This window comes from Bubalus kerabau, chromosome 5 (assembly GCF_029407905.1).
Source record: "Bubalus kerabau isolate K-KA32 ecotype Philippines breed swamp buffalo chromosome 5, PCC_UOA_SB_1v2, whole genome shotgun sequence".
NCBI lineage: Eukaryota > Metazoa > Chordata > Mammalia > Artiodactyla > Bovidae > Bubalus > Bubalus kerabau.
This window is the reverse complement of record NC_073628.1, coordinates 79043011-79115099: the sequence shown is the minus strand read 5'-3', so window position 1 is coordinate 79115099 and position 72089 is coordinate 79043011. Positions and strand designations below refer to the sequence as shown.

Here is a 72089-nt window from a genome sequence, read left to right as displayed (position 1 = left end):
CTGACTCGATGGACATGAGTCTGAGTGAACTCCAGGAGTTGGTGATGGACAGGGACGCCTGGCGTGCTGTGATTCATGAGGTCGCAAGGAGTCGGACATGACTGAGTGACTGTCGACTTTCATTCTTGCCATCCCCTGTTTGACCACTTCCAATTTGCCTTGATTCATGGACCTAACATTCCATGTTCCTATGCAATATTGCTCTTTACAGCATCGGACTTTGCTTCTATCACCAGTCAACTCCACGACTGGGTATTGTTTTTGCTTTGGCTCCATCTCTTCATTCTTTTTTTAGTTATTTCTCCACTGATCTCCAGTAGCATATTGGGCACCTACCAACCTGAGTTCAACTTTCAGTGTCCTATCTTTTTGCCTTTTCATACTGTTCATGGGGTTCTCAAGGCAAGAATACTGAAATGGTTTGCCATTCCATCTCCAGTAGTCCACATTTTGTCAGAACTCTCCACCATGACCCATCTGTCTTGGGTGGTCCTACACAGCATGACTCATAGTTTTAATGAGTTAGACAAGGCTGTGGTCCATGTGATCAGATTGGTTAGTTTTCTGTGATTGTGGTTTTCAATCTCCATACACTTTATTTCCTTTAATTCTTATGACTGTTTACATAGAATAAGATTAATACCCTCTTTTCACGGAGGATATAATAAGATTTAGAGAGCCTATATCACTTATCTTAAGTCACACAACTGCTAAGTAATAGGACCAGTCTATGAACCTAGGTTTGTCTGGTTTAAAACCTGTGGTCTTAGCTTCAGTGTTATATCATATAGCTAACAATTGGTGAGATGAGCATCTTTGTTTTATTCTCTCAGGACCCCAGTGTCTGCTGCATGGTGGCCAGCCTTGTGTCTATTTTGTTCACCTTGTCTCAGCCCAATGCCTTATATATAGTACACACTTGAGAAATACTTGTTGAACATATCAGTGAGTCTTGGGGGTCATTTCTAGTTGAGAACTACCCCATTTATGTATCCAGATAAAATAATTCTTAGGGAGGATCTTAAATTTAGACACTTCAAAAGACAGGGAAAGATTCATTGAGAATTATTAAAACAATACTCTGCAATGCAAACTCTATAATTCATGTAGGTATGTTTATATATTTATAAATATTAAAAGATAAACAATTAGAAATGGAATGGATAAGCAACAAAGTCCTACTGTATAGCACAGAGAGCTATATTCAATATGCTGTGATAAACCATAGGGGCTTCCCAGGTGGCACAGTGGTAGAGAATCTGCCTGCCAATACAGGAGGCACAGAGATCTGGGCTCGATCCCTGGGTCAGGAAGATCACCTGGAGTAGGAAATGGCAACCCTCTCCAGTATTCTTGCCTGGGAAACTCCATGGACAGAGGAGCTTGGCAGGCTCCATGGAGTTGCAGAGTTGAACACAACTGAGCATATATGATAAACCATAATGGAAAAGAATATAAAAAAGAATGCATATAAATGTATAACTGAATCACTTTGCTGTGCAGCAGAAATTAACACAACATTGTAAACCAATTAAATAAATAAAACCAAGTACATACTTTAAAAGACTACAATCTTTACTAAACTTATATGCACATACACATGTACATTTACATAAAAGAAAATTCTCTAGATCCTCTTTACAGAAAACCGTGAGAGTCACTTCATTCTGGTTAATTGTGAAGTTTCCCATTGGTTGCTCAAAGACATCATTCTGCCAGTAACAGTATTAAAATATGGAGTAGAACTTCAGAAGCTGGATTGCCTGAGTTTAAAGCTTTAAATTTTAGCAACTTAGCTATTGTGTTAGTTCCAGTCCTTGAAAGTCAAAAGAAATCATTGAGTTTACATTAAAGTGGAGGCAGCCGTAGTGTGCAGGGTGAAATTCAGATCCTAGTTCAGGTCTGACCTGTGGGAAAGGAAAGGAAGCTAGGAGGATAGGGTGGCTGTGTGCATGCATGTTCAGTTATATCCCCCTTTGAGAGTCCATGGACTGTAGTCTGCTAAGCCCCTCCATCCATGGGATTTTCCAGGCAACAATACTGGAGGGAGTTGTCATTCCCTTCCCCAGAGGATCTTCTTGACCCAGTGTCTCCTGCAGCTTTGCATTGGCAAGCAGATTCTTTACCACTAGTGCCAACTGGGAAGCCCAAGAAGAGTGTGGTAAGGAAGAGTATCAAATTACAGCTCAGATCTAAGAAAGTTTCTGCCATGCTTGGTGAAGAGACCTCAAGAGTCTGGTCCCCACCATATTTCCTCATTGTCTGAAACAGCCCTGGTGAACATGATCTTGGTGCAAATAGGGTGTTAGATCCAGAGGTTCAGCAGCAGGAGCTGCTCATTATCCTGGTAGCAAGAGATCTAAGTGGTGCATCTTCTGGACCATCACATCAATGATGGATTTGGAAAAAGAACTCTTTTATTACTTTATCAAATTGTCTTCTCACTAAAACTCTTCAAAAGAGTTGCCCATACTCTGTACCTCTGATTTCTATTCTCTTGCTCATTCTTGAACCATTCCCAAAGCCCATCATTGAACTTCTCTTCCTCAAGGACACAAGTGACTTCACAGTATTCTAATGGCTAGGTCCTGAAAGCACCTCATAGCAGCATTGAGTGAAGCTGGCTACTCCCTCCACCTTGAGACACACTTTGACTTACTTCTGATCCTTTTGGTCTTCTGACCTCCGTGATCTCTCTTTATCAGGCCCTCTTGATGATGTGTTCTCATCCTTATGATCTCTGAGATGCTTTCCTGACCCAGGACTTGGCCCTCAGACTTCTTTTCTACCTATGCCAACTTTTTAAGTAATCTTATCTGGCTTCATGATTTTAAATAAATTTAAAATTTTGTCACATCACTCCTCATAATTATTTCAGGTCTCTCAAAAAGGGATCTGTCCAAAAACCTTAGCATCTTCTTTGATTCTTCTTTCTCATACCTCATATTTAATCCATCGGAATATCCTGTCACCTCTGCCTTCAAAACACACTAAGTCTGCCTGGTCCTCACTTCCTCAGCTCTGTCACCCTGAGCTATTTCTCCTCTGTGTTCCTGTCAGAACTTCCTCATGGGTTTTCTTACTTCTATTCTTTCTCCTCTACACCCAGTAGCCAAAATTCCACTTTGAGTTACATTATGTCTTCCATCTTCTTAAAGACCTTCTGGAGTTCTCCACTTCTCTTAGTCAACGGTCTACAAGGGTCTACAAGGGCCTTGTGATTTGGCTTCTGCTATCTACAATCTCCTCTCCAAGTATCCTCTGCCTTACTTGCTCTACCTTGGCAAAAGATTTTGTTGTTCGTTAAGCACCAAGTATACACCTGCCTCAGGATCTTTGCACTTGCTTGTTCCTTGACCTGGAACACTCTTGTCCCACATATCCAGCTCTTTCACTTCCTCATTTTCCTTGAATGTCACCCTAGGATTGAGGGCCTCCATAATCACTGCATTTAAAATGGCAGGCTCCTCCTTTAGCACTTTTTGGTCTACTCACTCTGATTTCTTTTTCTCCATAGCATGCATTACCATTTACTATATTACCTGTTTACTTACGTATTCAAAGGTACTCTCTCTGTTTCTAATATTCATACTAGAATTGCAAGCTCAGTAAGAACAGAGACTTCATCTGTTTTACTTACATTGTATTCCCAGTGTTTCATGTAGAACAAATAAATGATAAAATCCCCCACTTTGTGTCCTATACTGTGCATGTCAAATTCCAATTTATGTAGAATATTGCTTTTGAAAATTGAAGCCTACGTAGATACTTATTCAAAGTTTACGCTTATGTACTTTGTTGGTAAGTAGTTTCTTTAACTGTTAGGCTCTCCAGTATTCCATTATCTATCAGACTTCTTCTTCAGCCTATGGTACCTTGTTTCAATCTGAATTCTCTGTTTTGTTTTTTGTTTTTCGTTCCTTTAATTTGTCTTTGCTGCCACCCTGTAGTAAAAGGAAGAGAATTTTAACCTCTTTTTTTAGGGGAAGAGTTATCTCCTGTTTGAAATCTAAGCTGACAATAGATTCATTCACTGGTTAGGAACTGCCTATAGTGGAATTCTCTGTTTCATGAATATAAAACCATACATGCTAAGCTGCTTCAGTCACATCTGACTCTTTGCAACACTATGGATTGTAGCCCACCAGGCTCCTGTGTCCATGGCATTCTCCAGGCAAGAATACTGGAGGGGGTTGCTATTTCCTCCTCTAGGGGATTTTCTCAACCCAGGGACTGAACCAGTATCTCTTATATCTCCTATTTTGCAGGTGGATTTTTTACCTAATGAGTCCCCTGGGAAGCTCTATGCATATAATAGAGTGCAATGAATATTTGCAGGATTGATTTGAATTGATTTCAATTTACACCTTTAAAGGTTGCCCTTGGGTATTCTATTTTAGAGCATACACACTTGTTTAACCAGTCCAGGACAAATAAGAATGACTTACATGTGTACAGAGTTTCTCCCTTTATCTTCTCCTCTTGTTCTATAACCCTAATTACAACAAATAAAGAAGTAAAATTAAAAGGAGGAATTTGTAACAGTAATATTACTTTCCTCCTTGTTAATAAAAATTTAGACTAGAACTCTCTCATCCAGTTGTTATTATTTGTGACATTATTAAGTGAAAGATTGACATATACTGTATATACATAAAAGTGGGCAAATCATAACCTATAGTTAGACAAAATTTCATGAACATGCTTATGAACAATGCTTATGAAAGCAATTCTCAGATCCCAAAACAGAAATTTACATGCTCCCCAGAAGTCCTCTGGTGCCCCCACAGTCACTAACCCTAGAAAAGATAATACCCACTCTTTTCTCCTAACAAGAGAAAGATCTCTCCAGACTCTCCAGACTCCTAACAAGAAAGATCAGCTTTGTCTTTTTTTAAGTCATTCTACAAAAGGAATAGTATGGTCTGTACTCTTTTGTGTCTGACTTCAACATTACATTAATGATATTTAGCCATGTTTTAAGTGTTGTGGATTAGAATCCTTTTCATTTTGTCTGCTTGGCAAGACCCCATTTCCTGCTTTTTCATCCTTGGATCCTCATGTGGGTGACGTTGAACCAGGAAGATACATCTTCTCAAATTTTCTTTTGTGTTGCTATAAATCCTCAAATGGAGAGCAATAAAACCTTCTTAAAGCTGTGTTTCAGGCCTTATGTGCTGCTAACATGGAAAACTGAGGAGCTTCAAGAATGGTGGTCTAGTTTATTGGCCAGTAATTAGATGTGCAATCAGTGAAGTCAGGCCCATAGAACTAGTTATCAAATTTTCCAGGAGGGGAGCCAACACTTTGGGGCTCCTCGGCAGCAGCTATGATGAGTAAGTCAAAGGTATTCCTCGCTTCACAGCATCTCTGCAGCCACTGTGATTGTTCCTGGCCCACCCACACTCCTGGAAGAAGGAACCGGGACTTTTGCCTCGCTGGGCTAGCTGGCAATGAGAATGTTGTCATTTTTGTGGTATTTGATGAATAAAAGTTGAGTAGGATTTTATATCTCAGAGCATTGAACTTCCTCTAAGAGAATACTTGGTAAACTTTGGGGAGATGGTATAACTGCTGTGGGGTCTGGAGCCTTGAGTTCTTGTGCTAATTTTGTCCCTAACTCACTGTGAAAATTTGGATTAAGTACTTTAGGTCTTTGACCTTAATTTCCTTCTTGAAAAAAAAAAAAAAAAAAAAAACAGAATGTAAGATTATGATCCCTTAAACCTCTGTCATTCCTTGTGTGGTTGCTAATCTCCACCTCTATGCCTTTCCTTCTATTACTCTAGCTTCCCAGCTGTTAACCCTTGTCCATCCAGCTTGTCTGCAAAGTCTCTCTCCAACCAAACTATTTAGAATTAGCCTCCCTCCATGCTGTACACTTTTATCAAGAGCTGCCAGCATCTGTGTTTGATGCTGCTTCATCCTTTGATGATAATTTTATTTTGAAGCATTCTTCTCCCTTCCCACACAAGTGATCCATCTAGAGATCCTTTTGTAGTCATCCATTATATCCCATATCATATATTGAACCGATGAACTCCATGAGGTTAATCCTACTGATCTCCAAAGATTTATTCAGCCTTTAAAGAACAGATTCTGTGTCAATCTCACTCTCCCTCTATTGATACTATGTATAAAATAGATAACTAATGAGAACATACTGTATAGCATAGGGAACTCTGCTGAATGCATTAGAGTGACCTGAATGGGAGGGAAGCCCAAAAGGGAGGGGAATATACATACATACATATATATATATATATATATATATATACACACACATATATATATATATGATTCATTTTGTTCTGCATAAGAAATTAACACAACATTTTAGGCAATTCTACTCCAATAATTATACAGTGGAAGTGAGAAATAGATTTAAGGGACTAGATCTGATAGAGTGGCTGATGAACTATGGACAGAGGTTCATGACATTGTACAGGAGACAGGGATCAAGACTATCCCCAAGAAAAAGAAATGCAAAAAAGCAAAATGGCTGTATCAGGAGGTCTTACAAATAGCTGTGAAAAGAAGAGAAGTGAAAAGCAAAGGAGAAAAGGAAAGATATACCCAATTGAATGCAGAGTTCCAAAGAAAAGCAAGGAGAGATAAGAAAGCCTTCCTCAGTGATCAGTGCAAAGAAATAGAGGGAAATTATAGAATGGGAAAGACTAGAGATCTCTTCAAGAAAATTAGAGACACCAAGGGAACATTTCACGCAAAGATGGGCTCAATAAAGGACAGAAACGGTATGGACTTAACAGAAGCAGAAGCTATTAAGAACAGGTGGCAATAATATACAGAAGAACTGTACAAAAAAAGATCTTCATGACCCAGATAATCACGATGGTGTGATCACTCACCTGGAGCCAGACATCCTGGAATGTGAAGTCAAGTGGGCCTTAGGACGCATCACTACGAACAAAGTTAGTGGAGGTGATGGCATTCCAGTCGAGCTGTTTCCAATCCTAAAACATGATGCTGTGAAAGTGCTGCACTCAATATGCCAGCTTGGAAAACACAGCAGTGGCCACAGGACTGGAAAAGGTCAGTTTTCATTCCAATCCCTAAGAAAGGCAATGCCAAAGAAAGCTCAAATGACTGCACAATTACACTCATCTCACACACTAGTAAAATAATACTCAAAATTCTCCAAGCCAGACTTCAGTAATACATGAACTGTGAACTTCCAGATGTTCAAGCTGGTTTTAGAAAAGGCAGAGGAACCAGAGATCAAATTGCCAACCTCTGCTGGATCATCAAAAAAGCAAGAGAATTCCAGAAAAACATCTATTTCTGCTTTATTGACTATGCCAAAGCCTTTGTGTGGATCACAATAAACTGTGGAAAATTCTGAAAGAGATGGGAACACCAGACCACCTGACTTGCCTCTTGAGAAATCTGTATGCAGGTCAAGAAGCAACAGTTGTCAACACAGGTCAAGAAGCAAGTTAAAACTGGACATGGAACAACAGACTGGTTCCAAATCGGGAAAGGAGTACATTAAGGTTGTATATTGTCACCCTGCTTATTTAACTTATATGCAGAGTACATCATGAGAAATGCTGGAATGGATGAAGCACAGGCTGGACTCAAGATTGCTGGGAGAAATATCAATCACCTCAGATATGCAGATGACACCACCCTTATGGCAGAAAGTGAAGAGGAACTAAAGAGCATCTTGATGAAAGTGAAAGAGGAGAGTGAAAAATTTGGCTTAAAGCTCAACATTCAGAAAACTAAGATCATGGCATCTGGTTCCATCACTTCATGGCAAATAGATGGGGAAACAGTGGCTAACTTTATTTTTTGGGTCTCCAAAATCACTGCAGATGGTGACTGCAGCCATGAAATTAAAAGATGCTTACACCTTGGAAGGAAAGTTATGACCAAGACATATTGGTCATAGACAGCATATTAAAAAGTAGAGACATTACTTTGCCAACAAAGATCCATCTAGTCAAGGCTATGGTTTTTCCAGTAGTCATGTATGGATGTAAGAGTTGGACTATAAAGGAAGCTGAGCACCAAAGAATTGATGATTTTGAACTGCGGTGCTAGAGAAGACTCTTGAGTGTCCCTTGGACTACAAGGAGATCCAACCAGTCCATCTTAAGGGAGATCAGTCCTGAGTGTTCATTGGAAGGACTGATGCTAAAGCTGAAACTCCAGTACTCTGACCACCTGATGTAAAGAGCTGACTCATTTGAAAAGACCCTGATGCTGGAAAAGATTGAGGGCAGGAGGAGAAGGGGACAAATGAGGTTGAGATGGTTGGATGGCATCACTGACTCAATGGACATGAGTTTCAGTAAACTCCAGCAGTTGGTAACGGATAGGGAGGCCTGGCCTACTGCGGTCCTTGGGGTCGCAAAGAGTTGGACACGACTGAGCAACTGAACTGAACTGAAAAATTAATTTACAAAAAAGAACAGATTATGATTCACTCAATCTTGTCCTGAAAGACACTTCTACCTCTCCATTCCCGAGGCCCAGAGATGGCTATCATTTAACAATAGATGATCCTTGTGCTGAGGTTAACAGAAATTGGCACCACAGGCAGCAGAGAAGATGTGGAGTGAGGAACCAGGTGGAAAGGAAGCCAAAATCACTTCATACAGGAGGGGACCAGGTGGACAACTCAGCCTGACAGCAATGACTGAATTTTAAGTACTTTTGGTCATCAGAAAAAAATCTATATTTCCTCAGACCGAGTCCAAGATCTTTTGTTTCCATTCAAAGGTCTTTAATACGAAGTAATCCATTTTTCCTCAAAATTAGCTATTTCTCTTGCTAATATTCAATACTTTTCATAGTATTATATGGTTATGTGGAAGAGGGTACAGGTTCAAAGCTGGGAGACCATTTAATGGTGAGTATCCCAGGTAAGGAAACTTGCATTTTATAGTTTTCTCGAATTTTGTTCTTGAGGATCCTCATGTAAATCATTAAGCTACAGGGACATTATCACTATCGATTACTTTTACTTATTTAAGACTTTATATTTTATGAAGTGTTTAAATATACATTTTGCTTTGACAAAAGGAATAATCTTGTAAGACAAAGAGACACTGCCATCTCACTAACAGATGCAAATCCTAACTTAAATATATTTGTGTGAGCTCAGTGGTGTCTGATTCTTTGTAACCTCATGGACTGTAGCCCGCCAGGCTCCCCTGTACATGGGATTCTCCAGGCAAGAATACTGGAGTGAGTTGCCATGCCCTCCTCCAGGGGATCTTCCTGACCCATAAGTGAAGTCGCTCAGTCGTGTCCAACTCTTTGCGACTCCATGGACTGTAGCCTACCAGGCTCCTCCGTCCATGGAATTTTCCAGGCAAGAGTACTGGAGTGGGTTGCCATTTCCTTCTCCAGGGTATCTTCCCGATCCAGGGATCAAACCAGGGTCTCCCGCATTGCAGGCAGATGCTTTACCATCTGAGCCACCAGGGAATCCTGACCCATGGTCCAACCCAATTTTCTTACATCTACTGCATTGGCCGGCAGATTCTTTACCACTAGCACCACCTGGGAGGCCCAAATTAAATCGAATATTTATCTAAATATATGGTTTATCTGACAAGCTTTTAAGGAAATTCCTTCCCAGGTGGTGCTAGTGGTTAAGAACCTGCTCGCCAATGCAGAAGACATAAGAGACTAGGGTTCAATCCCTGGGACAGGAAGATCCCCTGAAGGAGGACAGGGCAATTCATTCCAGTATTCTTGCCTGGAGAATCCCATGGACAGAGGAGCCTGACGAGCTACAGTTCATGGGGTTGCAAAGAGTCAGACATGACTGAATGGCTAACACACATTTGCAGAAGAGAAACAAATCAGGAACATAAATCCAGTGATTTATTGTCACCCCTAACGACTTAGAGCTTTGTTTTTAAGCTTTGGATTTTCCAGGTGGGAAGTAGAATCTAAATCACCTATGTACATCTGAAAGCCCCTGAAGAGCTGCTTCAGTGATTCACAAAACTATCAGAAACTACATCTTTTTCCCCCCTAGTTTATAATCCCCTTTGTTATTCTGAAATAAAATTAATCTTATAACTTATATAATTTTAAAACAAGAATGCTGCTGCTGCTAAGTCGCTTCAGTCGTGTCCAACTCTGTGTGACCCCAGAGGTGGCAGCCCACCAGGCTCCCCCGTCCCTGGAATTCTCCAGGCAAGAACACTGGAGTGGGTTGCCATATCCTTCTCCAATGCATGAAAGTGAAAAGTGAAAGTTAAGTTGCTCAGTCGTGTCTGACTCTTAGCATCCCCATGGACTGCAGCCTACGAGGCTCCTCCATCCATGGGATTTTCTAGGCAAGAGTACTGGAGTGGGGTGCCATTGCCTTCTCCAAATAGATACATGTGTATTTATAACTGCATCACTTTACTGTACACCTGAAACTTGTTATTTAGTTGCTAAGTTGTGTACAACTCTTTTGCAACCCCATGGTTGGTAGCCCGCCAGACTCCTCTGACCTTGGAATCTTCCAGGCAGGAATACTGGAGTCGGTTGCCATTTCCTTCTCCAAGAGATCTTCCTGAGCCAGGGATTGAACACAAGTCTCCTACACTGGCAGGCAAATCTGCGGGGAGCGAGCTCCGCCCGTGGCAAAGATCATGAGGAAGGAGGCTCGGCATACGCAAAGGCGGGATCGAGCCTCAGGAGTCCCCCCGGAAATTCTCGAGCATCTACCCCCAAAACCAGAGTCTGCCTACTTTCTGCTTTGTGCTTTCACCTACACCTCTGACTTTACGGGGGGCTGTCCCCTACTACCTCTCTCTGAAAAAAGAGTTAGCTTACAGCTCCAGTTAATAATTCCTGGGTGTGACAGTGTTTCAACCTACAAACTCCTTTGGAAGTCCTCTAGCCTGCCTGAATAGGTTTTTCCGGCCACATGTGATTGCTCAGAGCCTCCCAACTGTGAGAGGCAGGAGATGTTCTAAACTGTCTAAACACAGATTCTTTTGAGTAGTTAAGAGATTGATTAGAAATTGTATTGGTGAAGGGTTTTTCACTTATTGAGCCAATGTTTGCCGCTAAGTCTCCATACTCCTTACCTACTGTGTCCTTGGCAGTGTATTGATTGATATAATGGGTGTATAGAAATGTAAGTAGTATACTGTATTGGCGTTTTTCTTTCTGGCTTACTTCACTCTGTATAATAGGCTCCAGTTTCATCCACCTCATTAGAACTGATTCAAATGTATTCTTTTTAATGGCTGAATAATACTCCATTGTGTATATGTACCTTAAAGTTTAAAAATAAAATAAAATTAAAAAAAAAAAAAGAAAGAAATGTAAGTAGTAGCCTCAATGTTTGTAACCTTGGACCCTTGAGTTAATTCTTTTCTTGATTGAGCCCATCTCACCTTTGCCCTGTAAGAATGCAGCTTTGTCCAATGCTTTTTTGGAGGCTGGTGCCTGACTTTGGAATAATCACCTTTAGAGAAAAATAAGTTTCTTAAAATGTTAACAGGCCTCCTGGCCAGAAGATGATGTAATTCACCTGAACTTTTGCATATGATAAGTTTGAAAGCCTGGCTTCGATTAGAACCAGGATCTGCTGTCCTTGCATGACTCCACCCCTTCCCCCATTATCCTCTATGCACAACTTAAGGTATAAAAACTACTTTGGAAAATAAAGTGCGGGCCTTGTTCACCGAAACTTGGTCTCCCCATGTCGTTCTTTCTTTCACCTTCTGGCTGAATTTTTCCTGAGGCGGGGAAGCTCGTCAAGCCTACTAATTTTGCCTGGGCTTCTAAGATCCGACCGGGGAGGCCTTAGTGTCTCCTCTCCTTCGGGAGAACGGGAGGATGCCTGCGGCCTTCGTAGGTGACGTCAATTCCCTGCTTTGGAATCTTATTCAGTCTCTTTTCTTCACTGAATTTTCCTACTGAGCTATCCTTATTCTATTACTCTTTATATCCTTAATTAACGTTTAATTAAGCAGTTGTTTCCTGATCCTCGCCTACGCCGTCTCTCCTTCGAATACCCTGGATCAGCCGGGGCTGGACCCCGGCACAAATCTTTATCACTGAGTCACCAGAAAAGCCTACACTTGAAACTAGCATACTATTAATCAACTATACTCCAATATAAAGTAAAAATTAAAAAATAAAAATCATCCTAGCCAAAAAAAATAGAGAAGAAATAAAGAGAAAACAAATGATAATAAATTAAGATGCATTTAACTACATAGACTATGAGTAAAGCTATACTGGAAGTCATAAAAAAGTCATCAGTTACTTACAGTTACCTATTAACTCACTGTAAAAATTGCAGCCATGACTAAATACAAGTTACTCGAGGTAACTTGAAAGTTACAACTGTGACTGACACAAATTACTCTAGGCTCATGAACAGAATTTCTATGGGTAATGATTTTCTGAAATGATGACTCATTCTTGGTGAAGTTCTTAACAAAGTAAAATAATGATTAACATGAAAGCTGGGTCCCACAAAAATATGAAAACAGTTTAAAATAGTGAAAAAAAATCCTTTAGGTTTATATGTATAATCAACTTCCATGCTGCTGCTGCTGCTGCTGCTAAGTGGCTTCAGTCGTGTCCGACTCTGTGCCACCCCATAGACGGCAGCCCACCAGGCTCCCCCGTCCCTGGGATTCTCCAGGCAAGAACACTGGAGTGGGTTGCCATTAGGATCAAATAATACTAAACAATTTTTAAAAAATCTGTGAGTAGTGAATTTTTGTTGTGCTATATTCTTCTATTACAGAGTATCTAATATTCTATTCTTGGGCTCTTCCCAGTAAATGTCAATAGGATTCCCTAACCAAAACTGGCTCTACGTATGTCCAAAAACACTCTGAGGAAGTAGAAGCATCCCTGTTGTAAATCACTGGGCTATACCTTTAGTGAAGGAAGAGACCAGAAAAAAAGAACGAAGGGAGAAAATTTGTCTAACTTGTTCCTGATGAAAGGACTATAACTGTCTCTTGAGAAATCCTAACAATAATCTGTTCTTCACATTGTGCTTAGTCACTAAGCCATGTCTGACTCTTTGAGATCCTATGGACTGTAGCCCTCCAGGCTCCTGTGTCCATGGGATTTCCCAGGCAAGAATACTGGAGTAGGTTGCCATGCCCTCTTCCAGGGAATCCTCCTGACCCAGGACATAAGAGATGTGGTATCTCTTATGTCCTGCATTAGCAGGTGGGTTCTTTACCACTAGCACCACCTGGGAAGCCCATTCTTTCTATTAGTTTGGCACTTAGATTTATACTATGTACATGGTACAAAAAATTAAGGACTTATTTTAGTTAAATATGACCCAAAGTTGATCGTGATCTTATGCTTGTGCAATAAACAAAATTATTATATATAGAAAAATACTTTCTTAACCTAAGAAATCCTGCAGTAAAATTTTACTGATTTGTGATGTGAAAAAAAAAAATCTTGAGAGACAGGTATCATGAGTGAGGGTTAGCAGAAATGACAGACTATAGTATCAGACTCACAAATATATCAAACATTAAAATAATTGAATATAGGGTTTAAATGAACATATTTAATATAGTTAAGGTCATAAAATGTGAAATCAAAAGTATGCTTATAAAAGTATATTAGGAGAATGACCTAAAAAAAAAAACCTCTAAAAATTTATATATAGAGAGAACTAGAGAGTGAGTCACAACCTTACAATTTTTGCTCTTTTTTTTTAATTTTATTTTATTTATTTTTTTTTAAATTTTATTTTATTTTTAAACTTTACATAACTGTATTAGTTTTGCCAAATATCAAAATTCATGTATGAAATGAGTTGCCAGTCCAGGTTCGATACACGATACTGGATGCTTGGGGCTGGTGCACTGGGACGACCCAGAGGGATGGAATGGGGAGGGAGGAGGGAGGAGGGTTCAGGATGGGGAACACATGTATACCTGTGGTGGATTCATTTTGATATTTGGCAAAACTAATACAATTTTTGCTCTTTATGGTGGTGTGAAAGTGATATGAAAAAGCAATACGCATTTAGTAGAGACTCTACTTTGAAGTTTGAATTTTTTCCAGGCCAGCAATATGTGGTACAACACTTTCTCGATGCTGGACAGAAATGGTGAGCTACAGCTCTCAGTCAACTGGGCAATCATGAAGATAAACACCCAATACACTTACAACAATTCTGTACCCATATAACTATTCTTTTTTCACTTCCAGTACAACTTTCAATAAATTACATGAGATATTCAACACTAAATTATAAAATAGGCTCTGTGTTAGATTTTGCCCAACTATAGGCTAATATCAGTGTTCTGAGCATGTTTAAGATAAGTCTGGCAAAGCTATGATGTTCTGTACATTACATGTATTGCATACATTTTGAATTTAAGAAGGGTTTATCAGAATATAACTGTCAGTAGTTGAGGAAAAAAAATATATATATATATATTACAAGTATATATATATAACCTTCATGTATTTATTTTATATTTATATATATTTGTAATATATATAATATTCATATATATAACCTTCATATATCTATGCATGCATGCTAAGTTACTTCAGTCTTGTCCAACTCTTTGTGACCCTAAGGACTGTAGCTCAACAGGCTCCTCTATCAGTGGAATTCTCTAGGGAAGGATACTGGAGTAGATTGCCATACCCTGCTCCAGGGGGTAGGACCCTTCCTGACCCAGGGATTGAACCTGCAACTCCTGTGTCTCCTGCTTTGCAGATGGATTCTTTACCACTGAGCCACTGGGGAAGTCCCTCATATATCTATATCTACATCTATCTCTGTCTCTCTCTCCTGCAATGCTTCGATCCTTGGCTTGCAAAGATCATCTGGAGGAGGAAGTGGCAACCCACTGCAGGATTCTTGCCTGGAAAATTCCATGGATACAGGAGCCTGGCGGCTACAGTCCATGGGATTGCAAAGAGTTGTACACGACTGAGCGACTAATACTTTCACTTTCATGTATTTATATGAGTATATATCTATATGGGGGCTTTCCCAGCGACTCAGCAGTGAAGAGACCTGGGTTCAATCCTTGGATCAGGAAGATCCCCTGGAGGACTGAATAGCAACCTACTCCAGTGCTCTTGTCTGGGAAACCACATGGACAGAGGAGCCTGGCAGGCTATAGTCCACGGGGTCTCAAAGAGTCAGACACGACTTAATGACTAAATAATAAACAACAAATATATCTATACATGTGTGAGTTTATTTATAAATATTCATGTGCTGTTACAGTTCAGTCACTCAGTCATGTCCGACTCTTTGTCACCCCATGGACTGCAGCACACCAGGCTTCCTTCTTTCAGTATCTCCTGGAGTTTGCTCAAACTCATGTCCATTGAGTTGATGATGCTATCCAGCAATCTCATCCTCTGCCTCCTGCTTCTCCTCCTGCCCTCAGTCTTACCCAGCATCAGAATCTTTTCCAATGAGTTGGCTCTTCACATCAGGTGGCCAAAGTACTGGGGCTTCAGCTTCAGCATCAGTTCTTCCAGTGAATATTCAGGTTCAATTTCCTTTAGGATTGACAGCTTTGATCTCCTTTGAAAGCATCAATTCTTTAGCTCTCAGCCTTCTTTATGGTCCAACTCACATATTCATACAGGACTACTGGGAAGAACCATAGCTTTGGATATATAGACCGTTGTCAGCAAAGTGTTGTCTCTGCTTTTTTATACACTATCTAGGTTTGTCATAGCTTTTCTTCCAAGGAGCAAGTGTCTTCTAATTTCATGACTGCAGTCACAGTTGGCCATGATTTTGGAGCCCAAGAAAAGAAAATCTGTCATTGTTTCCATTGTTTCCCCATCTATTTGCCATGAAGTGATGTGGCCGGATGTCGTGATCTTAGTTTTTTGAATGTTGAGTTTTAAGCCAACTTTTTCACTCTCTTATTTCACCTTCATCAAGAGGCTTTTTATTTCTTCTTCACTTTCTGCCATTAGGATGGTGTCATCTGCATATCTGAGGTTATTGATATTTCTCCCGGCAAACTTGATTCCAGCTTGTGCTTCATCCAGTGCTACATTTCACATGATGTACTCTGAATATAAGTATTTATATTTATTTATTTAAAGCAGGGTGACAATATACAACTTTGACATACTCCTTTCCCAATTTGGAACCAGTCCATTGTTCCATGTCCAGTTCTGTTGCTTCTTGACTTGCATACAGGTTTCTCAGGAGGTAGGTAAGATAGTCTGGTATTCTAATCTGTTAACAATTTTGCACAGTTTGTTGTGATCCACACAGTCAAAGGCTTTAGCATAGTCAATGAAGCAGATGTTTTTCTTGAATTCTCTTGCTTTTTCTATGATCCGAAGGATATTGGCAATTTGAACTCTGGTTCCTCTGCCTTTTATAAATCCAGCTTCTACCTCTGGAAGTTCTTGATTCACTTACTGTTGAAGCCTAGCTTGAAGTATTTTGAACATGACCTTGCTAGCATGTGAAATGAGCACAATTGTGCAGTAGTTTGAACATTCTTTGGCATTGCCCTTCTTTGGGATTGGAATGAAAACTGACCTTTTCCAGTCCTGTGGCCACTGCTGAGTTTTCCAAATTTGCTGGCATATTGAGTTCATCACATCAACAGCATCATCTTTTAGGATTTGAAGTAGCTCAGCTGGAATTCCATTACTTCTCCTAACTTTGTAGTAATGCTTCCTAAGGCCCACATCCTGATAAGAAATATTAAGACTGTAATACCTTTCTCAGTTACTGTTAGGAAAAACTGACAGAATCAGTAAATGTATGAAGATTCAATTGACACAATTACCAAGGCTGGTCTAATGGGCATATATATAGGATGCACATTAACAAATGCAAAATAAACAATCTCTTGAAACATACCCCAAATGTGTATGAAACTTGGTAGCTTAATAACTGGAAAGCTATTCTCAACACATTTCATAGAATGTATTTGAACCATATTGCTTTTTTGTCCATAAATTAAATTAGAAATCAAGAATAAGAAATTTATTTCCACCCCAACTTTGTGGATAAAAATCACACATAATAAAAAATATGCATCCACATTTTAAAAAATCAGCATTAAAATTACTGAAGCAAAAAAATACATGGTCACTTGTGTGATGTATGAAAAACAGTTCTTTAAAATGCACAGCCTCTACACACACATATTGAAAAAGAAGAAAGGGTTTAAGTTAATTAAATAAACATTTAACTTTAGAAGTTAAACAAGAATGAACTGAAATAAAATAAATAAGAAATCAATACCCAATATTAAAATATAAAATAAACACAAAATGGAGATCTACAAACCAAATTAGTTTGTTCTAAATACTGAAAATATGATGATTCTGTGGCAAAATTGATTGAGAAAAAGAGAAGGTATGGCTAAATAATACTAGGAATGAACAAATGGAATGTACACATTCATAGTCAGAAAGTAGAATGGTGGTTGCCAGGAATGGAAGGAAGGAAATGGTGTGTTATCATTTAATGCGTGTGGGGTTGCAGTTGTATAAGATGGGAGTTTTTGAGATGAATAATGGTGATGGTAGGATAGCAGTGTGAATGTACTTAATACCACTGAAATATACACTTTGGTAGATTTCATATTATGTGTATTTTACCTAAATTTGAAAAAATTAAATATACCAATGTCAAAAATACATAAAAATACATGGACCAATCACCCATAATAGTGATTGTCTCTAGCAGAGCAGAAGGGAATGGGACCAGGAATGGAAACATAGGTAACTTCAGTTATATCTGTAATGTTTATTTCAACAGTAAACCAAAAAAGAACTGGAGAAAAAATAAAAGGAGGAATATCTATTTAGGTGGGGTAGAAATTAAATAATAAAATATGAATAACCTATGACAATATATTTTAAAATGTAGATAATTTCTTGAAAAAGAAAGTACTCAATAAAATAATTGATAAGCTTAATGGTACTATACCCACTAAATAAATATAACTGATAATCAAAACCTATCCTCAAAAAAAGACCAGGCTCAGAGGGTCATAAACATGTTTTATTAACATTTAAAGAATAGCTGCTTCCAAAGTTTGTATAAGTTTTTCACAATATAGAAAAATAAGGAAGTCTTCTCAAATAATTTTATATTACTATTATAACTTTGATATTGAAACAAAGGATGTAGAAGAAAAGATATTGGCAAAGGTATATTACTTAGGATTGTGCATCTTGAATATCTGCAAACCTGACCTGGAAACTTATAGATATACCATGATAGGGACTGCAAAATTGATTTCATATTGGAAAATTAATTATTATCATTCACCACAGTTAAAGGTTAAAAGAGAAAATTCTAAAATGACCTTAGAAGATTCAGAAAAACATATACATAGCTTTTTTTGATTATTAGAACTCAGAAAAAAATTAATAAAAATAATATGTGATAATTTTGGTATTTTCTATAAAAGAAAAAGCATAATGCCTTAAATAATAAGCTACAAGGCCTTCCCTCATAGCTCAGTCGATAAAGAATCTGCCTGCAATGCAGGAGACCTGGGTTTGATTCCTGGATTGGGAAGATCCTCTGAAGAGGGAAATGACAATCCACTCCAGTATTCTTGCCTGGGAAATCCCATGGACAGAAGAGCCTGGCGGGCTACAGTCCATGGGGTCGCAAGAGTCAGACACAACTTAGTGACTAAACCACCAATAAGCTACAGAAAATATATAAGAAAAACAGATAATATTATAGAGAAAAGTAAATCAAAAAAGTTTTATAAGTGCATTACTGGAGAAGAATGTTGCTACATGTGTTATAACTGCCAATTAAAAATATTTTTAATAGAATAAACACATAAAGCTAGTTCATAAAATTAGTATTTGGCATTTTAAATCTTATTGAAATTCATATTTTAATAAGAACTTTGTGTTCAACAGGAACATACATAATTGAACATTTAAAAAAATTATTTATATTGAAGTGTTGCTGATTAATAAAGTTGTGTTAGTTTCAGGTGTACAGCAAAATGATTCAGTTATATATATATATATATATCCATTCTTTTTCAGATTATTTTCCCATATAGGTTATTACAGAATATTGGGTAGAGTTCCCTGTACTATACAGTAGGTCCTTGTTGACTATCAGATTTGTATATAATAATGTGTATATGTTAATCCCAAACTTCAAAGATAAATAGCTATTCGTGACTTAAAACAACAAAAAGAACTTTTAAACAAACAAGAATAACCAATTACCTAATATTGTCACCCTGCTTATTTAACTTATATGCAGAGTACATCTTGAGAAACGCTGGGCTGGAGGAAGCACAAGCTGGAGTCAAGATTGCCGGGAGAAATATCAATAACCTCAGATATGGAGATGACACCACCCTTATGGTAGAAACCGAAGAAGCACTAAAGAGCCTCCTGATGAAAGTAGAAGAGGAGAGTGAAAAAGTTGGCTTAAAGCTCAACATTCAGAAAACGAAGATTATGGCATCCGGTCTCATCACTTCATGGCAAATAGATGGGGAAACAGTGGAAACAGTGGCTAACTTTGTTTTTCTGAGCTCCAAAATCGCTGCAGATGGTGACTGCAGCCATGAAATTAAGACTCTCACTCCTTGGAAGGAAAGTTATGTCCAACCTAGACAGTGTATTGAAAAGCAGAGACAGTACTTTGTCAACAAAGGTCTGTCTAGTCAAGGCTATGGTTTTTCCAGTGGTCATGTATGGACGTGAGAGTTGAACTATAAAGAAAACTGAGCGCCGAAGAATTGATGCTTTTGAACTGTGGTGCTGGAGAAGACTCTTGAGAGTCCCTTGGACTGCAAGGAGATCCAACCAGTCCATCCTAAAGATCAGTCCTGGGTGTTCGTTGTTAGGACTGATGTTGAAGCTGAAACTCCAATACTTCGGCCACCTGATGTGAAGAGCTGACTCATTTGAAAAGACCCTGATACTGGGAAAGATTGAGGGCAAGAGGAGAAGGGGACGGCAGAGGATGAGATAGTTGGATGGCATCACCGACTCGATGGACATGGGTTTGGGTGAATTCTGGGAGTTGGTGATAGACAGGGAGGCCTGGTGTGCAGTGGTTCATGGGGTTGCAAAGCATCGGACACGACTGAGTGACTGAACTGAATCTGATAAAGGCATTTATTTAAAAACTTCTGCTAACATTATGATTAATGGAGAAATGTTAAAGACATTCCCATTAAATACAATCAGGAACATGATATGAATTTTCAATAGCACCATTTCTCTCTGACGTTATTTAGGAGGGTCTAGCCAGAGCCATGAGACCAGCAGATATATAAACACACATATACCAAAAAATAATTAAAAGGGGAAAAGACTGACTAAGAAGGAAAAACTTGCATATTACTCACTGATTATATAATTGTTTACATACAAAATTTTAAGATTTTACTAATACGGTACTAGGATTAATAAGAGAACTTGGTAATATTGCACAACATAAAACTGATGCACCAAAATAAATTACACTATATAAATGGAAACTAAGCATTAGAAGGTTACAAGTGAAAAAATATATGGCATCTAAAAATCTATTCGAGAAAAACATAGCCATGTGTTTATGGAGTGATAGAAAATTTGTTTGAAAGATGTTAATAGAAACAAAAGGAGAGATATAGTGAATTCATGTAAGGGGGAAAAGCTAATTTTGTATTAATTCCTGCTAAAGTGATCTATAAATTCTAACAAATTTCAATAAAAAATCTCAATATGTGTGTCAATGGAAACAGGCTAATCCTAAAATTTTTAATGAAGAAAATCGGGATCAATAAAATTCAGGACAAATTTGAAGGGGAAAAAATCATGACTGTCACCTGTTCTACTTGATACCAAGGTAGTTATAGAACCATTAATTAAGCCAACCAGCACTGACATGACTGCAGCCCACCAGGGCCCTCCGTCCATGGGATTTTCCAGGCAAGAGTACTGGAGTGGGGTGCCATTGCCTTCTCTGTGAAATAAATAAAGGGCATAGAAATACATCCGTATTTAGACAGAAACTTAATGTTTGACAGAGGCGTAATTTCAGGATAGGGAAAATGTGAATTGTTCAACAAATTAGATTGCTCTTTGAATCAAGCGACTGAAATGTAAATCCAAGCTACTTTTACTGTCAGTTCAGCTCAGTTCAGTTGCTCAGCCGTGTCCAACTCTTTGCGACCCCATGAACCGCAGCACGCCAGGCCTCCCTGTCCATCACCCGCTCCTAGAGTCCGTACACAGTTGATTTCACTGGTGTTCACAAAATGGGGAGGTTTATAGAACATCAGAGGGGTAAATATCTGCACCAGTACCTTGGAAGTGTGCAACGTGGGCAGTGAGAGCTGTCTGCCCAGAGGTCAGCACTAAGGCGGTGCATTGTCTACAGCTACTACCAGAACAATAATAAAACTGACAAATTATTGCTTTCTCTTTTATTATTACTGAGAACAAGCAATGCTAAAAAAAAGTTCAGTGATAAAATGCGTCTTCCCTGAAAACATCCTTAGTAAGTTCTAAATATTTGCAGAAGTTATTGTTTTAATTTAATAATAAATATACTTTAAGCTTCACATTAGTTAATTTTTCTTATTTATTTACTATAAACATTTATTCTTTTATAGACATTGTGCATGTGTGCTAAGTCATGTCAGTCGTGTCCAACTATTTGCGGCCCTATGGACTGTAGTCACCAGGTTCCTCTGTCTGTGGGATTCTCCAGGCAGGAATACTGGAGTGGTTGCCAGGCCCTCCTCCAGGGGATCTTCCCAACCTAGGGATCGAACGCATGTCTCTTAGTCCCTTACATGTGCTGCATTGGCAGGTGGATTCTTTACCACTAGCGCCATCTGGAAAACCCTATAAACATTCTACTGTATTCTAAAATAATGTGAAATTTACTTTGGAGAACTCCCGTTGTGGACTCACCAACATATTTACTTAAAAACAATTGTGCAATGGTGCAGAATCTTGATGTTCTCTTCCATGGGATTTGTGTCTCCAACCTCTGTTGAGTGCACACTACAATTTGAACAGTAGGTTAGAAACAAATGATGATGGCATCCTGATTGTAAAACTAAGAAATAGAACGTGAGTTATTCCAGTTGTCACTTTATGTGATCACTTGATAATCTTGTTTATATTTTAAATTTAAAATAGTCAACTAGAGGATAGCCATTCACAACCCATCCATCATGGTGACCTTTCCTGCTAAGACCAGACAAGTCTGATTTTCATCAAAATGCAGATTATCACTACAAACTGATTGGCATTGGTAGGCAAAACACAAATAATTAGCCATCTCATTTTTAGGTCTTTTTCTCCACTTTTTTTTTTTTCCTATTGAAATGTAATTAACATAGAACATTATATTTGTTTCAGGTATAAAGCAATGATTTAATATATGCATCATATATATTGTAAAATGATCAACACAGTAAGTCCACCATATATCACCATACATAGTTTTTTTTCTTGTCATGAGAATCTTAAAGATTTAGTCTCTTTGTAACTCAGACTCTTTTCCAATTTTAAAATCCTTTATTTTTATTTTTTTATATTTATTTTATTTTTTTTTATTATTTTTTTTTACTTTACAATATTGTTTTGGTTTTACCATACATCAACATGTATCTGCCACGGGTGTACACATGTTCCCCATCCTGAACTCCCCTGCCACCTCCCTCCCCATACCATCCCTCGGATCAAGATCATTTTTAAATATTTTAGCTATTCATCTGCAAGAAGTAAAATCTGGTCCAAATGGCTTTTCAACATTTTTTTCTTGCAATTCTGGAATTTTAATTTATCCCTACATAGTACCTAACACCCTCAATATTTAATACAATGGTGTTTACAAATACAGCCACCTGAAATTGTATACATCCACACATGGGTCATCTATAAATCTTAGGATGGCAGAAAGATTGTGTGTGAGGATAGCAACAACTGTTACCTCATGAATGGGGAAAAAAAGTTTTATGTTTTATCTTTTTTGTTAAACAACAAGTCAGAGAAGGAAGAAGTGTACAATCTAGGAGCTGGTTTATTCCTTTTCATAAGGAAACATGGCCTGCGGCCATAAAGACCTCCCCTGGAGACTCACAGTGCCCTAATGTGAGACTTGTTTATTCTGGGGCACATTTTATCATTTTAGCCCTGGAGTTATTTGAGCTTATAAAAGCATGTAGGTAGTAAGTGGTTTGGGGTGCCAGGAAAGTAATTGGATTAATGCACTTCTATCTCAGATTACTGGCAAGTTAGCCTGTGGTATGTGGGCTTTTAATGTTATTTTGAACGTGGTATAACACAAACAGCTACTTCTGTGACGTTATCATGCTCCCACATCAAACCCTTCCACCAGACCCCTTCCTTACCTTGTCACACCCCAGAATTACCCAGTGGTGTGGTGTGCATCCTTTTCTCCTTCCAGGTTACTGGCTTCTGCTTCCAGCTGCCCACTTCTTCCCAGATTCTTGCTGCAATGAAACAAGCAAACAAACAAACGAAAATATTTCCAATTATATCAAAACCTCATCAGTTGCAATTTCAGTCAATAGAAACATGACGTGGGGTTGCAAAGAGTCAGACACGACTGAGCGACTGAAATGAACTGAATAATTCAACCATAATTTGACAACAGAACGTCTCTTTGGCCTCTGTAAAGAGATGTTAGGAAGAAGCATGAAGTAAGACATCATCTGACACATTTAACCAACTCAAGAAAAGGAGGGATCTTTGGCTTCCCTGGTGACTCAGTTGATAAAGAACCTGCCTGCAATGCAGGAAACCCAAGTTCAATCCCTGGCTGAGGAAGACCCTCTAGAGAAGGAAATGGCTAGCCACTCAGAATTTTTGCCTGGAAAATCCCATGGACAGAGGAGCCTGGTGGGCTACAGTCCATGGGGTCTCAAAGGGCGTTGCTCTACCACTTAAATTCTGTTTGATTCTGGGAAATCTAACATTTGAGGATTCAGCTACTTCACAGCATTGTAATCAAATAAGTAAACATGAAAATATTTTGCACATTAATAAATATTTTATAAATGTAAGTTTTCATTGATTTAGGCCCTATTAATCATAACTAATTACTGTGTGAACCAGTATTACAATTATAATTCTTTCAGAATCTTCTAAAATATAGAATTTTAAAATTTAAAATGGCTTTCCCGCAGTTAATTCCCAACCACAAAGATGTGATTATAACAAATAAAATATCTTGCAAATTGTCTGTGCTAAGGTTAATGTTTGGTTTACAGCAGCAATATGTGAACCGTGAACTTCCAGATGTTCAAGCTGGCTTTAGAAAAGGCAGAGGAACCAGAGATCAAATTGCCAACATCCGCTGGATCATGGAAACAGCAAGAGAGTTCCAGAAAAACATCTATTTCTGCTTTATTGACTATGCCAAAGCCTTTGACTGTGTGGATCACAAGAAACTGTGGAAAATTCTTCAAGAGATGGGAATACCAGACCACCTGACCTGCCTCTTGAGAAACCTATATGCAGGTCAGGAAGCAACAGTTAGAACTGGACATGGAACAACAGACTGGTTCCAAATAGGAAAAGGAGTATGTCAAGGCTGTATATTGTCACCCTGCTTATTTAACTTATATGCAGAGTACATCATGAGAAATGCTGGGCTGGAAGAAGCACAAGCTGGAATCAAGATTGCTGGGAGAAATATCAATCACCTCAGATATGCAGATAACATCACCCTTATGGCAGAAAGTGAAGAGGAACTCAAAAGCCTCTTGATGAAAATGAAAGAGGAGAGTGAAAAAGTTGACTTAAAGCTCAACATTCATAAAACTAAGATCATGGCAACTGGTCCTATCACTTCATGGGAAATAGATGGGGAAACAGTGGAAACAGTGTCAGACTTTATTTTTTTGGGCTCCAAAATCACTGCAGATGGTGACTGCAACCATGAAATTAAAAGACACTTATTCCTTGGAAGGAAAGTTATGACCAACCTAGATAGCATATTGAAAAGCAGAGACATTACTTTGCCAACAAAGGTCTGTCTAGTCAAGGCTATGGTTTTTCCAGCAGTCATGTGTGGATGTGAGAGTTGGACTGTGAAGAAAGCTGAGTGCCGAAGAATTGATGCTTTTGAACTGTGGTGCTGGAGAAGACTCTTGAGAGTCCCTTGGACTACAAGGAGATCCAACCAGTCCATTCTAAAGGAGATCAGCCCTGGGTGTTCTTTGGAAGGAATGATGATGCTAAAGCTGAAACTCCAGTACTTTGGCCACCTCGTGAGAAGAGTTGACTCATTGGAAAAGACTCTGATATTGGGAGGGATTGGGGGCAGGAGGAGAAGGGGACGACAGAGGATGAGATGGCTGGATGTCATCACTGACTCAATGGACATGAGCATGAGTTAACTCCGGGAGATGGTGATGGACAGGGAGGCCTGGCATGCTGCGATTCATGAGGTTGCAAAGAGTCGGACACGACTGAGCAACTGAACTGAACTGAAGACTATGAATGCATAAAGTAATTATGTCTGTGAATTTTTTTGGTCAAATGATCTGTCATTTCAATATTAGTTTGTGAATTTAAAAGCCAGATATAGCTAGACTTTCATATGTAGAAGTGAACATTGTGAATCTAGGTTGGTATTGGGTGGAAATTTTACTTGATGTGGGTTCTGATAAATATATCAATATGGATTTACTGTCCCTCTTTTTTTGACTGCCATTTTTATGAGGGAAGGTACTGCTTTGATCTTTACAGCCCATTCAGTCAGCTTCTCAGAAGCTTCCAAGTGACTCTCCTAGGGAATTCAGTTATTCTAAGAGATTCTTGCCACTGTAACTTGAAGGGCAAAGAATTCTTTCTAACAACATTTTCTTTACTTTCAGTAGAGGCATATTCTCATTCATTCTAAAAGTCTGGAAAGCAATCAGAAAAGGGACATTGCTGAATCCTGAATCTGCAGCTGTGTAAAGGAGCCAATGATTGTTATATTAGATGTTCATTCATTCATATATTCATTTGTTTTCCTTTATTATCACTGGGCAAATATTTACTGTGTTAGGTCTTTGTTTCTAAGCTGAGAATATAGAGAACAGTATGGATAGTGTACCCTCTCTCTTGGAAATTTTCATAGTGTATTATACAAAACAGGAGCTTCCCAGGTGGCACAGTGGTAATGAATCTGCCGGCCAATGCAGGAGCCACAAGAGATATATCTTTGATCCCTGGGTCAGGAAGATGCCCTGGAGAAGGAATAGCAACCCACTCCAGTATTCTTGCCTGGAAAATTTCATGGCGAGAGGAGCCTGGTGGGCTACAGTCCATGAGTCACAAAAAGTCATACGTGAATGAAAACATACAAAACAGATCTTAAGCAAACGATAATTAAAAGTGACTCAAAATTATTAAAAAATAAGTTTAAAGTATTATTTTAAGACAACTATATTTAAGCTGATCCACCCTGTTCAATAAGGAGCAATTCACTGAAAGTCCTCACTTAGTATTCAGTTTCTTCCATATTTGAGTGGTAAAGAATCTGCCTGCAATGTGGGAGACCCGGGTTTGATCCTTGGGTTGGGAAGATCCCTGGAAGAAGGGAACTACTACCCCCTCTAGTATTCTGACCTGGAGAATTCCATGGAGTGTATAGTCCATGGTGGGGGGGTCACAAAGAGTCGGACACCACTGAACAAATTTCACTCACTAGGAGGATTTGGTAAACAGAAGATACATACAAGAAAAAGCTAGTTTTATTTAGGAAAGTCTTGAGAAATGTAGCTATTACATTATCATTTCACCAGGTAATACTTTAATTTGTTCCTGATGGATAAATATGCCTTTTGTTAAAACAACAACAACACCTGCAAAAAGACTTCCCACACTGCTTGGGTGAAAAACACATCCTTATTGCTCTTGTTAAATTGATGTTCTAATAATGTCTTGACACCTTTATTTGACCCCCAGTGATCAAAGGGCTGTAACTCTAGAAAGCAGCAGTGTCCAGGTAATCCAGTCAAACAATAGTGATGCTGTGAGGAGGAAATGAATGGCTTTTTTGACTGAATTTCTTACTCTTTGGAAGTTGGTTATGGTGTCAGATCACAGTCCATCTTAAGGAAGAGGCCAAAGTCTTATCTTATCAAGACGCAACTTCCTGGAATTTTCACTTATCTTTTTTAAAAAATTTTTATAAATATATTATATATACCAAAAATGCATTATAATATATGCATTTTAAATAATAATATTAAAATTACCCCCTGTGCTGTCACCATCCAGGTTAAGAAAACATTTATAGTAATTTTAAAAACTCACTCTGTGACCCTCCGATGTGGCTCTCCCCCATCCCCTTCCCCATGAATAATGAGTGTTCTGCCTTTTCTGATAATCCTTTCTTTGCTTTTTTTAAAAAAATGCTTTTACTGCCTAGGTACGCATCTTTTATAAATATCATTTACACTCCTGCTTATAATAATTTTATAAATAGAATCACATCAAACGTGTTCTTTCATTCCATGTGTCTTTCATTTAATATTATATGTACGATTTATCCATGTTTAGGTATATAGCTATAATTGTCCTTTAAAAAATACCACAAATTATCCATTCTCCTATTGATGCTTATTTGTGATGTTTATCATTTTTGACAATTACTAATAATGATGTTACAAACATTCTTGCCAAGAATGGAATTGCTGGTAGCTATGAATGTACGTGTATAAATTTACTAAACAATTTCAAGTCATTTTCCAAAATGGATAAAGTATTGGTATAATTCATGGTCTCAAGTATAATTCATATTCTCACCAGTAGTAGATGAGAGTTTCTATCTATCCCAACACTTGGTATTGTAAGATATTTATATTTTTGCCAACTTGAAGGGTATGCCATAGTCTATATTTGTGGACTTAGTTTTCATTTTTCAGGGTATAATGATGTTAAGCCTTTCTTTGTATATTTACTTGTCATTAAAATGTCCTCCTTTGTGAAATATTGATTCAGTTCTTCTGCCTACTTTTCCATCAGTTTGCTTGTCTTATTGATTCATAGTTCTTTGTCTGTTTTGGATAGTAGTGATTTTTTGGATATATTTTAGAACATTTTCTGCTTTGTAGCTTGTATTTTCATCCTTTTAATATCTCTTGATGAGCACAATTTCTTAAATTTATAATAATGTTTGTAATATTTCTACATGGCTTATATTTCTTACATCTGCTTTAAAAATATTTTCCCTGCTGTGAATTATGAAAATACTATCCTATATTATATTTAAAATTTTTCATACCTTTGTCCTTTATGATTGTATTTATTTCATCCAGATTTGATGTTTTTGTATAGTGTGAGTTTTCAAAGTGGATACTCAATTGTGCCAATACAATTTGCTAAAAGTCCATCCTTATAACAGTTGCTCTGCTATAGTATCTGTCATAAAACAAGGGTCCAGATACATGAAACCTACGTCTGACTACTCTGTTATGATGGGGCTTCCCAGGTGGTGCTAGTGGTAAAGAACCTGCCTGCCAATGTAGAAGACATAAGAGATGTGGGTTTGATCCCTGGGTTGGGAAGATCCCCTAGAGGAGGAAATGGCAACCTGCTCCAGTATTCTTGTCTGAAAGATCCCATGGACAGAGGAGTCTGGTGGGTTATAGCCCTTGAGGTCTCAAAGGTTCAGAATTAGACATGACTGAGCACACACACATAACATGTCTTGATATCTGGTAGGACAGGGCTCACAATTTCTTCTTTAAACTGTCTTGTTTATTGCCAGCACTGTATACTTCTGTAACAATTTTAACTTAGTTTCACAACTTACTCAAAGACTACAGTTGGCATTTTAATTGAAGTTGTCATATGCTTAGGGGAGACAACATCTCTACAATTTTAATTCTAAACTCATGAATTAAATCCTGTCTATTATCACCCTGCTTACTTAGCTTCTATGCAGAGTACATCATGAGAAATTCTGGGCTGGAGGAAGCACAAGCTGGAATCAAGATTGCCAGGAGAAATATCAGTAACCTCAGATATGCAGATGACACCACCCTTATGGCAGAAAGTGAAGAACTAAAGAGCCTCTTGATGAAAGTGAAAGAGGAGAGTGAAAAAGTTGGCTTAAAGCTCAACATTCAGAAAACGAAGATCATGGCATCTGGTCCCATCACTTCATGGCAAATAGATGGGAAACAGTGGAAACAATGGATGACTTTATTTTTCTGGGCTCCAAAATCACTGCAGATGGTGACTGCAGCCATGAAATTAAAAGACATTTACTCCTTGGAAGAAAAGTTATGACCAACCTAGACAGCATATTAAAATGTAGAGACATTACTTTGTCAACAAAGGTCCGTCTAGTCAAGGCTATGGTTTTTCCAGTAGTCATGTATGGATGTGAGAGTTGGACTATAAAGAAAGCTGAGCGCTGAAGAATTGATGCTTTTGAACTGTGGTGCTGGAGAAGACTCTTGAGAGTCCCTTGGACTGCAAGGAGATCCAACCAGTCCATTCTAAAGGAGATCAGTCCTGGGTGTTCATTGTTAGAGCTGATGCTGAAGCTGAAACTCCAAAACTTTGGCCACCTGATGCGAAGAGCTGACTCATTGGAAAAGACTCTGATGCTGGGAAAGATTGAGGGCAGGAGGAGAAGGGGATGACAGAGGATGAGATGGTTGAATGGTGTCACCAACTCGATGGACATGGGTTTGGGTGGACTCCGTGAGTTGGTGATGGACAGGGAGGCCTGGTATGCTGCGGTTCATGGGGTCACAAAGAGTCGGACACGACTAAGCAACTGAACTGAACTGAACTGACTTCAATCCTATCCTTGAGGAGCTTGGATAAAACTGGAATTATCTGATCTTTGAATATTTGATGGAATTCTTTCATGAAGCTACATGGGCCAGGAGTTTGTAGAAAGAAAAAAATTTTTGATGAGTAATTTTATTTCTTTTATAGTTATAAAGTTTTAGACTTTCTATTCATCAATTTGCTTTGCTTTTGCAAGTTATTAATTTGTGTATTTTATCTAAATTTTCAAATGAATGCTATCCTTTATTCATATTATCCTTTATTGTCTCTTTAATGCCTACAGCACTTTTCATTTTAATACCTATTGTGCTTACACTATGGAATAAATTTTGCTAAAGTTTTGTAGCCTTATTAATCTTTTCAAAGAACTAAATCTTGGTTAGTATTAACTAGTAAACTCTGAACTTTATCTGTGCTTTCTATTTGGTTTATTTTAACTCTTATTAAAAATATTTTCCCATCTGCTATATTTGGAGTTATGTTGCTATTTTTCTCAGAACTTCAGATGGTTTATTAACTCATTTAGTCTTTATTTTTCTAATATATAAGTTAAGGTTAGAATTTGCCCTCAGAATTGCTTTACTTGCCTCTCCTAAGTTTGCTATGTTCAGTTCAGTTCATTCGCTCATTCGTGTCTGACTCTTTTGTGACCCCATGATTCTCAGTATGCGAGGCCTCCCTGTCCATCACCAACACCTGGAGTTCACTCATACTCACGTCCATCGAGTCAGTGATAACATCCAGCCATCTCATCCTCTGTCGTCCCCTTCTCCTCCTGCCCCCAATCCCTCCCAGCATCAGAGTCTTTGCAATGAGTCAACTCTTCGCATGAGGTGGCCAAAGGACTGGAGTCTCAGCTTTAGCATCATTCCTTCCAAAGAAATCCCAGGGCTGATCTCCTTCAGAATGGACTGGTTGGATCTCCTTGCAGTCCAAGGGACTCTCAAGAGTCTTTTCCAACACCACAGTTCATAAGCATCAATTCTTTGGCACTCAGCCTTCTTCACAGTCCAACTCTCACATCCATACATGACCACTGGAAAAACCATAGCCTTGACTAGATGGACCTTTGTTGGCAAAGTAATGTCTCTGCTTTTGAATATGCTATCTAATTACAGTACAGAAGATTTTAATGTTCTGTCATGATTTCATAGTTTGCTGTAGATATTTTAGTCTAGATACTCTATCCTTTATTTTAGATAAATGTGGATTTCTTTGAAGTTTTTTGTTTTTTTTTCTTTATGTATTTTTAGCTCTGCTTTCAGCCATACAGTTTTAATTTCATATCTTATCACTTAACCAAAATGTTCATGATTCAAAAATGACCTTTTTAATCTGTAGTTGTTGTTTGACCTAAAGTCTATTTTAATAAATACAGTCATATCATCTTTTCTTTGGTTAGAACTTGAATGATAATTTTTTCATACTTTTACTTTCAACATGACCACTTATTTTATATCCAATCAATGAACCTCTAATCACTAAGCAACAGGATGGAGAAAGCTTAGAACTGACTTGTCACAACCTTCAAGTTCTTTTTGGACTTTTTATAAGGATATTTTTCGGCATGTGAGAAAATGTAAAATAATATCACACACATCTGTCAAGTACCCTTCAGGTACCTAGCTTTATCAAATCTTAGATGCTTTACCATCTGAGCCACCAGAGTTTGGCCTTAGTCATATGAGCGTCATTTATTTCACTTCACTGTAAACTTCTTATTAAAGTAAAATACACATCTTTAGCAAAATATGAAATCATTAAGGTAAATAGGATTTTTTTATATCTATGGCAAAATATGAAATCATTAAGGTACAACTAGGTAAAATTTCACAAAGTGAAAAGGGAAGTTCTTTTTATAAAATATCGCATCACACAGCAGGCTTGTGGGATCTTAGATCCCTGATTAAGGATCGAGTCCGCACCCCTTACCATGTAAGTGGAGTCTTAACCACTGGACTCCCAGGGAAGTCCTCACAGAGTGAATATAGTACACATCAAGACAGAGAGAATCAACCATGAAGCAGAATTTGTTATCTTCCAGGTACCTCTTGGTCACTACTTTTGTCTTTCTCTCAACACTAACAATTATCCTGACTTTGAACAGTATAAATTTCTTTTTCCTATTTTTGTGTTTTATGAATAGAATCATATCACACATGCCCTCTTTACATCTACCTTTCCTGGAATTTTTCAGGGGTTTAATTCATTGATGCTTTATATTTTATCAGTTTACCTATTCTACTATCAAAGGATATATCTGGATTGCTTTCAGTTTGGAGCTATGATGGGTAATGCTGTTTTATCATTCCTGTATCTGCCTTTTGGCATATTTTTGTTTGGCTATGTAACTGGGAGTAGACCACTAGATCATAGGGTATACATAGCTTCATCTCTTATAGACACTCCTTACTATTTTCCAAAATGGCTGTGTTAATTTTAATACCCAGTGGTGAAGTGTTTGTGCATTTTTTTACTTTATGTTCTGTAATTTTCTTTTTCTTTTTTTTTTTCTGTTTAATCTCTCAATGCTATGTATTCTGAACAGAGGTGAAGAGGAGCAATGTGAACAACTTGAGGTGATCCAGGAAGGCTCTTTTTCTGAGGGTGATGCTGATTATTTCATCTCCATGTGCACCACAGAAAATAGAAAAAAGAAGAAATAGAGTTGGGCTTCTTTCACAATTCAGGATGATATTGGACTAAACTCCTGTACCGAAGACTCAAGGGGTTAACAACACAGAACACTTCCTTCTCTGAAAGGTTAACAAAAAGTAAAGTAAGTACCACATTTCATCTGTTCTATGTGTGTTTTTCTGGATTTTAACACCTCTGAAATGGCATGGATTTAAAATTGATGGTCTCTGATGACTGGGTGTGTTGTTTTTTGTTTGTTTCATGGAGGTACACAGACTAATGGCAAATCTTATAATTAGTGGAAAGCAAAGATTCTTCAAGGTTCTTTTTGACTGTAGGTGTTTATGATTTTTACGGTGGGTATGGAGATGTGCTACTCAGATTCCCCTTCAAGAACAGACTTTCTGACAAGCTGTAAGGCATGCAGTTAGCTGGCTGCCTGCAGACATACCTTTGGGATCTGTTACAGTTTTCAAGCCAAAGTCATTTCTTTGGGGTGACCCTCAATTGAGGATAGAGCAAAGCAGTGGCAGTTGAGGCCATGTTCTTCTCAGGGCAGCCATGAGCCAAATTCACAAGACAGATATTCAGCTGTATGCAAGACTCTCCCAGTGAACAAGCTTTGCTCCAGAGCTCCTTACTGGGCTGACACAGTCAGGATAGTATTGCACTCTGGCAGTTTCCCTGCACAAGCCTCTTCCCTTCCTTTTCCTTTCACAGGTAATATTCCTCTACTCCGCAATAGACCTCACTCCTGGTTCTACCTTGAATACTCCTTTCCTTGCACAGTTGGCACTAGAAGTTTTCTGAGAAAGCAGGCATGAAGATGAGGGTAAGAGACCAGAGCATGCATAAGGAGGACTCTCCCTGAGTGGCAGGTAGAGCACAGATGGCCTGGGGCAAGGTGGTGACCTAAATATTAAAACTTCATCACTGGTATCTTGAGAGAACAGGCTGGTGGAATGATTTTAAGCATTTGAACATACAGAGGTGTTGGTGGCATTCATGAAATGAAATAATAATAATAGAAATTTATAAATATTAATTTATAAAATATACCTACAAATGTATATTTGTTATAAGAATAATGATGTTGAAATGGCCATGAATGCAGAGATGCAGGCCATTAATATATATGTAATCAATAGCACAGTCTCCCATTGACCAAGGTCAGTTTATTGCTACCTGTGAATGTCAAACCTATTTGCAACAAAGATCAGTTTGAAGCCCCTAACATGTCCCTATTCTTTGAGGAGATCAAGTGACCAGTCAGTGGTAAATTTATTAAATTAGATCCAATAGGATTAGATACCTATTCAAAGTATGAATTTGCCTTTTCTGCTTGCAGGGCCTCAGCTAACACCACTATTTTGGGGCTCCTAGAATCTTTGGTTCAGAGGGGTAGAATCCCATACAAGGTAGTATTTGACCAGAGAACCCACTTTACAATGATGGAGATGTGGGAGGGGATTCAAGTCTTTGGGATCCATTAGCAGCATCACAAAGCACACCATCCTGAGGATGCCAGTCTCACAGAGCGTTGTAAAGGCCTGCTGAAGTCACAGATGCAGTGCCAGCCCAGAGTCAAAACCCTGTGAAAACTGGACATCATTCTTCAGGATGCAGTATTTACAAAGAATCACAAGGTTTATATGGCACTAGGTTCACAATAGAAAGGATATGTGGATTCGAGAACCAAGGCATGAGAGGTGAACCCACTTACCATGACTCCTAGAAATTGACTGAAAGTCTTTGTGTCTGTATGCAGGTCCTACCTGACTGAAGCATTAGAAGTCCTTATCCCTGCCAGGCATCTTGGGTCCCCTGTGCTAAGGGACTGGCAGGCAAAAGAGGACTCACTAGCAGTAAGTGATCCTAATCAGCAGAGAGATTGTTATTGTTTGATTGCTAAGCCATGTCCAACTCTTTGCGACCCCATGGATTGCAGCACGCCAGGGTTCCCTGTCCTTCACTATCTCCCTGAGTTTGCTCAAACTTACATGCATTGAATCAGTGATGCCATCTAACCATCTCATCCTTTGTCATCCCCTTCTCCTCCTGCCTTCAATTTTTCCCAGCATTAAGGTCTTTTCCAGTTAGTTGGCTCTTTGCATCAGGTGGCCAAAATATTGGAGCTTCAGCTTCAGCATCAGTCCTTCCAATGAAATTTCAGGATTGATTTCCTTTAGGATCGACTGGTTTGATCTCCTTGCTATCCAAGGGACTTTCAAGAGTCTTCTCCAGCACCAGAGTTCAAAAGCACCAGTTTTTCAGGGCTCAGCCTTCTTTATGGTTCAACTCTCACATCCATACATGATTACTGGAAAAACCATAGATTTGACTATACACACCTTTGTTGGGAGAGAAGTTGGGCTGCTCTTGTACCCTGGCAGGGGGGGAATCCATGGGGAGCTCAGGTGACCCACTTGGGGTGCTTTTTAGTTCTTTCCTGCCTAACTGTGACTGAGAAGAAACAAGCAAGACCACCCTGGCTGAGAGGGATCTCAGATCTCTCAGAAATGAAAGTTTGAGTCACCCGACCAGGTCAGCCACTAAGACCAGCAGAGGTGGTGGAAGAGGATGTGGGCACGTTAGAATGGATATTGGAGAGAAGAAGAGTGAGCAGTTGTGGCCCTTGGGCCAACAGCAGTCTCTCCAATGCATGAAAGTGAGAAGTCAAAGTGAAGTTGCTCAGTCGTGTCCGACTTTTAGTGACCCCATGGACTGCAGCCTACCAGGCTCCTCCATCCATGGGATTTTCCAGGCAAGAGTACTGGAGTGGGGTGCCATTGCCTTCTCCACATAAGGACTGTAGTTTGTTCCATTAACCTCTCTCTTCCAAGTTTGCTTTAGGTAGAAAGAAGGAGCTGTTCTCTCGTGTGTACAGACAAGGACTTCACAGGACACAAGGGTCTCTGACACATGGAGGGAGGCACTTTCTCTGTGGAAGGCAAAGGGATGTGTACTCTGCTTCTCCTTCCATAAAGGAGGAGCTGCCCAGCAGCAAGGACTGTGGCTGGCTGCCCATCATGAGATTGTTTGTGCCTTCAAGGTCCACTTCGGCTTTTCACATGAGGTCATGCTCTTCTTGAGGAGAATTTCAGCCAATGACTGAGCGAGATGGTGATTCAAGGTCTGACTATTTCTGCCCCAAATTTTAGGACCCTTTTAAGGATCAATCATTGGTCTGAAGCCTGGAACTGGACTGGCAGAACTTCATCAGGACTACACCCAGGGTGATGACACCACACTGTTTCTGCTTGCTCGCCTTTCCTTTCACAGCTCCTATTCCCCAATACAACTTCTGTAGTCCTAACTCCATCTTGGCCTCTGATACTGACAGAACCCAACTGACACATCAAATAATAACAAAAAGAAACAATGCTATGTCCTCCAGTATACACAATACTATCCAAACTATGGGTTATTAGGACTTAAATGGTCACAGTTGAAACAGCTGACAGTCTCAGAGGTCCAAATTCATACAGCCGCTTAGAGACAGAATAGGGGTCAATAGATACTCAATACATCAAACCTATCTGTGTAACACCTGATAGGCAAAAAGAAAAAAAAAAAATGGATAAAACAGTCAAACTAATTGATGGAAGCTGTAGATCCAGATACTCAAACATATAGTTTTTCAAATGCAAACAAACAAACCAACTAAACCTCAGCAATTTAGCCGAACAATTGAGCATTTAGTTGATCTCAGTATGGAAAGGATTTTCAAAATTGGAATTCTTTCATCAAATTTCCACTTATGGAATAGAAGAGCAAGTCTTATTAATAATAAAATATTAAGACAAGCTGATTGTAAAATTAAAAGGAAAAAATTCATCAGAACATAATTTACATCTCGAGTGCCAAAGAGATGGTAATAATGATGTCAGATAAACAGACCAAGATTCCCATTCAGATGGATCAAAGCCATATGTTACAAGGCACAAGACATTATTCAAAAGTCAAAACTTGCTGTCCTTCCCAGCCCCAATGGAACATCAATGATCCAAGCCCAAAGAGTACAGGAGGCTTTGGACTGGTTCCCTGAAATACTGAGGGATGCATTTTGTATGGGTGACCAAACAGACCACTGCCTGGGTGGTCTCTTCAGTTCAGAGAATACAGCAGCCAAATCCCTTGGAAGAGGGTTTAATCTGCCTGTGTTCTGTCTTGTCTCCAGGCCAATATACTTCTATATGGCAGTCAGTGAGAGCATCTGAAAAAGCAAATTGGATTATGTTACCGTCTTGCCTAAAGACTTGCAATGACTTCACAGGGCTCATAAAGTCAAATTTGAACTACTCCCATGCCCAGCTGGGCCCTGCATGATCTGACTTCTGCTTCATTGCAGGCCATGCACAGGCTCACCCACTACGCCGGGTCCGATGGCCAGCCATCATTCACTCCAGACTCTTCACACAGGCTGTCCCCTGTTTCTGGACGGCTCCTCCTCATTTTCAGTGCACGCGTGCATGCTGAGTTGCTTCAGTCATGTCTGACTCTTTGCGACTCTATGGACGATAGCCCACCAGGCTCCTCTGTACATGGGACTCTCCAGGCAAGAGTAATGGAGTGGGTTGCCATGCCCTCCTCCAGGGGATCTTTCTGACCTAGGGAGGTTTATTTACTACTAATGCCACCTGGAGAGCCAGTAAGTGACTTCTCCTTAGTGAGGCCTCATCCAAGAGGGAAGTCAAATGCCTCCTCCTCAGAGAGCCTTTTTTGATGGTCAAACCCACACACCTCTGCACCCCTGCACATACACTCACCACCTTCCATCCTACTTTTTCTCTCACACTGCATTTTCTTTTCCCTTCATGGTATATATGACAATTTGTTCCTTGAAAATAAAAAAAAAAATATGTATATTTTTTCTCCTGCCTTGGCAATCTGGTTCTTTACCACTAGCACCAACTGGGGAGACCTAGATCATACTTATATAGCATAATGACATGTTTTTTTCCTAAGTTCTTTACCTGTATGACTCTACTGAGTCGTTGATGTAGGTTTTCTCTTTTACAATTGATGAAACTAGGTCACAGAGAGGTTAAGGCAGGGCAGAATTATGATTGGGACCCCAACAGGAGCCACGACTCTCTCCCAATATGTTCCTGCCTTAACTCAACTAAATATCAATCTTCTTAATAAAATGTTATTAACGTATCAGGGATTTCAGTATGTTAGATGATTGGGATCAAGAGAGCCTTCTGGACCTCTTAAATCACTGCTCATTTGCCAATAACCCTGTGTTCTCTGACTAGAGACAGTATAGTCCTGATTAATCTGGAAAAGGCCTATTTTGTGCATCAGATGGTTTTTGCAGGGTTTTTTTTTGCAGTTTCGCTCGTGTATATTCATGTGTTTGAGGATGCATGGATATGTGTTCAAGGGTTAGAGACTGTTAACCAAGGATATAGCTTAGTCAACTTTAGAGTTTTTGAGGGACACTGAAAGGATCAGACAAAAAAGAATAATAAACAGGTACAATTCAGAATACAGCTACGAAAGAGGAGTCTAAACTCTCACCAGTTAAAGGATTTAGCTAGGAGAATATTAAATCTAAATGACTAAATGCATTAAATCTTTTCTATCTTTTTGGGATAAGTGTTGTATAGCATTACTCATTCAAACCTCACAATATAATATTTATACTCTTACTGGTAAGTGAAGTAAGGAACAGGAAAATAACCTTCCTAATGTCTTCTAGTCAGTAAGTGATAGAGCCTGGTTAAGACTTAAACAGACTGGCTGACAGCCTGTCTTCTTAATGATTTTAATAGTGCCATCAGTTTTTGCAAAGAAATAGTCTCTGATGGATGCATTAAGGGAGAGTCTTTCTTTCGCTGAAGTGGGGGACCTGGAGGCTTGGGTGAAGGCATCTGAGGTGTGTCCACAGCACCCATGCCACCTTAGCATCCGAAGAATTTCTTATATTTTCAAGGAACTTAATGGAAAAAGAAAGAAATGTTGAGATTAGGATATTCAGGGCATGAAGTAACTTTGCCAATCCCAGAAAATTCATCAAGGCCAAACTAACCCTGTATGGATGTGTCCTGCAGCCCCCAAGGACAAACCCGGCACCTCACTGAACACTTCAGGGCTTGTCAGAAAGGAAAGGCTTGGGAAGAACACTGTAGTGAAAAAAACCCAAGAACTTGGCTGTGGGCTTCTGCGTTACTAGTGTATAGGGGACCCTGAATCTGCTCTGATATCTGTCCTTCATCTTCCCATCTGGAGCCAATCTGCAGAGTCACCCTCAGCCCACACGAACCACAGCCAACACCACAGTGACCTCACCTCTTACCCTGTATCAGGAAGCATTTCCCCATCTGATATTCAAGTTGTTTTATTTTTTTTGATGGGGTAAATTTTATTTTAAGTTCATCCCAATATTTCACTTGAGGAGTCAAGAGTTTTACAATACTTTTTATTTGGAAATAATTTCAGACTTAGAGAAAATTGCAAGAACAGGAAAAAAAGAGGCAACTCATATATCTTTTACCCAGATTCTCCTATTGTTAACATTTTATCTCATTTTTTGTCTGTCTCATTATTCTCCTTCCTTCTCTTCTATCACCTCTTCCTCCTTCTTCTTTTTATATACAAATATAAAAATTTCTTTTAATATACAAATATATATGTCTTTGTATTTTCTCATATATATATTTGAGAATGGCATATATTTCTGTCTATGTATCTATATATCTTTGTATATATGTATATATTTATCTATCATCTGTCTATCCATCCATCTATCTATGCATACGTGTGTTTCTGAACAATTTAAAAGTAAACTGAACATATACTGGCCTTTTTCTAAGCACTTAAATATGAATTTTCCAATAATAAGAAATTTTCCTATGTAGTTGCACTGTAGTTATCAACTTCAGTATACTTAATAGTAATGAATATTTAATCTAATCAACTATTTATATTTTAATTTTATCAATTAACCCAATAATTTCCTTTATTAGTGTTTTCTCCCTCCAGTACAAGAGCCAGTTTAGGATCAGATATTGCATGCAGTTGTCATGTTTGTAAGGTCACTTCATATCTGGAACATCTCCAAAGCCTTTATTTATCTTGTTGATATTTTTGAAGGATGAAGTACCTTTTGATCTTTTTAATAGAACACTCCTCATTTGGTCTTTGTCTGGCATTTCCTCATGAGTATATCCTGACTATATTCCTGGTCAGAATATGATGTGAATGACCCTGAGTCCTCCTGAGGTATCACACCTGAAGGGACATGATCTCTACCTACTCATTGGTGATGTACATAATTCCATCACACAGTCAAGGTGTTGTCTGATATCTCAAGTGCGCAGTTACTATTTTTCTGTCTTGTAATGAATAAGCAGCCCATGAAGGGAAGTTTTAAGACCATGCGCATATTCTGCTCTTCATCAGTATTTTCCTCATATTTGGCATCCATTGATGCTCGCCTGAACTGATCTTTACTATGATGGTTGCAGAAAGATGATTTTCCACCTCCAGTACTCTCCACATTCACTATTTAGCCCTTAGCCTTCTATTGAGGGCCAGAACCCTCCTTTCTATCTATCTATCTATCTATCATCTTCACTATTTATTTATTATAAATATGAATTATGAATTCATAATTTTTGTTGCTATTGTAAAATGGTGCCATATTAGGCCATTGAAGGCTTCATTATGGGTTTCTATGTCATTGAGACATGCCTCCATAAGTTTTTGACTAATTCTCATCTTTCTGACACAAGATGTTCTAGGCTTATATTTACTCTGGACCAGCCATGGAGTCATATATTCCTCTGTGGATTCCTGGTTACCTTTAGTAGTATTAGAGATCAATCTTGGGGCATTAGGCATGCTCATCGTTATCAAAAGAACCATTCAGTGAATAGTCCTAGTACTGGAAAATATATGCGTGTATAAACATATATATACACATATTTACATATATACATGCACATCTATGGGCTTCCCAAGTGGCACTAGTAGTAAAGAATCCACCTGCCAATGCAGAAGACATAAGATACCTGGGTTTGATCCCTGAGTCAGGAAGATCCCCTGGAAGAGAGCATGGAAATCCACTCCAGGGTTCTTGCCTAGGAAATCCCATGTACAGAGGAGTCTGACAGGCTACAGTCCATGGGGTTGCAAAGAGTCAGACATGACTGAGAGACTTAGCAGGCAGGCACATGTACATGTATTTGCATATACACATACATACTAATATTTTAGAAATTATGAGTTTACAATATTTCCCATTCTAATCCATCCTCTTTCTTCCCTTTCCCATTTCCTATTTGCATGTCTTTTCATCCACAGCAACTCTGATGCACTTATCCTTTTGGTCAATTTAATACATCATAAATGATTTCAGAATTGCCTTAAATCTACCATTATAAAAAAGAAATCTACTAAAAACAGTTCAGCATTTTCCAATTCTTTGAATACCTATCCCACAGACAAATACTTTGGGTTACTTGGATTACTTTCTCTTTTGTAGATTTATCCCTCAGTGAATTATGATACTCATATAAAACAAAGTGGGTTTTTTTTTTTAACTTTTTCATAGTTTAATTTTTCTTCTTATTTACTATCAGGGAAGCCTGGTATGCTGTAGTCCATAGGGTCACAAAGAGCTGGACAAGACTGAGTGACTGAGGAACAACAAATATTTGTTGATTGATTTTTAATATGTAGATAACTAACTTGCTTCTGAAAATCAACACTAATCAAAAAAGTACACTCAGCAAAGTGTCACTCTACCCTATATTTCTTTTTTTAAAAAAATTCTTTTTAATTTTTAAACTGCTTGGTAACACCACTTGGCATATGGGATTCTAGTTGCCTTATGAGGAATCAAACCCATACCTCCTTCATTAGAAGCACAGTCCTGACCACTGGACCACCAGGGATGTCCCTATTCTATATCCCTTTTATCTCAAAATACACCCACCTCTTGTAAGTAACCAACTTTATTAACTTCTGGTTTTTCTTTCATGTGGTTCTTTTTTTGTGTGTAAAAATAAGCAGATACATGTATTTTTTTCTTGTTTCCCCTTCTTTCCTACCAAAACACAGCATATTATATAGGATATACGATATTTTGCATTTCTGCTTTCTTCACTTAAAATACCTCCTGTAATTACTCCATATCAGCTTAACAAGATCTCCTTCATTATGTTGCTTAGTTATGTATTACTCCATTGTGTGTATATACCTTAGCTTACTCAGCTAATTTCCCCTCTTGGACATTTAGGTTGTTTCCCAAATTTTACCTTTATTTTTTATTTATTTTTTTTAAATTTTATTTTATTTTTAAACTTTACATAATTGTATTAGTTTTGCCAAATATCAAAATGAATCTGCCACAGGTATACATGTGTTCCCCATCCTAAATTTTACCTTTAAAAATAATGGTTCGTGATGTCATTGTGAAAATACATTTTATTTTATTTTTTTTTTAATTTTATTTTATTTTTAAACTTTACATAATTGTATTAGTTTTGCAAAATATTGCTGTAAATAATCTTTGGGTTAAATTCTTGTAGTGAGATTGCACTATCAAAGAATAAATGAACATGTAGGTTTGTGAGATAATTGCCAAATTACTGTTTGCAATTTCATCACTGTGCTTTCAAAGAAGGCTTGTTTCATATGTGTAAGAACCATTTTTATATCTGGCGTTATGATGTGTTACTTTGGATCTTTGCCTATCTTTTTTTGGTATTTCTTTTTTTTTTTTTTTAATTTAATTTTTAAACTTTACATAATTGTATTAGTTTTGCCAAATATCAAAATGAATCCACCACAGGTATACATGTGTTCCCCATCCTGAACCCTCCTCCCTCCTCCCTCCCCATACCAGCCCTCTGGGTCGTCCCAGTGCACCAGCCCCAAGCAGTTTTGGTATTTCTGACCTTTTTCCATGAATTAAAAATTCATTTCTTTTAAAGATATCAAGCCTTTCTCCATGATTTATGTTATACAAACGTTCTCCCAGTTAGTCATTTCTTTTTTCACTTTGCTTACTTTTTTTTGCTATCTAATAATTTTTAAGCGTTTATGTAGATGAATTTTTAAATTTATCAGTATTTTATTTTATTAAATAAAAATTAAGGAAAATTTAACCATGTTTTATTCTAATCCTTACTTATTTTCACTTTTTATATTTATATCTCTGATCCAATTAAATTTTTCTTGGTGCCTGACATGGTTTGTATCTAATTTTATATTTTCCACCCTTTATTAAAGATATCCCTTTTGCTCTAGTGATTAAAGTATCACTTTTATCATGTATCTGATTCCAATATGTGGTTGGGTTTGTTTCTGAACCTCAATCCTATTCTATTGGTTTTAACAGAAATATTCTTTTAGGAGTGCTTTTTTGCAAATATGCAGGATTGTTTTTGATAGACTTTTGCTCTTTACTCATTTTTCAAAATTTAATAGTTTATTTCTTTTAACATTTTATGTATAAATCTTCTTTATCTGGTAATTCTGATATGAGAAGTACTTGGGGGTGTAAATCTGCTGTTGTTTTTGCTCACTGTTATTTATAGTGTTTCATTTTCTTGTGATTTGTTTTTTGTTATGAACTACACTTCTATTGAATTTAATCTGTGGGAATCCTGTGAACTAAATGTTGGGGTCAATTTCTTCCAGGAAGTATTTGGGTTTGCATCTGTCAACCTCTTTAGTCCTTTCTGAGGCCTTCCAAATAATGAAGAGGAGGTCTTATATTCAGTTTGCATTAAATCCCAGGATTAGTTGTTAGATCCCCAAGTCCTAGCACTAGTTTCCTTAAAAACAATCTTTAGAGTGCAGCTTAAAATTTTGCCTTGCTCTTTTGCGAGTTCAGGTAGTATCTTTAAAGTTAGGGAACTTAAAAGTTTAGCTTGCTAATTTATCCAGGTTTTAGTTAAATTATAGCAGAGAGACTTAAAGTTTATCACAGTAAACTATTGTATGTTTTTTCATGTTTTAGTTTAAATTTTGAGATATTTCAAATTTATAGCACAATAAGGAAAATACCCAAAGTAGGTTGTAGGTATTACTGTCTCAGATTAACAAGCAATGACATTAAGGTTATTCACAACAGGGTCTTATTTTTGAGAAAAGAAATCATGGATATTGTTGAAGCCACTTTCCTGTATTACATATTCAAGTATTGCAGGAATACACAAAATGTTCAGAATCAAACTTATCATCTTTTCCATAAAAACTTCTCCTCTTATATTCTTTGATTCAGTTTCTCACAATAGAAATCAATAAATCACTCTCATATTATTCATATCTCAAATACCACTTTCACTATCTTAGTTTCCAGCCCCATCGTTTTAAATTTTATTATTATGTTATTCTCCTAACTGGACTTCCTGTATCTAATATTGCCTTCAGTAGTATTCATTGCAGAGTGATTTTTTTTTCCTACAACATCTTACACATATTACTTCCCTAATAAAAGCTCTTAGTGGCTTTCCATCACTCTTAGTTCCTCTTAAAACCCACTCTCTAGCTCACAGTCATACTGAATCTCTTGTATTTCTCCCCAATTCCATTCTCTTTTTAGCCTCTGGTCTGTTTCCTTTGTATGCAATGCGCCTGTAATCTACCCAATAGTTGTCTGGCTGACTCCATTAATTCTCAGCTTAGATTTCACACTAGGAAGACTTTGCTGTACTGCCAAGTTGGCCTAAGTATTTTCTGATGTACTCTATTGGCACCTTTTGCATATATTACTACATATATATAATACACCTGTTATAATAATCGGTGGTAGACCCCAAATACTATTTCCTATTCATCTTTCAATCCACAGCACCCAGTAAAGGATTGGACTTCGGTGAATAAATGAATGTGTGTGTGTGTGTGTGTGTGTTAGTTGCTTAGTCGTGTCCGACTCTTTGTGACCCCATGGGGTGTAGCCCACCAGGCTCTTCCATCCATAGGAATAAAGGAATACTGGTCTGTACTATCAGGCTACTCAAGATGGTGGTTCTCCTGTTCTCTGTTCATTCCCTGCTCAACCAATCCCTGTTTCACCTATACCTTACTTACATGACCGATTTTCCATCTTAAACATAGAGCCTAAGCAATAATTGCCTATATGCTTTCCCCTTTCCCCCTATCTTGCCCCTGGCCTCAGCTAGTGACTGTTCTAATCTTTGATTCAGAATGGCTCCACTATGCTAGCTTACCAAAGGGAAATACTCGCTCCCAGATGGTTCTTAACTGCAGGGGGATATGAAGAGCATACACCTCTGCTGATTTCCCTGGTAACCAATGAGCCAACTTGACATCAATTTCCCCTACAACTGGTAACCTCCCCCTCCCTCCAATAGCAATGACTGCTGCCATGTCCTGCCTCTGTCTGTCAAATACCAGGATGTTCAGGACCTTGCTTAAGATGTGTATGATCCCCTAACCAATAAATGATTGATGTCTGTCACTGACTCAGGGCCCTTTCCTTCTGTCCTGAGGCTGAGTTATTTCAGGGCTTGTAGGTCTGTGGGGTTGGAGAAGGCAATGGCACCCCACTCCAGTACTCTTGCCTGGAAAATCCCATGGATGGAGGAGCCTGGTAGGCTGAAGTCCATGGGGTCGCTAAGAGTTGGACACGACTGAGTGACTTCACTTTCACTTTTCACTTTCATGCATTGGAGAAGGAAATGGCAACCCACTCCAGTGTTCTTGCCTAGAGAATCCCAGGGATGGGGGAGCCTGGTGGGCTGCTGTCTATGGGGTAGCACAGAGTCGGACACGACTGAAGCGACTTAGCAGCAGCAGCAGCATGTCTGTGGGATGCAGCCCAACATGGTCTCTTGAGTGCCACTTCAAATTCCTTGAGGACAATAGGTAGATTTTCTGAATTTCATGCAGCATTCTTCATATAATTAAGTTGAAAAGTAGCTCATATGATACCATTAAAGTGATGATGGTCCAGAGTGGTCTAATTTAGGAGATCCCAAAAATTGAATAAATCATTTGGGTTATATCATAGGAATAATTATATTTAACAGTTTTGTTGAGCTGTAATTGATGTACAGTAAACTGCAAGTGTTTATAAAGTATACAGTTTAAGATTTCACATATGGTTACACTCATGAAGCCATCCACAATCAAGATGATGAATATATTAATCACCTTCATTTAGAGTTTTATAGTTTGAGGTTATCACAGATAAAGCCATTGAGAACATTTGTGTATACATCTTATATGGATATATGCTTTCACTTATGTAAATACTTAGAATATTTGTATCATATGAGCACTGTATATTTAACTTTTTAAGAAACAGGCAAATTGTTTAAAAAGCATTTATATCAATTTAAATTCCCGCAAGCAGTGTATGAGAGTTTCGGTTCCTCTACATCCTTGCCAATTTTAGACAATCTAACAGGTGTGTGGAATTAGCTCATTGTGGTTTTTATTTGCATTTTCCCAATTTCTAATAATGTTGAGCATCTTTTCATGTTTTTTTTTTTTACCAATATACTTTCTCTGGTAAAGTTTTAATTCAAATATTTAGCTCATATTTAATTGTTTACTTTCTTACTATAGGATCTTAAGAGTTCTTTACATATTCCAAGTACCACTTCTTTATCAGATATGTAATAGGAAATTATTTTCAGCCTGTGGCTTGACTCAACACTGACCTTTAAAAGAACAAACACTCTCAATTTTGATTATCAAAATTTTTTTTTCTTTTTTGGATTATGTTTTCAGTTTATATTTAAAAAACCCTTTCCTAATTCAAAGTCATAACTCAAAGTTACTTCCTTTTGCCTTATTGTAGAATAATATATATATATATATATATAGCATAAAATTTACTTTTTGAACTATCTTTAAGTGTATAGTTCAATGACATTAAATGTTTTCACATTGTTGTGCAACGATCACAACCATCAATCTCCAGGATTTTTTGTGTATTTTTATGAGTAATTTTTTTCTCATTTGTTGACTTGTTGCTTATGACTGGCTATTTTACTGGTTGTTTTAAAGGTTATAACTTTAACAATTCAACTCATCATGGTTTGTATTAAAATGAAATTATTTCATGTAAAATATTAAAAACCTAAATCAGTGTACCTCTATTTTTTCAATTCCAGCCTTTGAGTTCTTGTCATATAATCCTTTTTTATAATACAAATGTTATAATTTTTTCTTAAAGCACGAAATTATCTTTTGAAGAGATACAAGTGGCAACAACTTATATTTACCCAAGTAGTAACCATTTTCTGATGTCTTATCTTAGTTTGCATAGCTTCAGGTTTTCATCTGGTATTGTTTTCCTTCTACTTGATGGACTTCCTTTAATATTTCTTATAATTGAAAGTCAGTTGGTGGTTGATTCAGCTTTTCTATCCTCAAAAAGATATTTTTCTTCACTTTTTTTTAAAATATGCTTTTATTGTGTAACATGTTCTAGATTTTTATAAAAAAGACAGTTAAGCAATATTACCCTGATCTCCTCCTGCTTGTCTTATTTTTGAGAAACATCTGCTGTCATCCTTACAGCTGTTCTTCCTTCATAATGTACATATTTCTCTGACTGCATTTGAATTTTTACTTTATCATTGATTTTAAGTGATTTAATTTACACTTTCCTTGATGTACTTTTCCACACATTCCTTGTGCTTAAGATTAATTGAGTTTTTTGCATTTGTGGCTCATGATTTTCAGCAAATTTGTAAAAGTTTGGCCCATTATTCTTCAAACACCTTACACTACCATAGATTCCAATTTTTTTGGCTGCTTAAAATTAATAAAACTATATTATTGACTTATAAAATTACTGATACTCTACTCATTTTTTCAATATTTTTTTCTCTGTATTTCATTTTACAAAGTTATTATTTCTAAGTCTTTAAGTTGCCTAATCTTTTCTTCTGCAATATTTAATATTCTACTATTCCATACAGTGTGTCTCTCTTCCAAGATATTATAGCTTTTGTTTCTAGTAGTTCTATTTGGGACTTTTGTATATCTTTAGTGTCTCTACTTAACATGTTCAATAATTTTTCCAGCTTCCTGAACATATGGAATCAATTACAACAACTGTTTTAATGTTCTTGTCTTCTGACTCTATCTTCTGTTTCATTTCTGGTTCAGTTTTAATTGATTGATTTTTCTGTTCAGCATCGGTAGTATTTTTCTGGCTTCTTTGCATGACTGGTAATATTTGACTGGATGCCAAACATTTTGCCTTGTATTTTGTTGGGTTCAGTTTATTTTCATAGTCATAAATATTCTAGACTTCTGTTTTGGGGCCCAATTAAATCATTTGAAAACAGTCTGATCCTCTTGGAAAGCTTTTAAGCTTTGTTAGGTTGGACCAGCATTGTGTTTTAGACTATGGTTCATTTTTTCCCACTACTGAGGTAAGATCATTCTTAGTAGTCTAACCAATTCTCCCCGAAGTATGAGGTTTTCCACTTTGGTTATTGTGGACTGATATTGTTTCCACATCTTTGTGTACTCTGGGTACTGTTTCTTGTAATTTTTAATATAGTTCCCCAGCTATGGGTCATTTCTTTATATTCTTGCTCTAATCAGTATTCAACTGAATGCTCCAGAAATTCTGTCTGCAGATCTCTAGGATTCACTCTCCCTGGAGCCTCTCCCATTCTGTATTTTGTACTCCAGACTATATCTCTGTTGGCATTCCTGACATTCTAATTCCAACTCTGGAATTAGGAAGATTGTAGGGTTCTGCCTAGCCTCCCCCGCCGCCTGTGCCATATCCTGAAACTTTCTCCAGGCAGTAAGTAAAGATCATCTCATTTGTGTTCCATCTCAGTAATGATCATCCTTCATTATTTGACATCGATATTTTAAATGCCCTTTTAAATATATTATTGTTCAACTTTTTACTTGTTTCACCCAGGAGGATAAGTCCACTCCCTGTTATTCTATCTTTTCCAAAAGTACAGAATAAGCTTTATTGTAAAAGTTTCCTAGATGTTTCTTATTTGCAGTCAAGCATGGGGACAACATGCTTATAAGATCAAATCAATGAACTGATAAATAAACATTAATATGGATTAAGCTAGGAGAAAAACAGACTTTGTTAGAGTGCTTTATTCTCACTGGGACTAGGGCTTCAGACATTTGAAAGAGGAAAGTCAAAGGTGTCTTCTTGAGCTCAGATCAATTCAATGTCATCGTAAAAATCTTAACTTAAAACTTATTTTTTGTTTGTTTGACACAGTAATATCATACACAAGTTTGGAAAAGTGATTCCTGAACATGGCAGTATATGGCAGATATCCACTCCCTTTGGATAATGAACCACAGGTTGAATACGCTTTCCTAGTTTATGAACATAGATGAGGGAGAGGTTTCAGGACAATTCTCAGATACGCTGCCCTCACTGATTATGTTCCCCTTCTTGGGATTTACAGGCAATAGGAACTCTCCATTAATGTATATCTGTTGTATGACAATAAAATGGCTCCTGCTTGCTCTGAGTCAATAGATGAAAACCAAATATTCAGGGACTTCCCTGGCAGTCTAGTGGTTAAGCCATCACCTACCAATTCAGAGGGCGTGGGTTCAATTATACCCTGGGGCCAAAAAAACAAAACATAGAACAGAAGCAATATAACAAACTCAGTAAAGACTTTAAAAATGGTCCACATTACAGCCAGGGCCCTGACCTGGGGGAGCCTGATGTGGCCTGCACCACACTGCTCAGAATCCTCTTCTGCAGGCAGAGTAACAAATCACGTTTGTCTACTTATTTTAACTTTGTCAGTTTTGCCTCTTACTGAAAATATAGTGTCAATGATTTTTGATAATCATTTATTGAAACCTATCAAAGATCATTTTATTTTAAAAATATTGCATGTGCATTTTAGAAATTTTTGAAAATAAAGGTTTATAAAAGAAAAAAGAATTTTTAGAAAGAAAAAAAAAAGGGAAACCAAATATTCAGCATCCATAATTAGAATTAGAGGCAAGTACTTCTACAAAGAAATGTCATAAAATTATAAAATTCAGGACAGGGGAGGTGACGGTGGAAAAAAAGACACAATAAGACATTGCAAGAGATAGGACAGAGGGAAAATTCCTAAGACTTAATCATTGGAGTTCAACTGATTTTCAACAAATGAAAGGAGAGAACCAGAAGTGCCTGAGGTCTGGCCTCAGGCTGATGGGGAAAATTCAGGGACTATGGACAGAAGTCGGAGAAGGCAATGGCACCCCACTCCAGTACTCTTGCCTGGCAAGTCCCATGGACGGAGGAGCCTGGTAGGCTGCAGTCCATGGGGTCGCTAAGAGTCAGACACGACTGAGCGACTTCACTTTCACTTTTCACTTTCATGCATTGGAGAAGGAAATGGCAACCCACTCCAGTGTTCTTGCCTGGAGACTCCCAGGGACAGGGGAGCCTGGTGGGCTGCCGTCTATGGGGTTGCACAGAGTTGGACACGACTGAAGCGACTTAGCAGCATGGAAAGAAGTAAGGCAGATGGGAGGTGAGGCCACATTACACTCCACGTGTGCTCTTCTCAGCAATACCAAGTCAGTGTAAATGACATCCAATTCATTTTCTCAGCTGCAGTCAACAAGCACTTCCTGTCCCCTACCGTGTGTAGAACCACTGGAGAGGACACAGGAGGAAAGAGAATGATGTACAGAACAGGGCTTCTACCCTGAGGAAGTTAGAAAGGAGCAGAGAGCACAAGCCTGGTGAGACAGCTTGGGCATATCCTAAGCCAGCCTACCCTATCTATAATAAGCTAAGTTGAAAAATGAAGGAGAAAATGTACAATATGTACTTTGTATGCACAACCTCATTTAATTTCACAAGTACTCTATGTAGTTGTTCTTAGTCTCTGAGTTGTGTCTAACTCTGCAATCCCATGGAGTGTAGCCCGACAGGCTCCTCTGTTCATGGGATTTCCCAGGCAAAACCACTGGAGCCGGTTGCCGTTTCCTCCTCCAGGGGATCTTTCTGACCCAGAGAACGAACCTGCATCTTCTGCTTGGCAGACAGTTTCTTTGCTACTGAGCCACTGCTGCTGCTGCTGTTAAGTTGCTTCAGTCGTGTCCAACTCTGTGCGAGCCCACAGATGGCAGCCCACCAGGCTCCCCCGTCCCTGGGATTCTCCGGGCAAGAACACTGGAGTGGGTTGCCATTTCCTTCTCCAATGCATGAAAGTGAAAAGTGAAAGTGAAGTCACTCAGTCGTGTCCGACTCTTAGCAACTCCATGGACTGTACTCCACCAGGCTCCTCCGTCCACGGGATTTTCCAGGCAAGAGTACTGGAGTGGGGTGCCATTGCCTTCTCTGACTGAGCCACTAAGGAAGCCCAAATACTCTGGGAGATAGCTACAAGTATAAGCAGGGTGAGACTCAGATAATTTGAGCAACTTATTGTCTTCATCCTTTTAGGGTGCCATAACAAAACCTAGACTGGGCGGCTTATCAACAACAAATACCCACCAGTGATGGTTCTGGAGATTGGCAAGTCCAAGGTCAAGGTAGATTTGGTATCTGGTGAGACACGGTCCCTGGTTCATAGATATCCATCTTCTCTTTGTGTCCTCACGTGGCAGAATGGAACAAGGAAGTTCTCTTTTATAAAGGCACTAATTCCATTCAGAAGGGCTCCACCCTCACAACCCAATCATCTCCCAAAGGCCCTACCTCCAAATGACATCACATTGGGGAAACAGGTTTTACCATATGCATTTGAAGAGGACACAAATATTCAGGCTATAGAACATACCTTCTAACACGTAGTTAGTAAGTGTCAGAGTCAGGATTCAAACCAAAAGAAAGTCAGACTCTGGAGCCTTACCTTTCACTTACTATGTTCATTGTGTATCACCAAAGGATGTCAGGGATGTTTTATTCTTCAGGATGAGAACTTGATTGTGCTAATTTTGAAGTAAGCATTCTCACTTATATATTATGTCATTTTCTCATTTATGTGAATCCCTCTGGCCAAGAAAATGTTCAATTAGAAAAATCCATGGGCAGCTGCAGAAAACTAGAAAAGCTCTGTCCCAGGGAAGGAGTGAAGACTCTCACTCTTTAGTCCACAGGTGCACACCTTCTTCACCAGGGAATAAGTCCCATGGAAGAGATATTTTCATGCTTCACTCTACCCCCAGCTCTTATGACAGCATCTGACACATAGTAGCTGCTCAGTAAATATGTGTAAAACAAATGAATGAATGTGGAGAAGCTAGTGAGGGAAAAGAGGATTCAAAATAAACCTGCCTGTTCTGACTTTCGCTTTCTCCCCAACGTCTCCATCGCGTGTCATCAGTTCGGAAACTTGGTCGACTGAAGAGTTGCCCCATAGTGAAATCCATGAGCTTGCAGAGGACGATTTTCCACACACACATGAGGCCACCTCAGGACACCCAGTGTGGCCTCACATTGCCCTGAGGCTGGCCTTGCCCCAGGCACAGTGAAGCCAGCTTTGCTGAGTTTTTGGAAGCTCTGGAAATAGCATCCATAATTCTTGGATCTGAGCCATCACAGTTTCTCTCCACTGGATCAAATTCCCTAGTAGAGAACTAATACAGCAGCTCCAATGCTCCCAAATCCTACTTTCAAATCCATATTCTCCACTAAATAATTTGCTTCAGATTTCCAAAAGAAATGCTCCTTAGAAAATGTGACACATTTTCGCTCCTATTGTCCTTGCTAAATAGGTTTCTTTGTAGGTAACAACCAAATTTCCTATTCAGTTTTTAGCAGCCCTGCCCAAGAGGAAATATAAAGTCATAGCAAGCCAAAATTCCAGCTGTAAAACCTACTCTCTGACATTGTACATAAGGAGTCACTTAATAAGTGCTTAATGCTTAATGGTAATGGCGATTTATATTTTGGCATGGACCAAAATGAACTGAGCAGTGTCTGACTCCCTCATGCATACCATGACATGGCATTCCTTTTTTGTACCTGGCCACAGATGCCCACAGGAATTATAGATGCAATAACTTGATCTCTTTGTATTGAAGATGCAAAAGTTCTTCTAAGTAAATGTTTTCTTTTATGTCAATACCACAAAATAGCCTAGGCTACAGATTCATACATGAAGTAACTGGAATTCTAGTGTGTGAAGGATCAGGTTGTTTACTTAATGATGGATTAAAAAAAAAAATACCGACCTAACCTCACTATTAAAACTTGTCACAGAGTGTCAAATTTCCTTGAGAATTAATTTTTAAAGGTTTTATTATTTTAAAATTTTATTTATTTATTTTTATAGCTTCTTCAATACAGGCTGTCTTTAAAAAATTTTTTTATTTATTATATGTTTTTAGCTGTGCTGGGTCTTTGCTGCATGGGCTTTTCTCTAGTTGCAAAGGCTACTCTCTACTTGTGGTGTGCGGGATTCTCATTGCGGTGGCTTTTCTTGTTGTGGAGGACAGATTCTAGGGCATGCAGGCTCAGTAGCTGTGGCTCACAGGCTTGGTTATTCCACGGCATGTGGGATCTAGCTGGTCCAGGGATTGAAACCATGTCCCCTGCATTGGCAGGCAGATTCTTATCCTCTGAGTTGCCAGGAAAGTCTGAGAATTCATTTAACGATGTCCTTCACCTGACTGTTTAGAGAAAAAGTCTCCATACTTTGGGAGTCAGGTAAGACACGAAGAATTAGCTTCCTGGACTTTAGTTTCTAAATGACACAGACCAAGGGAAATACACATGCTGGGATTCATAATGTAAACCACTAAGAGACAGTGATTAAAGAATAATGTTACACTGATTATAAACCAAGATTAAATTAGCTTAAATTCAGATATTCTGATGGCATTCACTGTTCTTCCACAGAGGTGCAAAAATTCAACTCATGTCCAATCCATCTCTCCATCCCATGCTGGCTGGTCATCATCACAGGAGTCTGATGCAGAACCACATGTACAAGACATATGTTCTGCTCCAGGTGTTCAGGAATTCCGGGACTCCTGATGAAATATCAAGGCAGTCCTCCCTTACTCCTTCCTCTCACCTTTCTTTCTTCCTTCTTCCATTTTTATGGGGAACCTACTTGCTATAAGCCCAGTGTTTGCTGCCAGGGATTCAAAGACAAATAAGAAATCTCCCTTGCCCTGAATACATTCATGGCCACAGAAAACTGACAAGGGAAGAGATAATGGCAATAATATCGTGTAGGTCTGACGTTTGAACTGAATGCCTCAGGAGTTCAATGAAAAGGGCTATTTATTTAAGGAAAAGACTGTGGGGTTTTGTGATTTTCAGGGAAACGGTTCTATAGTCAGCATGATCCACTGTTCAGTCCTTGGCTAAGGTGATGATGTCCATAATGACCAAGACTGTCAAGGCAGCTCTCATTTTAATGGAGCACAAAAGAGAGAATCCTATGTTGTTATAAATCTACTTTTTTTAAAGCTAGTTCTATTTGAGATATAATTTATAGACCATGCATTTCACTCATTTAAAGTTTCCAATTCAATGGTTTTTATTCAGATATGTACAAATTTTGCCACCAACAATTTTAAAACATTTTCATCACCTAAAAAAAAAATATTGGCTATCACACCCATTTCCCCATCTCCTCTCCCTCCCATTCCTAAGCAACTGTGAATCCATTTTGCCTTTATAGATTTCGCTGCTCTGAACATTTCACACTAATGGAATCATATGATATATGGCCTTTTATGACTCTTCTTTCACTTAGCATGTTTTCAAGATTTATCTATGTTATAGCATGTAATATCACTTTATTTGGCCAAATATGAATATAGTTTGTTTATTCATTGGCTGACCGACAGTTGTTTTTGTTTCCACATAAATCTACTTCTGACATGACCTTTGTGTAGGGAAATCAACCAAGAAATAAAACTAGCCACATGATGCCCTTGTGTTATCAAACATCCAGCCTACAGAGCTACAAATCTCCCAATCCAGGATAGAATAAACACTGTTTAAAACACACTGTTTAATATATCACCTTCTAAAATAAAAAGAAAGCATTTTTAACCAAGAATTTCTAAGAAATATTAGAAAGCAATTTATGCACAAGTAGATTACTTAAATATTTTTAGTTTCAATGCCTTTTCAAGGTCACAGTGCATCTTAAAATGAGGAAAGAGGGAGTAAGAGTGGTTAATAGCTAGAAGAGAATCTTTTATTAAGCTTTGTTTCAGGACATGGAAGCTACTGTCACTACCACACCCCACTGAGTGCTTCTCATGGGTTATAAGATGCCCCTTTTGGGGAAGCACTCCTCCACATGGCAGACAATTAACTATCACTAGAGATGTAGGAGATTGGAGGAGAGTAGACAGACCAAGCATCAAGAAACATAGTCTCGGACTTCCCTAGTGGCTCAGTGGTAAAGAATCTGCCTGCCAGTGCAGGAGACAAGAGTTCTATCCCTGATCTGGGAAGATCCCACATGCCGCAGAGCAAATGAGCCCATGGGCCATAAGTATTGAGCTTGCTCTTTAGAGCCTGGGAGCCACAAATGTTGAGCCCATGTGCCGTAACTACTGCAGACTGTGTGCCCTAGAGCCTGTGCTCTGCAACAGGAGAAGCCACCGAAGTGAGAAGCCTGTGCACTGCGACTATTAATAGAGAGTAGAAGGAAATGGCCACCCACTCCAGTGTTCTTGCCTGGAGAATCCCAGGGACGGGGGAGCCTCGTGGGCTGCTGTCTATGGGGTTGCATAGAGTTGGACACGACTGAAGCGACTTAGCAGCAGCAGCAGCCCATGCTCACCGCAACTAGAGAAAAGCAGCCCCTGTAGCAAAGAAGACCCAAGACAGCTAAAAATAAATTAAAAAAAAAATGCTAAAAAAACCCCGCATAGTTTCAATACCTGTCCCAGTTCTTAGCTGTGTACTCTTGGGCAGGTCACTTACTGGCCTGTGCTTTGAGTCTCTCATCTGTTTAATGTCCTACTGTCATCTAGCCTGGTTGTTTCACAAATATGCAACCAGTGTGATGCAATCATGCTCCTTTCTTATCAGGGAAGGGAGAAAATGCCAACTTGAATTTTATACTTGAATTTATCTTTGACTCCTAAGGCCATCCTTTCTCCGCGCTCTGATAAAATTCAACATTATATTTTAAACCTAGTGACCATCCCCAGGATATGTATGTATTCTTGTCTGTACCCTAAATAACTTTACATATCTCTATCCCAGGACCTGCCCCACAGTTTACTTGTTCCCTCTCTCCAACTATGATGAGATCTTGAAAACAGGATTTAGTCTTATTCATTTGTTCATCTCCTGTGTCTATCAAAAGTGTCATTTGGCTTGGGCTGAGCAAATATTTTCTAAATGAACAAAAGTTTTATTAAACAAGTGAATAAACAAATATTGTCAGTTACTAATGAATAATGAATATGAATATTCCTGTATATATATATATTCTCAAACATTCTCAAAATATAGCCCATAAAATAAAAATCTCATATGAAACAGCAGAACAGAAAAGGCCAGAAAAATACTGTGATATGTCATTCCATTTCCAGCAAACTTCAAGATATACAAGCTCTTCATCATTTGGGTAACCAGAGGTAGATAATGGTCTAATCTCAGCCAAACAGTGCTATTAAAAATACGAAAAGCTAAACTTCATGTACATTCCAATTTCCCTTGTGATTCCAATTAAGATCACATCAAGTAAGTGAACTTAGCATTTTGCATCATGGAGCTTTTGAGAACTGTATAAAATTCAAGTTGGCATTTTCTCCCTTCCTTGATAAGCAAGGAACATGATTGCATCACACTGATTGCATATTTAGCTCTCAAAGCAGCTGTATAAACATTATAAACAATATAGCAAAACAGAAAGGGAAAAAAAAAAACCCCGAAAAACCAGCATGTAGAGCGTAAAATCAAAAGACACGCTTCTGAAACAGAGCATGCTATAGGCAGTGGATTCTGAGAGATGATTCAGAAATACGGATGCAGTAGAGGAGTGGGCACTGCAGAAGAGAATGAGATGATTACAAATCTCTCCCCACTCCAAAATTCTGAAGTCATAATCTTTGCTCAAAGTCCCTTAGTGAACTTCCTCAATGATAGATTTCCCCAATGTCAGGCTGCCCTGGGCAGTGTCTCCAGGATTGGAATATGGGAGGGGGATGGGCAACTTCCTGTTAGACATCCGATTTCAAACAGGAGGTCAGATTTCTTTTACCATTTTCCTCTCATTTAGAAGAATCTCACAAAATGGCCAGATGACCTCCAGAATAACCTGGCATAACTTTCTAGGGCTGGCAGATCACAAATGGTAACTGAGGTTCCTTCTTCTGCCAGTTGATAAGAGCTTTCAGGCTATGGAGTCTTTTTATCAGAATTAAAATGCTGGTTCACATCAGACTCATTTGCATGACCTTGAGTAAGCTATTTAACCTCTCAGTGCCTTGTTTCTGCTTTAATAAACCAGGGGATATAAGTTGATTTGAGAATTAAATGCAATAGTGCATCCAAAGCACATTAAGACCACAATACCCCTCAATAAATGATAGCTGCCATTGCTTCTGTTTTCGCATGTGTGTGTTAGGTTGTGTCCAATCTCTGTGAACCCATGGACTGCAGCACACCAGGCTTCCCTGTCCTTCACGATCTCCTAGAGTTTGCTCAGACTCATGTCCAACTGTTTTCATATGTTGCAGTTGCTGTTCTCACGAGATTGATCTGTGTGGCATCTGGGCTGGAGGTGCTCCCAGCAGCAAAACCTGTCCCTGAACTGCACTCTTCACTCTCTGATAACACTGCTGGGAGAGCCTTAAAATTACAGGCAGGGCCTCAACAGTCTCTAAGCAGATAAAATCCATCTTCTGCTTGAAACAAATGGTGATTGGGTTCCCAGAATATACAAGAATCTGCCTTAAAATGCCCATACTGTGACTAAAAATTAGACACTTATAGTAGAAAAAAGATAGAAGATCACATAGTAGGAAAAGATAGAGAGTCAGAATTTGGCATTTCAACTACCCTTTGGGTTAAATTGGCTTTTATAAGCTAGTTCACAAACCTGCATACAATCACTACTCCGCATTCTAAGAGTTGATTTGTAATTGGAATGTGCTTTGTTTATGTCTAGGGGGTCTTAATGCTGCAGAGTGGGCAGGCTAAAGAGGACCTCTCCATTTTAGAGAGAAAGCAACTGAGGCCCAGGGAGGATGTAACCCTCACAAGGCAGATGAATACACCAATATTCATGGGTCAGGCAAGCTCAACGTGATTGCAGGCTGCTGGTAAACCCGTCATTGCTCTTCTAGGATGGCCCCCCACTCCTGATTCTCTCTTCTCTGTGATGTTATATTCCCGGTTCCCTTCAAAATGTCATCTAAAAATTACAAGAGAATATAAGGACACCCACTGCAGTGTTCACTATGATTTTCTCTGAGAAATTGGGTAATTGGTGCTAATAATTTTCTTCTTTGTGCTCTTCTATGTTTTCCATCTTCTATGTTCTTCAATGAATACCTTATAGGAGAGAGGGAACACATTATAATTTTTAAAAAATGATTTTAAAAACTCTGTTCAGAATTTTACAACACCTTTATAAATGAACTCCATTTATCTCTAACCACTCCACTCAATCAGAGCTCGTGAACTTGGCTCTTAAAAAGTCACATATACTCTTTCTTTTCCATTTCTGTTTCTTTCCTTCCTTCCTCTTTCCCTTCTTCCTCTTTTCCTACACCCTCTTTTTTCCCCTTTAATTTCATATTATATAACAGCATCTGTGCCAAGGGATTTAAAAATCACTCAAGTGGTAAAGAAAACATTCTAGTTGTTAATAATTCAAACATCATCAAGGTTTATGGAGTAAAAGCTAAAACATTCTTTCACTTCTCTCCTCAAATTTCATCTTGTCTATCTATCTATAACCTGTAACTGCTAAATTTGGTACATATTTTTAAATTTTCACATGTAAATTTTTTCATATTATATGGGTACTTGACTATATATTTGTATGTATACATATTGCTGGGTTTTTTTTTTAGCAAATAAACTCAAAAATCTTTTTTTCCTCCTGCAAAATAATTGTGATTACTGCCTTGGGATGCTAGTGTTTGCCTATGAGTCAAGGGCTTGTGGGTAAGATGGACCAGTTAGAAGGGCCATCTTTAAGAGTATCCTTGTCTGAAGGCCATGGGCCATGGTGACCTTCACACAACCTCAGCCCCAGTCCAGGTTTCACCACATGGCCGCACGTACAGTAGCATCAGAAATGAACTGTTGACTGTTGAGCTTACTGATGACAGGTGCAAGTGCTGTGTAGAACACATGCGCCCTCTAAAAATAGCATCGAGAAGGAAAGGGTCTCATGTCCAGTCCTCTGGGTGGCCTGCAATAAAATGTTCACCCCATGAATACTGAGTGGAAACAACACTACTTCACCATATCACCTGTGTCCACACTGACAGTTTTAATGAGTTCTGAGAAACCGGCTTGTCGGTTTGATCAAAATGATGCATTGAGACTCTCTTAAAAAAGCTTAATCACAAGAAATTGAAAGAAAAAGGTGAGAAGACTGAATATGTTTTGCAGGATGAGATCTGGAGAAAAAAACAGGTATCCACTCCAGTTTTCTTGCCTGGAAAATCCCATGGACAGAGGGGCCTGGGGAGCGTCCAAGGGGTCACAAAAGTCGGACATGACTGAGCACACACACAAAGGATGAGATCTGATTCTTTCAATTTCCTGTAGCAAGTTTTGCCTGCAATCCTCTCTTCTCTTACCAGGTGACACAGTCAGTAAAGAATCTGCCTGCAGTGCGGAAGACCTGGGTTCGATCCCTGGGTCGGGAAGGTCCCTTGGAGTAGGAAATGGCAACCCACTCCAGTTTTCTTGTCTTGAAAATCCCATGGACAGAGGAGCCTGGTGGACTACAGTCCATTGGGTTGCAAAGAGTTGGACACAACTGCGTGGCTAATACTTTTCATCATTTGCTGAACTTTTGCAAACATAAAGGATTCTTTCCTACCATTTGGAAAGTTGTGATGAAAGAAAACCCTAGACTCCTGCTTCCTGCATCCCATTCCCATGACAAAACAGGTGAGAAGAATGCTTCTAGGGGAGCTGATGGAAGGGATAGATTCTAGAACCAGAACCACTAATCTAGAAGTCATATTTCCTGTCTATGTTGAGGTAAGTACCTCACTTTGGTTGCATTTTAAGAAAAACATGAGTAAAGACTAGTCACTCGAAGAAGATGTTCATCTGGCAAGGGTTTATTTAGCTGACTACCTATTGTGTTAGCTTTGTCATGTTGGGAAGTGTGGGAGGGGTCCATCATGGTCCTTAACATAAAATAATACTCAGGTGACAAATGATGAATTATACAGGTGGCTTCTTCCCTTGGGTACACTCCAACAAATCTCCCTGCCTTGGTAATCCAAGTCAGACCTAATATGACATTATGACTGGCAGCATTATTATTATTATTACTGCACTGTGAAGCATGCAGCATCTTAGTTCCCTGACCGGGGATTGAACCTGTGCCCCCTAGAGGGGAAGCAAGGAGTCACAACCACTGGACAGCCAGGAAAGTCCTACCAGCCTTATTTTTACTACTACTAAAAGCACAGAAAAGAGAAACAGTTGGCAGAATGAAAGTTTGATCCTGGGTCATCAACTGAGAATTGAAAACTATGAGTGTTAAAGATAAATTTCACTCTAATCATTTAAAATGCCTTGGTGGCAGTGATTTAGTCACTAAGTCATGTCCAACTCTTGCAGCTGCATGGACTGTAGCCACCAGGCTCCTCTGACCATGGGATTTCAAAGGCCAGATTACTGGAGTGGGTTAACATTTCCTTCTCCAGGGGATCTTCCCAGCTCAGGGAAGGGGATCTTCCTGACCCAGGTATTGAACCTGGATTGGATGTAGGTATATACCTTAATCTCATAGAAGACTAGTTAGTGGCTTCCGTATGAAAGGGTGCTTCTTTATATCAGTTTGTTTGCAGGAAAAAGTCATCTATCTACTTGAGAAGAAACTATGTTAGGTTGGAAGAAGTTGGAATAGTCTGGACTAGCACAAAAGAGGCAGATTTTAGGCATGAGCTACACCATAAACTATCCACTTCTGAATTCTATCTCATCGGAATTCTACCATTTTAGTAATATTTATTCAGTCACACTGGCTAGTAATTTTTTCTAGTTGTTACACATGTTTACGTCTTGTCTCTCCAGTGAACTTCTAAGTTCCCTGAGGACAGGCACTATACCTATTTGCATTTCAGTGATCTCTTCCACAGTCTTTGGTATCAAGTCCTCCTAGGGTTGGCTTGGCTGTCGGTTGCTGAGAAGCACGTGAGCCAGTGTGAGGAGTGGGCATGCGTACAAGTGTGACATGAGCATGCACACGCCTCCCTGCCCTCACCAGGCCCTTTGCCCAGCCCTCCTGGCTGCTCTGTGACCCCATGGGAGGACAGCACTCTTTGATGGGAGAGCAGCCCCCCATGATCTGCGTACTCTGTCCAGTCTGTGACCTGGGCCTCCAAACTTTCCAATTCACTTTCCAAGTCACTGTCAGTTCCCTGAATGGGGAACGTCTTCCGGCTGGGAGCACCTGGTCAGGGGCCCACATTCCTGGATGCCGTAGTTACTATTTGGCCATCGGCAGGGGGAGCTTGGTTGCCTGCAACATCTGGGCTGCCTTTGGACCAAAACGACTCCATCCTGTGCCTAGCCTCCCTCATGTGACCTCTCGGTGGGGCAGGCCAGGTCACCGATGAACTGGAACTATTTTTGAGAAGGCTGTTGGCACAAAGTCTCCTCCTCCACTGCCCAAGTAGCCCACAGTCTCCATTCTCCATGCCAAGACTGAGTAGAGCATTGAAATTAGAGCAAGAGAGGAAGCAAGGCCATAGTGGAGAGGGAGATTTTGCAAAATGGCTTGGTAGGAGTCTGGAGCCTGGGATTGCATATTCCTGACCCTCCTACTAATTCTGAGTGTCCTCAGAGACCTCAGTCTGCCCCTGTAACATGCAATGGGACAACTGCTTTTGCCTACCTCACCAGAAAGTGGGGGAAACACTTAGAATACTGCACAGATAGAAGTGCTTCCTATAGTAAAAGGAAATTTACTAGAATTCATTCAATATACAGGAGACTCTCAGCTACTCTCAATATACAGCTACTCTCAGTAGGTGTTGGGCATGGAGCATTTCTTCATTCTCCACTCATTTTGTATGGTGGTTGAAATGTTCTGAATTGTATCTGTATGTATTGACTCCTTGTATGTGACTACAGTCCTGAATGAACGAAAGAGAGAATCATCTCCTTGTTTTTCAGAATCTGAGGTGTAGAAAGGTGAAGTAACCTACCTAGGACCACAGAGGAAGTTCACAACAGGGACAGGGCTGGATCTCAGAAGATAATCAGTGTTATTTCCTTGGACCCTTTTGCTTTTTGAAGGCATACATCCATTTTAATTTCAGATGGTCATTGGTTACTGCTCAGGGTAACTGTTTTTCTCTCCTTTAGGCACATGGAAGACAATATACTGCCTGTTCCTCATGTAGTTGTGAGAACTGTGATTAATTCCAGACAGGCAGAAGGCTTCAAGAGGCAGTGCATAATTTACTGAACTCTTCTTCTGCTGACTGCCCAAGCCAAAAATGCTTTAGATCCTTAAGGTAGTCTATCAACCTGAGATAAGCATGTAGTAAGAGCAAGACATAAACTTTTGCCACTTGAAGCCACTGAGATTTTGGAGTGGTTAGTTGCTGCAGCAAAACCTAACTTCCCCTGACTGATGTAGTATCATGAAAATGAATTTCAAAGTCTCAGAACATGACAACATCAGTTAAAAAAAATTTTTTTTTTTACTAGAAAAGTCCCAAGAGATAATTTTACATGCAGGAAGTTGAGGGCCAGTTTCCCTGGCACAACCCCTACCCAGAATTCTTTCTATTTTAGTGTACCTTAGAGTGTATTTAGTTTCAAGAGAATTCTGAGACGTGGCTCTCTTTAAGATATTACCAGGTAGTCTTTTACTTACCACTTGAATAACTACTTGAAAACCTCTAGTAATGGGGAAGTTGTCACACTTCCAAAATATTTCCCTTCTTTTTTTTTTCAGCAATCAGTGGTAAAAAGTTTTTCTTTAGCTAAATCAACATTTATATGTAATGTATATTCACTTGCCCCTGTTCTTTCCTCCAGAGCCACAGAGAACATGTGTCATTCTCTGTTTATGTAATCCTTCTAAATAATTTAAACAGCATGAACACTCTAAATTACTCCTCCATGTTGAACACTCCCCAGTTCCTTTGCTCATTTCTTATATTGAATCTTTGATTATTCTATCTTTTTTATTAGGACAAATGCAGTCTGTGAATATACTATTAAAAATATGGCACCCAGGAGTGCATATAGCACTATTGAAAGTGTGACCTAATTTAAATTAGGAGTTTGGGATTAATATATACACACCACTATATATAAAATAGACAGCAAGTACCTACTGTGTATCACAGGGAACTATATTCAATATCTCATAATAACCTATAATAGAAAAGAATCTGAAAAATTACATATATAATTGAATCACTTTACTGTACACCAGAAAGTAAAATAACATTGCAAATTAACTATTTGGTTGTTGTTATTGTTTAGTTCCTAAGTTGTGTCCGACTCTTTGTGATACCATAGACTGCAACACCCAAGGCTTCCCTATCTCCTGGAGTTTGCTCAAACTGATGTTCATTGAGTTGGTGATGCCATCCAACTATCTTATCCTCTGTCACTCCCTTTTGTTCCTGCTCTCAATCTTTCCCAGCATCAGGGTCTTTTCCAATGAATCAGTTCTTCGCATAGGGTGGCCAAAGTACCGGAACTTCAGCTTCAACATCAGTCCTTCCAATGAATATTGGAAGGGTTGATTTCCTTTAGGATTGGCTGCTTTGATCTCCTTGCAGTCCAAGGGACTCTCAAGAGTCTTCTCCAGCACCACAATTCGAAAGCATCAATTTTTTTTGTGCTCAGGCTTCTTTATGGTCCAACATAGCTTTGATTATGTGGACCTTTAGCTATATTAACTATAATTTCAATTTTAAAATTGGTTAAAAAAAAAAAGAAAGTGTGGTCTAACCCACGTGAAATGAAATGGTACAATTATGTTCTGAGTGTGCTAGCTCCATTAAACCTAAATTTAACAAAACCAAAAAGCTCCAACTTAAATTCACCAGTTTTAGATCCTGATTCTTTCATTATGATATTAGCTGACACCCTTAGCTTAGTGCTATCCCCCAACTTTAACTACATGCTCTAAAGAAATCATCAATCATTGGTACAAATGTTGAACTGTACAGGGGCAAGATGAATTTCTAAGCACCACCAATGAAGACATCAACTGGACAGTAGTGATTCTCTAGAGTTCAGTCACCAAGTATTTGCATGTTCTCGTTGTATTACCACATAACTGGCACTGCTATGTCCAATATACAAGATATGAGAGAATTTATGAATTCTTTGTCAAATTATAGAATATGATGTTTATTCTTTTCCCCTAAACTCTCAGTTCAGTGATAACCTGTCACAAAAGGATATGTAATTAGTTAGCTACCCTCTGTTTTTACTAAAACCACACTGGTTACTAGTGACAGTGTCTCCATCTCTAAGTACCATAACCTGTTCTAGAATCCTACTTAGGATTACTAACATGTTTGCTGGTTTATCTATATTTTCCCTCCTTGGATATATTGTGCCTTCAATTATTCAACATGTGTTCTGTTTCTCCTGTTTTCTTGAAGAAAACAGGCTGTGAGTTAGCAGTGTTATTTATATATGCCCCTTGAGTACCCTGAGATAAAATTTGTTATAACCAAAAGAGACATAAAAGCACCAAGAGCAGACTGTATTTTCTTAGAATTTTTTTTCACTTGTTCTACTGGTGTTTGCTTTATACAGTCTTGTCTGAAAAACTGTCATATCAGAAAAGACAAATATGCATTAGCAATTTAAGATTAAGAGGTTGTAATCTAGTGAACTCAAGAACCTAGGGTTTCTGCTTTTGGCGGGGCATAAATTTGCATGCACAATTTTTGTGAATGCTTACTGTCTGCTGCTTCTCTCTTCTTCCTTTGGCCCTTCCCCACTTGTTTTTCCCACTTCCTCTCTCATAAACCTTTTTCCATCTCTGATCTATAGCTTAATAAGATTCTCCCCTGGTGGCACAGATGGTAAGGAATCTGCAATGCAGGAGACCCGAGTTCGATTCCTAGGTTAGGATGATCCCCCAAGAAGGGAATGGCTACCCGCTCCAGTATTCTGGCCTAGAGAATTCCATGGACAGGGGAGCCTGCAGGCTATAGTCCATGGGGTCACAAAGAATCAGACATGACTGAGCAACTTCACTTCACTTCAAGGGTCTATGGCCCTTGATACGCTATTGGAAAAGAGACATTATCTCTCATCTTTACCCCTGGTGCTTAACTGACTTCTGCGTATAGTGAGATATTCAATAAATTTGGGCTTAGTAAGCAAATGAGTACTTTAGTGTTATTCTGTCTTTTCCAAGAAAGGAAGCCACAGTTTTACAGTTTTCTCATTTTTATTCATATTCACTTAAAGCATTTTTCAAATGCTTCTTTAAAAAAGTAATCTATATAAGAAAAGAATCTAAAAGAATGGATATATGCATGTGCATATATATGTGTATATATATGTGTGTGTATATATGTATGCATCTATATATACATATATATGTGTGTGTGTATATACACATATAAAACTAATTCACTTCACTATACAGTAGAAACTAGCACCACACTGTAAGTCAACCATGTTGTTGTTTAGTTGCTAAGTTGTGTTCAACTCTTTTGTGACCGTATGAACTGTAGCCCAACAGACTCCTCTCTCCATGGAATTTTCAAGCAAGAATACTGGAGTGAGTTGCCATTTCCTCCTCCAGGGGATCTTTCTGACCCAGGGGTTAAATCTGCATCTCCTGCTTGGGAGGTAGATTCTATTTCAATAAAAATTAATTTAAAAGATAGGAAAGGGGGAAAAGAGAGTTTTTTCCTCCTCTGAGCTGTTTTAAAGCTTTATTTTTTCTGACACTACACCTGTGTGCATGCTGTATTCTTTATTTAAAATAAATTCTACTGCTTTTATGATCTTCTTATCTTTGCTCCTATGAGGTCACGCTGACTTCTCAGAATATAATTTGAGTAATTTGAGTAATTCTTTCCTCTCCTCATGGGATAAACTTTACACATAACTAAGTGCCCATCAGTGGCCATTGATAGTACACCACTCAGATCTCCCTTTCCAAGCAGCAGTAGTAGCAAGAAGCATAATTATCGACAACCTCCGGCCCACTCTGCCTTCAGATCCACCTCAGAGTACATGCAGAGGCTGTACTTCCCTCAAGCTGCTCCCAAACAATGCCTAAAATAGTCAGGTTACTCTGGCAATGGTGAGGTTCCTGGAGCTGGGCCATTGAGGCCCCATGCCTTTCTCCTCTACCAGACAATTTCTGCAATTTATACTCCTCTACCAGGAACTTGCCCAGTGACTTTGCTAAGATGTTCTCAAAGCCATCCTACATGATTATCTTTGTACAGCTTAGTTTGATAACTCCACACCTTAGAGCAATTTTGACCCTTGCTTGTTTCCCTGATATAACAAGCTGTGATGGAATGAAAGAAAAAAGGGCAGAGTCTCCTAGATCTGGAAGTCCATTGATTCCTTACCTTTCTGGTTTTTGGCTTTCCAACTTGTCACTGGGAAGTACATTGAAATGCAAGCCAAGTGTTGTATCTGTTATAAGAACTGTCTCAGAGAACAGACATGTGCATACGCTGGCAGAAGGTGAGGGGAGATGAACTGGGAGAGTAGCATTGACGTATATAACTACATGTATAAAACAGACAGCTAGTAGGGAGCTGCTGTATAACACAAGGAGCTCAGCTCAGTGCTTGGTGATGACCTAGAGGGGTGGGATGGGGGTGGGTGAGGGAGATCCTAGAAGGAAGGGATATAGATATACGTAGAGCTGATTCATTTTTGTTGTACAGTAGAAACGAACATGACATTGTAAAGCAAATATACCCCTATAATTAAAAAAAAAAGAGCTGTCTCATATTTTGGGGCAAGGAGGAGGGATTAGCTTTTGATTTGCCCTGGGTTGCTACAGTCTTTTTTGTTTAGTTTTCATCAGCAAAACTAATGATACTTGAGATGATGAAATCTACCACCTTCCTGGTTTATGTCTTTTTTCTATCCCACCCATTATCTGTGTGGGGAAAACCTGTCAAACCTCAACAGTTATTTGGAAAAGAATCTGTGATTAAGGATTCTTGCATTTGAATAGAAGCAGCTGTTTAAAACGTTCCTCAGAGGAGAAGCTAGCTTCTGACATTGACTAAGAGGGGACCAGTCAGCAGCATGTCAGACTCCAGTGCTGTTTGATAAACACAGAATCCTCATTTCTAGGAAAATCAATCTCCAGTGGCTGTGGCAATTAAGATTTAAAAAAAAAAAAGACAAAAGAAAACAAAACCCAAGCCACTAGCATTTGAAAAGGCAGGCACTTTGATTTCTCCATATGACCTTTGGAGCACTGATTGTTAAAGTGGAAATAATCAGAATACAAGAAGCAAAGTGGTGATAAAACAAAAAAATACTACTATAAAACATAAAAGCAACTACTGAGTGAGAGTTAATTTCTATAAAGACAAACTCTTATAGTGCTTGATGTCAGGTTTGGATGTTGATGGGTCATCAAAGATGAATATTCCCAAATGGAGGTGATTATTATCAATCTAGTTACAAAACCAAAGATGCTGTTCCATATTCTGTAAATTTCTGTAACAAGTAAGCATGATGGGTGAGATTTTACAATCTAAGGAGTCCTGCAAAGTTTCTGGTATCAGTTCATTTCAGAAGCCCCGTGTTCTGTGAGTGACCAAGTTTTGTGGGCAAGTCAGGCCTCCCTCTCTAAACACTATGTTTGTTTTGGTCTCAGAGACAAAATCCCTTCTTGTCTCTACCAGTGGGTTTAGAGAATAGATCCACATATGCAAAAAACCAACTACTTTTCCCTCTCTATAATTTCTCTCTCAATTTGCTTCCTGGAAATAAGTGGGTATAACTGTCTTTGTCAGACATTGGAAAAATACCAAGAGAGAAGGAACAATTCAAAGTCTATGTTCTGTGATCTGTCTCAGCTGGATATGATACCAAAGGTTTAATTTCCTCACCAAAGACGTGCATCCTATGTATCTTGTATTATTATAAATATATCAGAATGAGCATATATTGCTATCTAGAATTACATAACCCATGTGGACATGTCAGTGATTTTGGCTTTTCTGCCATGCTTCTCACATCAAAAATATTTTCATAGTCTACAACCTGGGGGAAATTCTTCAAGAGATGGGAGTACAGACCACCTTACCTGCCTCCTGAGAAACCTGAATACAGGTCAAGAAGCAACAGTTAGAACCAGACATGGAAAAATGAACTGATTCCAAATTGGCAAAGAAGTATGTCAAGGTTGTATATTGTCACCCAGCTTATTTAACTTATATGCAGAGTACATCATTTGAAATGCTGGGCTGGATGAATTACAGTCTGGAATCAAGATTGCCAGGAAAAATATCAATAACCTCAGATACACAGATGACACCATCCTTATGAAAGAAAGCGAAGAGGAACTAAAGAGCCTCATGATGAAGGTGAAAGAGAAGAGTGAAAAAGTTGGCTTAAAGATCAACATTCAGAAAACTAAGATCATGGCATCTGGTCCCATCACGTCATGGCAAATAGATGGGGAAACAATAGAAACAATGACAGACTTTATTTTCTTGGGCTCCAAAATCACTGTAGATGGTGACTGCAGCCATGAAATTAAAAGAAACTTGCTCCTTGGAAGAAAGGCTATGACAAACCCAGACAGTATATTAAAAAGCAGAGATATTACTTTGCCAACAAAGGTCCAGCTAGTCAAAGCCATGGTTTTCCCAATAGTCACGTATGGATGTGAGGGTTGGACCATAAAGAAGGCTGAACACCAAAGAATTGACGCTTTTGAGTTGTGGAGTTGGAGAAGACTCTTGAGAGTCCCTTGGACTGAAAGATCAAACCAGTTAATCCTAAAGGAAATCAATCCTGAATATTCATTGGAAGCTCTGATGCTGAAGCTGAAACTCCAATACTTTGACCACCTGATGTGAAGAGCCAACTCATTAGAAAAGACCCTGATGCTGGGAAAGACTGAAGGCAGGAGGAGAAGGAGGAGACAGAAGACAAGACGGTTGGATGGCATCACCGACTCAATGGGCATGAGTTTGAGCAAGCTCTGGGAGATGGGGAAGGACAGGGAAGCCTGGCATGCTGCAGTCCATGGTGTCACAAAGGGTTGGACATGACTGAGCAACTGAATAACAACAACCTGGGGGACTGACTTCTGTAGACTACTTTCTTTCTGGAAAAGCAAATATAGCTTAAAAGAAGTCTGATAATAAACAGAAAGGTCAAGTAGAAAATCATTTTGACCTCTATATATGATGAAAGAGTAACCTACTCTGTGTGTGAGACAGCCACAAAAATGCTAGAATGAGTTGTTCAAAAAGTAATTGGAAAGCGGCACTTAAGTAACTGTGATATTAAAGAGTAAGACAGAAATAATACAGAGTTGGGAGATGCTGTTCCTGAGTTTTGCCTCCATCTACCTTCTCTGTTCCCCAATTGTCATTTCATTCAGCCTTGTCTTAAATGTCACTTACCTAGGAAACCCCTCCTGACTAGTCCTGCCCCCAGGTGATTACTCACTTATCCATTTCTGTTTAGTACCTATTCAACATTTGGTCCTGGATCATTACATACTTGCTCAATGAATAATTTTTCCCTCGTTATTTCAGGTAGATAACCTTGTTTGTGGAGGTAGTATAGATGTGGCAGTAGTATAAATCACTGAAAATTTAGAGGGGGAAAAAATAAAAATAAAAAAAAATAAACTTGCAAGATGAGACCTAAGGGGTCTATTTCTCTTGGCTCTCTTTCCTTCTCAGTTTCATCCTCTTTTGTGTTTAGTAATTAATAGATGAAGAACAAGCACCTGGTCATAAGTAAATATGTGAGCTGCCTGGAACCCAGCACCTAAGTCCTTGCTCCTCCATCAGTGGTCTGAGGACCAGTAACAGGATATCATCTAGAAGTTTCTTAGAAATGCAGAATCCAAGGCTCCACCCCAGGACTGAACTTTGATCTGCATTATTAGGAAATCTGTGGTGATTTGAAGCATATTACAGCTAGAGAAGCACTGGTCTAGAAGACATTCACTTTCCAAGTCTATCTCTAGCATCTACTTTTATATATCACTTAACTGATGATTAACCATAATATCTTGGTTTGCATGCTGTCCAATTTTTAAAGCCCTGTAGAACTTCAGTGTATCCCACACATTTTATTGTACCTAGGGATGTTCAGTATTACTTCAGGGATGTTAATTTTATATGCTCAAGCAGACTATAAGTTCCTTGAGGGCAGTTTCTATCCTTTGTGTCTCTAAAATCCTGCTGGTACCATGCCCATTGTGACACTCATTAAGTATTAACAGCTAAGACTTGAGAAGTGACTACATGTTGAATATTTATTAAGCACTCACACATTATCACATCAGATACAATACCTCTGTGAAGTAGCTGCTATTTATCTTTTTTACAATGAGAAAACCAAGGCCTTAAAGAAGTTACTACTGAAACTTAAATCTGCCTCTGTTTGACTCAAAAGTGTGCGATTTTACCAATAGTATTATTGTGTTCACTGATGGGTTGATGACTAAACAAATGTGTCAGATGTTAACCTGACACAGTGGATCCGAAAGCTGCTTTCATCTGGCCTGGATGCTGTCCTGATAGAAATATTTCTCAAGGGAAAAGACGCAATCTCTCCCCAGTCTAATCCCCTCATCCTTTCTGCCCCAATTTCCTCCCTGCTGCTGTATTTATTCACTCCCTTCTCCTCTCTGGTCTCTCCTTTTGGTTTAAGACCCCAGTCTATGTCCTCACCTTGCACCATCAGTCCTCCAAGGACAGCATTTGGCCTGGCCTGGCCGAGGGGCACTGCACCAGGAGCTTTTTCAGGTCACAGACTGGGCTTTCTCCGCCCGAATGGATGTGTTTGCCGAATGGAAGGATGACCTTTCCTTGCCGAACACCCAGAGGGCCAATCACTCTGTTCTTGCTCCACTGAGAAAAGTGAATGGAGTGCTCGCCAGCTGAAATGAGAGTCAAGAATAAATAACTCTAAAAATACACAAACCCCAAGCCCCTGGAAGCCTAGACAAAGCTGAAACCCTTTGCGTTTTAGGGCCCCCAACCCCCTCCCGTGTCTGACAGATGATCCAGCCTTTTCTCCTGCCTCCTCGGACAAAGTGAAAAATCACTTCACTGGAAAAGATTCCCGCCAGGCCGGCGAGCGTGTGCACATGTGCGCCCCAGCCGCACGCCGCCCCCGGCGTGTTCTCTTCTCTCGGAGGCACTGGGGCCAGCATTTCCGCTCCGGTGCCTGGCAGGATGCTTATGTAACCATCACCTGCCAGAAGCCACTGACCTACAGTCTCTCCTGGACAACCACACTACCCTGACAGGCACGATCATGAGGCCACGGCGCACATAGCGCAGCTTTGTCAGAATAGATCTTACCAGAAAGAGTCTCCAGAATGGGCGGGGGTCCAGGAGAGACCACGTTCTAAGCAAATTCCCAAAGGGAAAGGCGGTGCTCAGATGAAAGGCAAAAGAAGGGGCAGCAGAGGATGAGATGAGTGGAGAGCACCACAGATTGAACCGACATGAACTTGGGCAAACTGCAGGAGATCGTGAAGGACAGGGAAGCCTGGCACGCTGCAGTCCCTGGGGTTGCAAAGAGCTGGACATGACTTAGCAACTAAAAAGCAAGTCACATCCTATGTATATACATGACCATAATAAATTGCGTTCAGTTCAGTTCAGTCACTAAATTGTGTCCAACACTTTGCAACCCCATGGACTGCAGCTCGCCAGGCCTCCCTGTCCATCACCAACTCCTGAAGCTTGCTCAAATTCATGTCCATCAAGTCAGTGATGCTATCCAACCATCTCATCCTCTGGCGTCCCCCTCTTCTGCCGCCTTCAATCTTTCCCAGCATCAGGGTCTTTTCCAATGAGTCAGTTCTTTGCATCAGGTGGCCAAAGTATTGGGGCTGCAGCTTCAGCTTCAGCATCAGTCCTTCCAATGAATATTCAGGACTGATTTTTTTTAGGATTGACTGGCTTGATCTCCTTGCTGTCCAAGGGACTCTCAAGAGTCTTCTCCAATACCACAGTTCAAAAGCATCAGTTCTTCAGTGCTCAGCTTTCTTTATAGTCCATCTCTCACATGCATACATGACTACTGGAAAAACCATAGGCTTGACTAGATGGACTTTTGTTGGCAAAGTAATGTCTCTGCTTTTTAATACGCTGTCTAGGTTGGTCATAACTTTTCTTCCCAGGAGCGAGTGTCTTTTAATTTCACGGCTACAGTCACCATCTGCAGTGATTTTGGAGCCCCCCAAAATAAAGTCTGTCACTGTGTGATGATCTTAGTTTTCTGAATGCTGAGTTTTAAGCCAACTTTTTCACTCTCCTCTATCACTTTCATCAAGAGGCTCTTGAGTTCTTCTTCGCTTTCTACCATAAGGGTGGTGTCATCTGTATCCGAAGTTATTGATATTTCTCCTGGCAATCTTGAATCCAGCTTGTGCTTC

General features: G+C 39.0%; 1 long non-coding RNA gene across 1 annotated transcript; it reads right to left on the bottom strand.

The window, feature by feature from the left end:
- Positions 1-21558: 21558 nt before the first annotated feature.
- Positions 21559-50944, bottom strand: LOC129653931 (uncharacterized). The gene is made up of 3 exons (XR_008715292.1): positions 50837-50944; positions 23337-23438; positions 21559-21733 (listed from the first exon to the last, which is right to left on the bottom strand). It is a non-coding gene; the product is annotated as an uncharacterized LOC129653931 (long non-coding RNA).
- Positions 50945-72089: the final 21145 nt, after the last annotated feature.